The 72,089-nt window shown below is 36.2% G+C and overlaps 5 protein-coding genes and 1 pseudogene across 6 annotated transcripts; 4 read left to right on the top strand and 2 right to left on the bottom strand.

Moving 5' to 3' along the window:
* Positions 1-10,986: 10,986 nt before the first annotated feature.
* Positions 10,987-13,044, top strand: LOC121267805 (annotated as a pseudogene).
* Positions 13,045-19,698: 6,654 nt separating this feature from the next.
* LOC121268179 (probable protein phosphatase 2C 73) lies at positions 19,699-22,146 on the top strand. The gene is given in 6 exon segments (XM_041172316.1): positions 19,699-19,855; positions 19,858-20,033; positions 20,334-20,714; positions 20,985-21,102; positions 21,212-21,435; positions 21,643-22,146. Coding segments are annotated over 6 exon segments (1,146 nt in total). The 5' UTR covers positions 19,699-19,824; the 3' UTR covers positions 21,859-22,146.
* Positions 22,147-23,821: 1,675 nt separating this feature from the next.
* Positions 23,822-26,274, bottom strand: LOC121268178 (patellin-6-like). Its single transcript, XM_041172315.1, has 4 exons — positions 25,244-26,274; positions 25,002-25,126; positions 24,461-24,602; positions 23,822-24,312 (listed from the first exon to the last, which is right to left on the bottom strand). The coding sequence occupies exons 1-4, from the start codon at positions 25,970-25,972 to the stop codon at positions 24,025-24,027; spliced, it is 1,284 nt and encodes a 427-aa protein (XP_041028249.1). The 5' UTR covers positions 25,973-26,274; the 3' UTR covers positions 23,822-24,024.
* A 12,068-nt stretch (positions 26,275-38,342) lies between these two features.
* LOC121268326 (influenza virus NS1A-binding protein) lies at positions 38,343-46,014 on the top strand. 2 transcript variants are annotated; one of them, XM_041172544.1, is made up of 12 exons: positions 38,343-38,544; positions 39,728-39,747; positions 40,802-40,977; positions 41,263-41,444; positions 41,550-42,137; positions 42,245-42,322; positions 43,529-43,928; positions 44,010-44,209; positions 44,399-44,475; positions 44,859-44,960; positions 45,367-45,553; positions 45,654-46,014. In XM_041172544.1, exons 3-12 carry the CDS (start codon positions 40,803-40,805, stop codon positions 45,774-45,776), a joined length of 2,112 nt encoding a protein of 703 aa, XP_041028478.1. In that variant the 5' UTR covers positions 38,343-38,544; positions 39,728-39,747; position 40,802; the 3' UTR covers positions 45,777-46,014. The 2 variants fall into 2 exon arrangements, with proteins under 2 accessions (XP_041028478.1, XP_041028477.1); XM_041172543.1 differs by lacking the exon at positions 39,728-39,747.
* Positions 46,015-47,487: 1,473 nt separating this feature from the next.
* Positions 47,488-48,431, top strand: LOC121268080 (PRA1 family protein B4-like). Its single transcript, XM_041172205.1, has one exon. The coding sequence runs from the start codon at positions 47,556-47,558 to the stop codon at positions 48,216-48,218; it is 663 nt and encodes a 220-aa protein (XP_041028139.1). The 5' UTR covers positions 47,488-47,555; the 3' UTR covers positions 48,219-48,431.
* Positions 48,432-60,773: 12,342 nt separating this feature from the next.
* LOC121266732 (protein trichome birefringence-like 34) lies at positions 60,774-63,008 on the bottom strand. The gene is made up of 5 exons (XM_041170536.1): positions 62,624-63,008; positions 62,284-62,455; positions 61,727-61,923; positions 61,384-61,545; positions 60,774-61,154 (listed from the first exon to the last, which is right to left on the bottom strand). Exons 1-5 carry the CDS (start codon positions 62,971-62,973, stop codon positions 60,812-60,814), a joined length of 1,224 nt encoding a protein of 407 aa, XP_041026470.1. The 5' UTR covers positions 62,974-63,008; the 3' UTR covers positions 60,774-60,811.
* Between the last annotated feature and the right edge of the window lie 9,081 nt (positions 63,009-72,089).

Here is a 72,089-nt window from a genome sequence, read left to right as displayed (position 1 = left end):
TATTTTATTGTTATATTTATTTTATGGTGATCTACTTCATTGGTTTTATGCATTTTGTCGTATGTTATTTTATTTATGAAATTTTATTTTATTTTGTTTTGTTCGAAATTGAAAGGCGGGTTAAGGGTTATGTTATGACAGGAAGATGGTACGACTGAGAAGGCCATTGTTAGGCTTAAACATTGGTATAGTAGGCCTGAACTCTTGGTGATTGGTTGTTTTAATATCAAGGCTCGAACATCAGGGTCTGGGAGAACTCTTTGGATTAGGTACTCAAGTTGCTGCTAAAGAGGGGAATAGTTTTTAATTGCTTAGGATAATTGAGGATTTAGGTTCCGTAGAATTTAGGTAATGAGTCTTTGAGGTAGGGGGTTGTAAGTTCAACGAATGTCAATGTTAGATTTATGAGATGTTCATCTAAGGTTTGTGGCCCCATAGTTTTTTTTTAGAAAATAAGTTAATGGGATTTAAGCTGGTAGGTTCAACAAGCAATTAAGAGATTACTTAGACTAGAAGTTTTTGATCTTGCCGACCTCGATAAGCAATTTGATAACATTTGGGGTTTTAGAATTTACAAGTTTTATAAGGCGAATGTTTTAGATTTGAGTTCATCGATCTTGAGGATTTCAGGAAATGATTTATATCTGGGTTAAGGTTTTAGAATTGCAGAGTTGAATGGCTGAATTAAAATAGGATTGATCTGAGTTGAGTTATTGATATGAGAATTTTTAGGGGAGAATTTCTTTGGAGATGGAAGATATTGATCTAGTTCGGTTAATAATTATTTTTAGCATGAGGTTACAGTGTCAGGTTGAGGATTTAATTTATATCAATTTTAAGGATAATAGATGGTGACGATTTAAGAAATGATTCTTATTGATTTCGAGGATATAGGTTTAGTGATGGAAATGGTAATGATGACCACCTGCACGTTTGGAGGATTATTGGTTTTGGCTAAGGGTGCGTAAGATTGATGTATAGTAGTGGTGAGTGGTTATGGATTTCGGAGAGTATAGGTCCTAGTCTCATTTTGGTTTGAAAGAAGTGGTTTTGGTAGGTGTGGAAGAGGAGTCGACACAATAGTAGTAATTCAAGAGACCTTGGCTTGGAGTTTTTGGTGAATCGATCGAAGTGTGCAATTGAAGTGGGTTACTCAATGAATCATGGTTGGGAATAGTTGTTGTGATTATCTTCAGGAATTAATTGTGACTTGAGGTTACCTAGGAATTTAAATTTTAAGGTTATACTTTCTTTTGGAGTTTGAGCATCTAGTTGGTTGAATGAAGGACATTGTTATTTAACTTGAAGAGAGATTGATAGGATGTCACGTATGGTATATGATAAGATCTTGGAAGTGAAGTTTAGACGTTAGCGATGAATGATATGATCAAGTATGTGGGGGTAATAAAGCATTAGGATCCTTGGGTGCTTTGTAATGGCTTTTGGTAGATTGAAGATTTGATCAGTATGGTTTGCCCTGAGGTTTAATAGTGATGTGCTATTGAAGGAACTAGTTGTGTTAATACTAGCTTATTGGAGTAGAAATAGGTGGGCGAGTTACCAAGGAAGTTTTGTTAATGTTTTGGTGAAGTCAATGGTGGTTTGCTGTGAGTTTAGTCACCGTTAGATTAGATGATGTTTAGAATGTAGATGGTGAGCTTTCGGGTTTAGGTTGTTAGGTAGAAGTCTCTAGGCACTCTTTTTGATTCGCTAGGTTGGAATTGAGTCTTTTAAAGGATGTTTCTTATCTTAGAGGAGATGAGTGTATTTTGGGTTGAGGTTGTTTATTTTCAATTTGGGATGCTGAGGTTGTTTGATATTGGGTTTCTGTCTTTGATCATGGTTGTATTTTATAGAATTTGATTTTGATCAAGGCAGCAGAAGTTAATTGAGGAATTTGAGTTATAACTCGTGGTTTTGGGAGAGAGAGTGTTTTTCTACCAAATTGTGATAAGAGTTTTGGTTAGTAGGAATGGAGCCACCTTGTACTCGATGGTGTTAGTTTCATGAGAACGTAAATGTTTTATGCATGTGGCGAATATCAGAGTGCGCAGCAGAAGCGTGGTATTTTTGTTGTAGTCAAGAGTTCAAATTGTGCTGATTTGAAGAATTAACGGTGACTTGAATTTTGAGAAGATATTTGTAATTGGAGATTAATCATTTGGTTGTGCAATTTGTTATTGATGGTTAACATTGGAAGTGGCTATTAGGTTTCCAATATTAGAATTCAATAAAGGTTTAGAAGTTGGAGCATAGGAGTTGATTGCAGTTGGCACATATTATTGTAAGGGCTTTTGATCATTGGAATTTATTGGATGTTATATTAAGGTTCTCGAGGAAATGAGATTTTTGGATAGCAGTCACTCTAGGAATACTGGTCGTGATGTGTCATTGGGGGACTAAAACGAGTATATTGGATATTGCCATGCTCATTGAGGAATGTGCCACGTGCCGTCTAGTTAAGGTTGAGCATCAAGGTAGACTTCAACCTCTCCCTATTCCAGAGTGGAAGTGGGATGATATTTCTATGGATTTTGTGGTAGGGTTGCCGAGGACTCCTAGTGGGAAGAACTCAATTTGGGCGATTGTTGATGTCCAAGATGTGTTGGCCATTTTCAGATCGTAGAGAAGGTTGCGCTTGTTGCTTATAGAGTGGCCTTGCTGGTCTATTTTGGCGGTATGTGCTCTTAGTTGAATCTTATCCCTGTCTTAGTCTTAATGTTGACCTTGCCAATTTCGAGGACGAAATTTTTTTTAAGGGGGGAGGATGTAACACCCCGTATTTTAGTGTATTTTTACTGAAGGAATTATTTTTATGTAATTAAAATAATTTCTCTTATTTTAAATTGGTTGGATTTTTAGTGAGTTTATTTCTATGATTTTTATTTGGTGAAAATTATTTTTATGTGCTTTCCAAATATTTATTTATTATTATGCATTTAAATTGCTTTTAATATTTAAATTAATTACCGTGGGATTTAATTATTTCAATTTGACTTTATCATTACGTTTAAATTATTTTATTTAACTTGTGGTTTTAAAATCGTTTCCGTTGGATCATTTTTGTGACGCAAGTTATGAGGATTGGACCTCATTTCTTTTCCCTCTATTTTTCTTTTCCTTTTCTTTTCTTTTCTTTCTTCTTTTCTTTTTCTTCTTTTCTTTTTTTTTTTTCTCCTGCTGGCTTCATTCTCCCGCGCGATCTCTCTCTCTCCTCTCCTCTCCTCCGCCCGTTCCATCGTCCACTCCCAGCGCCGCCGTCCGCCGGCAGTGGTCGTCACCGCCCAGCCCATTAGACTCCCCAGCCGCCGGCCGTCCTACCCCACCAATATCACCGCCGTTCGTGCCGCCGTTAGCCTCCACGAAGCCCACGAAACCCACGACGCCGCGGCACATTTTCCTCCATTGCGCCGCCGTCGCGCCACCTCCGGCCACCATCTTCCTACCACTTCATCCCAGGCCTCTTGGCAACCCATTGGACCCAACCCCAGCTCCGATCCGTCACCGGTGAAGCCCCACCAAGTCCATCTCCGATTTGCACTTTTTTGGCCTAAAACCACCCCTTGCGCCGCCACCCACGGCAAACCACCACCACCACTAGCTTCACCGACCTCCCTAGGCCCTACCCTATCAATCTTGGGTCTTCGTTTGTCCTCGTTGAAAAGTGGGTATCTGTGACCCACGGCCACAGTGTATTTTACACTGTGGTGTTGCTCAAACGTCGCCTTTTTCAACTTCGCGATCCTCGGAAAATTATTATATTGCACTGTAAGTATTTCTTCAAAGAATTTTCGTAATTTAAATGTATTTTTGCACTAACCCATTTCACTGTGTTTTTTTGGCATGCCGGACTGAGTCCGAGGAGTTCGGGGGTCGAATGGATTTGTGATTGGAGTTGTTTGGTTGGATTTGATTGGATTGGTATTTGTTGGTTTGATGTTGTGTTGGTACATGTGCATTTCATCATTTCATGCATGATCATGTTTGTAAAAGAAAACTGGGTTTTCGTGTATTGCATTCATGTTCATGTGCTTTGAAAAGCTATGATTTTATGTGTTAATATTTTTGGTGCGTGTGTATCACGACCCCAAGCCGAGATGGGGCATTAACTCGGTGGAGCTCCTCTGGTTACTCGGGAGCGGAATATACTGAGTAACGTCCCCTGGGTTGTCGCCGGGCGACAATGGGATCGGACGAGATGGTCTCGTGCCGACTCCGTGGTCCTTCTGCTGGCGGGGACTAGAGTATGTCTGGCCACGTACGCACTGGGCGCGGAACTGGGCATCGCTCGTTGCGTAGTGTGAGTGCTTGGCCATGTACGCGCTGGGCGCGGAACTGAGCACCGCTGCGAAGCCAGGACGTGCGGATGGTCCATAGGGGAGGCCATGGTGCATATGGAAATAATGCATGGTGCATTTGGGATTAATGCACTATTTTCTGGGAAAATAGTGCGAGTTGATTTTTGGGTAAATCATTTTTTGGGAAAATGATTTACGGATAATTTGGACCAAAATGGGATTTTGGTGTGTGTTGGAAATTTATCATTTTCGGGGAAAATGATGTTTTGTGGAAAAATGCATGTTTTCATGTGCATGCATGTTAGTTGCATTTAATGCATTTTGTATTACGTCGTTGTTTGGGTTATACTTACCTACGAGACCATTTTGTGGTGTCGCAGATTTTGATGCTGATGAGGAGGAGGAGGGCGAGCCTGAGGAGACGGCTCCGCCTGAGGAGTGATCTGGGATCACTCGTTTGTAGCTTTTAAACTATTGTAAATTATTTTATGGATGACTGTATAACTGCTATTTAAATCTTTACTGATGTTTGATTGTAATTAAATTCTGGTACTTAGTTGACTATCCGCTGCGTTATTTTATTTGAACACTGTTGCATTTACACACACTGGCACTTCGTTGGGATGTGTGACCGTGTTGTCACCATCCTGGCGTCTCGATCCCTGTGTATTTTTATAAGGGGGATTGGGGGCGCCACAATTATTTTAAAAAATGAGTACATATAAAATTTATGTAAACCAGGCATGCACTCAAGTTCATGGGAGTTCTCCCTTCCAAGAATTAATAAAAAATAAGCAATAGTCTCGTTCAAATACGAACGACTCTCAGAGTTCTGCTACTTATGTGGTCTTGGACATGTACACCAAGTATGCACCCAAGTTCATGGGAGAAATGCTGACTTCCAGTACGGGCCAAGCCTACGAACGGAAGGAAAAGATCAAAAGAGACAAGTCAAGGCTGAAGAACCAGTGACCGAACCTTCCTCCCTGAAACTACAAGCCCCCATCATACCTCTACCACCATTCAGAATTAAGGAGCCAACGAGTAGTATCAATATTTCGGTGAACAACCAACCGATCATCAAGCAATTTCAAAATTAGTTGGGTTTTAAAGGAAACGGCAAACAAGCTTTGGAAAACAAAGGAGAAGCAGCAAAAAACTCGAAAATCCATCATAGAACAATTTTCAAGGGTAACAGTAGTGCTTTTTCTGAGTTTGACACTGTTCTTCTTCTTCCTCCAAACCAACAACACAATGAACTGGAAAACTCATGCAAAATCTCATCCTCGACACGTGGAGTCATCCCAGATCAGCAAACAAGATTCTCAAAAGGAATAAAGGAAGGTTGCAAAAGTCAGATGCAGACACCCTGAGCTATAGGCCAATCTGTTACTCTATAGTCCGATCATCTCAAGTTACCTTTCCCAGGTGAATTCATAAATTTTGCTAGCCACGTGGCCTCATTTGATTCACAAATAGAACCAACATACACAGTCAACCCGCCGGCAAATTCAAAAAAAACAGCCAAGCCTTTAATCCAACCAATTGACTTTCTGAACCAAGGCCTGCAGACAAATAACCCACCTAACTTAGAACCTTCAGTTTTTCAGCAGGTAATTGCTCAATTTCAAAACACGCAAAGTCTGCATGTAAATCAAGCCCAAAGCCCAAAAGTATCACTACTTCTCAGTCCCTCAAGTCGTGCACGTCTTGCCTTCAACCCATAACAAGCCGACCCAAATTCCTTTACAATCCAGCCCCTCCCACGAAATAATAGCTCCACAACAAACCAACGCTTTACCCCAATGACCCAACACACCTTCAATAGCCCAACAATTTTTCCAACAGATCAGCAATGGTCAAGTGGAAATAGCCTTGATAACAAAACCCAAACAACCCAACGATCATTCACGGAATTCCCATAACTCACAAACGATAAAACCCTAGCCAACCCTCACCTCACCAAGGAAAAAGCTCCAAGAAGAGGAAGGAAACTCCATCGGGTAGCAAAGCATGTTCTCTTCTATCCAAACGAAGTAGCACTCAATTGATCGCTCGAGTGGACACCGTCGGAGAAGAAGAATTCTCAAGTAACAGCCCAACTCTCCAAAGATTTGGAAATCAGCTACTAGATGATGACATTGAAGCCCCCTTGGTTCAGCCAAGCAAGAAGACTGGTGCAAACATGTGGGTATCCCAGAAAGTCCTAAAGAAACACAGATTCTCCCCTTACAAGCTAGAAGATGTGGAATAGCAGGGTAACTCCTTCAACTCTCCAGCCATGAATCTCTTCCTTTTAAATCCAATGACCGAAGAGGCAAGGTCAAAATTGCCCTCAAAACAAGCATGAAGATTCTCACTTGGAATTGCAAGGGTATTGGTCGACCCCGTGCAATTAGAAATCTGAAGGCCAATATCAGGACTCATAATCCTGATGCAATATTTCTATCTGAAACCCTTTTGCATGATGTAAATACTATTTTTGTTGTCAATAGATTAGAATTTTCCCATTTGTTTATAACCCCACCACTGGAAAATGGGGTGGGCTTTTGTTTATATGGCATGATGGTGTAGATGTTGAAACTATTTTCATTTACAGTAATGTAATAGCTTTGTTTGTCTACTCTAACCCTGTTCATACTCCATGGTTACTCACTTTAGTTTATTGTCCAGCTCAGAAAAAGTATAAACCTAACTTCTGGAACATCTTGGATACTCTCTTTGAAAACTATCCTAGACCCTTGCTTTCTATCGATGATTTTAACTCAATCCTCAAACAATTTGAAAAACCTGGAGGAAGGCCTTTTGCAACAACTTCGTCTCTAAATGATTTGGCTTTATATAGGGAGCAGCAAGACATGGTTGACTTAGGTCACATTGGTCCCCTTTACACTTGGACTAATAACAAACATGGCCTTGATAACATTAGAAAAAGACTTGATTATGGTGTTGCTAATATTCATTGGAACAATCTCTTTCCTTATGCAAACATCAAAACCCTTCCTAGACTTACCTCTGATCATTCCCTCATTTTACTGGACACAATCAAATAGCCACAAAGGGAAAAAAATCTTTCAAATTTGAAGAGTTTTGGATTAGTGACAATTCCAGTTTTGAAGTGGTAAAATCATCTTGGTCAACACATGTGACTGGTTCTCCTGCTTTCATTCTTACCAAAAAACTCAAAGCCACGAAACTTGCATTGAAAAATTGGAATATTAATTGTTTTGGTCACATCCAAACTACCATCAAGAGTCTCACCTTAAAACTTAATGACCTTCAAAATGGGCAACCAACTCCTGATAACATCATCATGGAAGAGATCACCAAAGAGAACCTTAATGAGCAACTGAGAAGAGAAGAATCCCTTTGGCGCCAAAAATTGAGAAACACTTGGTTAACAACTTCTGACCTTAACACCAAGTATTTCCATAATTCCACTATCATTTAGCGAAGAAAGAATGACATCAATTTTCTGAAACTAGAAGACAATCATTGGATGTCGGTTCCCTCCATTATTAGGGAAAAATTCTGCAATCATTTTCAACGAATCTACAGCCCCACTAATCCTTATGTTTCGGATGACCTTTAAACTCTCTTTCCTAGTAAAATTTCTGAAACTGAAAACGAATTTCTTTGCAAAATACCAACTGAAGGGTAAATTTTCAACACAATCAAACAAATCCCTTCCACTAAGGCCCCTAGTATCAATGGTTTCACTGGTCTCTTTTATAAGCGCTATTGGACCATTATAAAGGAAGATCTTAATGAAGCCATCAAGAACTTCTTCATTCATGGGAAAATTCTAAAAGAAATGAACCATACAAATATTGCTCTCGTTCCCAAAATTGATAATCCGAATGTGGTTCATCACTTCCGTCCCATCAGTTTTTCTGATGTTAGCTATAAGATCATTGCAAAAATCCTAGCGAATAGGGTAAAGACCATTCTTCCTAGTCACATTTCTCCTTATCAAACGACCTTTTTCCCTAGTAGGCTCATTCAATAAAATACCATTCTAGCTCAAGAGATCTTCCACCATTTAAAACAAAAAGAGGCAAAATGGGTAATATGGCAATAAAGATTGATATGAAAAAAGTTTTTGACTTTATGGAGTGGTCTTTCATACTCTCTATTTTTAAAGCTCTAGGATTTAGTCAAACTTGGATCATGTGGATTAAGGAGTGCATCTCTACAGTTTCTTACTCAATCATCCTCAAAGGTACTCCAACTGTTTAATTCGTCCTAGTAGAGGTATTAGGCAAGGAGATCTCCTATCTCCCTTTCTGTTTATCTTAGGCAGTGAGGTGCTCTCAAGATTATTTCTTAGGGAAGAAAACAGACAAAACTTGAAAGGGATCAGTATTTCAAGTAAAGGTCCCACCCTCTCTCATCTCCTTTTTGCTGATGACCTAATACTTTTTTGTGCTACAATTGTTAATTCTGCTCAAGCATTTGCAAGATGTCTTGAAATCTACTCTTCTTGGCCTGGTCAAAAAATAAATTTTGGAAAATCATCCATTCATTTCAGTAACAACACTCATAATAGAATCAAAGGAGAGATATCCAAGAAAAGATCCAAAATAGGCTGTAAATCCTCTCCACCAAAGTTGAGATACCTTGGTCTTCCCCTTTTCATCCAAGCCTCGAAAAAAGTTTTTTTCAAAGATATCCAAGAAAAGATCCAAAATAGGCTGCAAGATTGGAAAACAAAGATTTTGTCCCAAGCTGGTAGAACAACTCCATTAGGACTATTGCTAGTACTAATTCCTCATATTTCATGTCTACTATATGGGTTCCAAAATCTTCCACAAAAAAAATGGATGCTTCATTCAAAAGATTCTGGTGGGGAACTGAGAATAAAAAAACTTATACTCCTAAATGTTGGAAATCCATTTGTCAACCCAAATCTTTAGGAGGATTAGGCCTTAAAAACATCTCTCTTTTCAATAGAGCCCTGATTTCAAAATTTGCTTGGAACGTTGTAAGCAATTCAAGTGGTCTCTGGAAAACTTTTTTGGTTAACAAATATCTGAGAAATACTATTTTATTTGAAGTGAACTCCAAACCTATTGATTCTTGGTTTTGGAAAGGGCTCTTAAAACAAAGAGACTTCATCAAATCAAGTTGTTGCTTCCAGATTAATAATGACATCACAGCCAGAGCCTTGTCTGACCCGTGGATCCCATCATTGCAAAATTTCTCACCAAGACCAAATCAAAACAATCCTCCAATTGACCCCACTCTTAAAGTCTCGGAATTAATGTTGGAAGAACCAAGGAGATGGAACACTATTCTCCTCCAAGCCCTCTTTACTGCTAACATTACATTGTTAATGAAATTAAAAAAATCCCTCTGTCTCAATACAATTACTTAACTGTGGAGGACAAAATAAAATGGGTTCATCATTCCTTTGGAAACTTCTAGTCAAATCAACCTATGTAGCTCTGATTAATAATTTCCATAATGATCCTACTTCTCAACCTAATGAAATCTGGAAAAAACTTTGGAAGTTAAATATGCAAGATAGGCTAAAACTCTTTCTTTGGAAAAAACTTCATAACATCTTGCCTACTAGATCCCTTCTAAAAAGAATTCTTTCTCTAGAAGATGAGCAAATTATCTGCCCTCTATGCAATGTAGGGGAGGAAAGTCTCACACATCTCTTTCTTAGTTGCCCTTTCTTTAGGAATCTTTAGAGAAATTCAAAATGGTCCATAAACACTGCCCAGATTGCTTCATCTGAAATCTCTTGTAGGGTCAAAATAATTCTCAACCTAGAAATTGAACTAGCCATTCCAAAAAATGAAGTTCAAGAATTTCAACTCTTTGCTACTTTGGCAATGGACATCCTCTGGTTTACTAGGAACTAGGTCATTCATAACTCTTTTTCCCCAACCATTGACCAATATGTCTCAAGAGTTTTCAAATCCTGTAAAGAACACAAGCAAGCATGGATTCTGAAATAGCATGAAGAAGAGACAATCTCTTTACATGAACGGCTTCCAGAAGACTTCTTCTTGCTGTCTTTTGATGTTGCAGTTAGAAGCTATGGTAGTGTTGCAGTAGCAATCTGCCAATCTGAAACAAGAACCCCAATTTTTGTAAACGCAGTTTTTTTGCACAGCACAAATCTAAATGTAGGTGAAGTTGCAGCAGCCCTGTTAGCAATTCAAGAAGCACATGATAGAGACCTAAGGAAAATTTTTATTCAAGGAGACTCAAAGCAGGTTGTTCAAGCCACAAACAATGTAAAGCAACCTACAAATTGGAAAATGCAATCATTTATCAGGGACATCAAGCACCTTTTGAGCAATTTTGAAGATTGAAAAATAGAAAAAATATATCGATCTCAAAATTGATATGCGCATAACATTGCGCAATGGGCTGCTTCCAACCATCTGTATGGAAGCATATCCCTCATTTCTATTCTTCAATGTCTTTTAAGTTTTCCTAGTGGAAAGGACCCTCCTTCCTTATTTGTATAATTTCCTAAGAACTTATTGTATTTCAGTTTATTATATTATTAATGAAGTATCTTGCTTAGAAAAAAAAAGTTACATTAAATTTTTAATAATAATAATATATATGTTTTTTAAAAATGATTACAACTATATATAACATTAAGCGTGGAAACCGGCTATTCCGGTCATCCCTCCCTCCCTCCGCGTCCTTCTTAGTTCAGCTCCTGCTCAACTTTTTCTTTCCTAATTCCTACACTGAACCAAACTCTTCTGGAGTGCGACTGAAAGGAAGCGCCATGGTCGCGGACCTCCTTACTAACCCTTAAGAGAATCCGCTCTCACTGCACAACAAACATGTATTGCTGTTTTGCCCCCTTTTCTCCTCTCCATTGCTCAATCTGTAACCACCTCTCCCACCGAAGATCCTTAATCGGAGCCAACCACACCTCCGCTCGCTTCTGCTCTCGCTAACGTCATCATCTCTATCTCTCTTTCTCTCTAGTGCCTTCGATTTTGCGGGTTTTTTATTTTATTTTTTGAGACAGGGTGCAACATTAGCAGTCATGGAGCCTGCCACAGGCAAGCCCGGCTCCCTGAGGAAAATTCTGGTCCGGTTGCTCTTGTTCGGTGTTCTCATCATTGTCGTTCGATTCGCCTACGTTGTTACGATTACCTTCGAGTCGTGTAAGGTCGTCGACTTTTGCTTCTTCTCCTTGCCGGAGACTTTCAATTTCATTATCTCCGGTGCTGGCCCTGGAGCCTCTGCTATTGCTGCTAACGGCGCCTTACAGACGACCAACGGGTCGGATCTCTACACCAGCAAGGGTTGGATAAAGGCCGTCAATTTCTACTCCTCGGCCTTCCAGGATCTGATATCTGAAGGCTACCTATCGGAGAACTCGAAGTCCTTGTGCGTACAGACCCCTACCGGACAGGACGTCTACGCTCTGAAACAGGTTGGGGTTGAGGACTCGATTGGAATTTTCAAGAAAGCGTCACGGCCTTTGGTAATTAAGGCCCTTCCTAACCGAGTCCCATTCGACGACAATACCTTCGACTTCGTGTTCTCCGGTGGGGGTCGTCTCGACCAGGTGTCTCGGCCGTTGGAGTTGGCGTCGGAGATCGAACGGACGCTGAAACCCGAAGGGTTTGCGGTGGTCCACATTGAAGCCAAAGATTCGTATAGTTTCAATTCTTTCCTTGAGTTATTCAACTCTTGCAAGTTAATCAAATCCCACGATATAGACGGCCTTGATTCTTTGATGCCTTATATACGCGAAATTGTCCTGAAAAAGGAGATTGAAATACTTGGTCTTCGAAGGGATGAGAAACCCAAACCCAATGACGATTCGGAGACTAAGTGCTGGGTTCCGGAGCATAAGCAAGAACTGGTACAGAACGCGGAGCCGTTGATCATGGAAGAGCCGTTGAAGCCGTGGATCACGTTGAAGAGGAACATACGGAATATAAAATATCTAACGTCAATGGCTGATATTAGCTTTAAGAATAGGTATGTGTATGTGGATGTTGGGGCTAGAAGTTATGGGTCTAGCATTGGAAGTTGGTTCAAGAAACAATACCCAAAACAGAATAAGATCTTTGAAGTATATGCCGTCGAAGCTGATAAGGCATTTCACGAAGAATATAGCTTGAAGAAAGCGGTTAGGCTATTGCCTTACGCTGCGTGGGTGAGGAATGAGACATTGTTGTTTGAGATTAATCGAGACCTGGGCAAGAATGGCAATCATAATAGTAGAGGAATGGGAAGGATTCAACCCTCTGGTGGTGGTGGTAATAATGGTGGGGATGTGAATATGATTCAGGGGTTTGATTTCGCGAATTGGTTGAAGAACACGGTGACAGAGAGGGACTTTGTGGTGATGAAGATGGACGTCGAAGGGACCGAATTCGATTTGATTCCGAGGTTGTTTGAGACCGGGCGATCTGCTTGATTGATGAGATATTTCTCGAGTGTCATTACAATAGGTGGCAGAGATGTTGCCCTGGTCAGAGGAGTTCTAAATATGAGAAAACTTATGGCCAGTGCTTGGAGCTGTTTACTTCGCTCAGGCAAAGTGGAGTTCTTGTTCATCAATGGTGGTAGCCGGTAAGAACAATAATCTTCTTGTAACAATTGTTTCTTTATTTAACAGTAATTTTTTAAAAATTTCTTTATTTTATAAATGAAACACTTGTAGTTTTTATATTTAATTGTATCAAGAATTTTACTTTTGATGTAAGAGGGTTGTAGCTGGAAATGAAAATTTCATTTGTTCAATGTTCTTCGTTGCCCTCAATTGTCAGTTTATGTGAACTTGGATTTTAAAGAGTGCCTTTGTCTTAACAAAAAAAAAAAATTACTCTATTAGGCTATTAGCCATTGTACGAGTAGAGCTGAACACAATTTCAAAGTTCTTTTAGCTCTAAGCGCATGTTTGAGATAGCGGTGAGAAAAATAGCTTTTAGCTTATTTGAGATTAAAAATGCTTTGATACGTAACATCCAAACAACTTAATTTTTCTATTAAAAAGCTTTTAAACCTATTTAAACACTTTTTAAGGTTTCTACCACAATCCCAAACAGGTCCTAAATTTCCATATTTGCTTCCTTGGTGAATGCTGATCGTGTTTAATTTTGCTTGAGTAACTCATTCTGTATTACGTTGCTCACCTTAGCTTGTTGGAAGTGAGATATCTGACGACAAATATCCTTTGATAAGACTACTCATTGGTGTGCTTTTTTGCGTTTTGAACCGCTGGAAACCTTTGCGAATCAGTTTAGTTTCATGGTTGTGGCAATCAAAGCCTGAGTTTTGAGAATATTGTGGTTGTTTTTTTTACTGTCACCGAGTATTAATGATCTTAATCCATGGAATGTGTGGGGCTTCTGCAAAGAATTTCCCACAAGTGCATCCCAGGTTCTTGGGTAATTCCAAGCTAAATTTTCCCTGTCAATTGACCCAAAGAGTGTGAATGCTGAATTTCGAATCTAAGACGCCCAGTTTATATGGATGTGTGTGCTTGTTTAACAATTGGGAAATGCCACTCTCAACAGTGACCTTCCTAAATTGATCATATCTTCACTATCTATAGGGGAACTTGGCCATAAGAATGATCCTATACATGGGATTCAAAATTAGATCATGAAGATTGTCTTCCTTTACAAGCATCGGGTGATTGCTTTGCACAAGAGAACTATATAGCAGAGTTTTGAGTTTGATTTACAACCTTATATGTGAACTAGAATATGAATGCTCCTATGGGGTTGCAGCATGCTGCACTTCCGATTCCCGTTGAATGCATTACATTCTTTTAGTGACTATAGTGCAGAGGTGCATATCTGGTTTGATCTTGTTGCAGTCTGCAACCAGTTCCAATATATGGCAGGCAATGCGTGTGATACCGCAGAATCTGGCCGGTGATAGGGAAGCTCAAGAAATGGTGCAACTGAAGTAGTAGCACATATGTGGTATTGAGTTTAAAAACAGATACGTATATGGATGGAGTCACAAGTAACAAGCCACATGTACAATGGCTTCTACTCTGAGTCCAAATCTGGACGTCATATTACTCCTGGAATTTACGATCATGATCAAGTCAAGGTGGGGGACAGATTCTTTGCCCCTGTTGTGAGCAATGAGCTTATACCTCTAGCAAGTAACTACAAGAAGCTACATTTATTTTAGGAAAAAGCTACGGTGCCCCCTGAACCATACCGATGGATTTGCCCCCTGATGTGGCCTTGCCACGTGGAGGCCATGTCAGCAATTATTTACAAAAAAAAAAAAAAATGAGACACAAAGGTAGGTTATGTGATTCCTTCTCCTTCTCCCAGACCCAGAAACCCTAGGTTCTGTGATTCCGTCTAATAACTTATCTCTTATTCGAGATTGCTATGTACTTTCTATTTTTCGATTTGTTTTGACAAGTAGGTCTCGTTTGGATATAGAAACGATTCTATCTCATCTCATCTTATTATTATAATTTTTTAAAATTTTGACACAAAATATAATAAATAATTAAACTTTTTTAAATTTCAAAACAATAATAATATTAAAAAATAACATTTTATTTAACTTTCATATAAAATTATCTTATATCATCTTACTATCTAAATGAGACTAATACTTCTATAGATTTGAAAAATAGAGGCTACATTCCATATCATTATGAAGCCCACAGTTCTGCACATAATCCACTTCCAAGTTACAAATGGTCAGAAAAGTGTAAATAACCGGGTCATCTTCCATTTGATATTCCTCTTGCACCTGGAAGAATCACCCGTTTCTGGCATCCTTTTGTATCGATATTTCATTTATTAGGATAAAAAATGTATTTAAGCCAAGGACGAAATGGATAAACTTAGAAAGCAAGGGCCAAGAACATAACATAAACTTCCACACAAGGTCTTAGTGATCCTCATTTCAGAATAGGTACTAGTTAGGGTTTGTTTGGAAATAAATCTCATCTCAAAGTTTTTATATCATCTCATCTCATTTCCTTCCCAAACATAATTCAAATACTAACATTTTCAAACTAATCATTACAACTTTATCAAAATTCAAACAAAAAATAAAAAATAATTCAATTTTTTTAGATTCCCAAACAAAAATAATATTATAAAATTATATTCTAACAATATTTAAACTTTATAATATTTTTTATTCAATTTTTTCTCTCATTTTTCAAAACTTAAAAAATACTCAACTCAAACTATCTCACTACTATTTACAAATTATTTTATTACTATTTACAAAATTCTCATCTCATCTTACTCCCTAAACGATCCTAGTGGTTCGATGGATGACGCTGGAGCTCTGCAGAAAATGGAACTTTGCCACGCAGATGGAAGGATCGCTAGTGGATGGTGCCTCAAGTCGCTGGTTTTGGGACGTGAGTGATGGAGGGAGGGTGAGGGATGTTGGGGAGTGGTTTTAGGGTTTCGTTCAAATGGGGTATCTATGTTCTTTAGTTTCTTTCTTCTTCTTCTTCTTCTTCTTTTTTTTTTTTTTTTCTTTTTAAATCGCTGATCTGGCCACCACGTGGCAATGGCACGTCAAGGGAGCAAATTCATTGGTATAATTTAGGAGCAAAGTAGCAACACTCTTTATTTTAACCCTTTAAAAAAAATCTCTCTAATCGAGAAAACTGTAGGTTTTCGATTTACGAAATTGGATGAGCTAACTGGGATTCAAAAAAACAAGAGTACGAAGCTCATGCGGCACCACTGCATGTTGTCCAACATTGACACGCATCATTCCATCCACTTTCTCTGATATCAAATATTATGAAATTAGCCTTCGCTACCCTTCTCCAACCACCAGCGCTGCAATCCACACATCTCAAAAAACACCAAACGCCAACCCAAAGAAAGCTTAGATTGAACCATTTTTAATTTTATTTGCTTCCATTTCTCACCTTTTTTTTTTCTTTTTTATATTGGAACACCCCACCCCCTCTTTTGCTATTTTTAGTAGATATTATTTGCTTAGAAAAAAAAAAAAGAAAAAAAAAAGAACTACGAGAAGCTAAAATAAGTGATAAGTGAGCAAAGGGCTTTCACAACAACGTTGTCAATGGGATGGGTCTTGTATATTGGTGGAATGAGATGTAAACAAACAATACGACTAATAAATCTTCAAAATGGACTTGACCAAACTCAAATTTGACTCTATTCGTTTATTAAATGAGTCCTTTATCAATACAATACTAAGGTCGGTTATTAACGATATAATTTTATATTGCTCGGCTTGACTTGTATAATTTAAATAACTTTATCATTTTTATAGCATTTTCTTAACTTTATAGTAAGAGTATATTAAGTATTTAAACAAAAGAGGAAATGATATTCATAATGCTATTAGAGCATTGGCATTGGCTTCATCAAAATTATCTTTAAAATTTGATAAAAAGTACATGATTTCTATAAATCCAAAGCCTCCCTAGCCATAATCCCACATTGAATTAGTCATTGAATTCATCAAAATAATAATATAATATTATTTTTTTAACAAAAATATTTTTATTTTTTTTTCATATTTTACAATTACACTAATCATATGTTAATTAATAATTTAATTTGATTCTTATATTATTATTATAAGACGGTTAGAAATTAAACGTGAATAAAAAAAGACATTTGAAGATTAAAAGTAAATAAAAAATATATTTGATGAGTGAATAGTAGCCCTTCAAATTTGAAGAAACTCATCCATTTACTGTAACTCAAAGTTTCACACTTATCAATTTGGCTAATCCAATACAGCTCTATTTTGGTGAAATTCATCATATTTTGCATTTGGCTAGGCTTTTGATGAAGCCAATGCCAATGCTCTTAGTGTTGTTTGAATTCTTGTGAATATGATCCTTGATATATATATATATATATATATATATATATTTATATATATATAAAATATATATATATATAAATATATATATATATAATAATGCTATTATGCCGCCTAATTTCCCCCACCTCATTTTGACCGCTCATACATTTAATTTTTTTTTCTTTTACTTATTGATTAAGGAAGTGACTATTAGTGTATTAATATATTTTTTCTTATTTTTTTTAAAAATATTTAAATATGTTAAAAAATGTGAAGAAAAAAATAAAAAAATAAAAAGTAAAATTTGTACTAATGGGCACGCTGAGCGGTCAAAGCTGGGTGGCACACTAACACTACCCATATATATATATACTCACAAAAGCGCTTGTGCAAGAGAGGGTGCCTCTTTCAATATAAAGTCACTAGCAGGATCACTACTAGCCGATGTGGGACTTTCCCGTCATGCACACTCGATCCTCCCCTCGGGGGGTCCTAGCAGCGGTCCCACTCGCCTTCCCTCTAGAACCCTTGCCAGGAGCGACCCTGACTACCCCACGGGTATCGATTCTGGCTCTGATACCAATTAATATATATATATATATATATATACACACACACACATATACACACACCCCATACAAACATATTTACCAAAAGCAAAAGTTAGTTGTTAAAAAATTGTAGATAAAGTTTTAAGATGTAATATAAATAATCTATTATATTAAAACTAAGTAGTTTATGATAAAGTTTAAACTCGTTTTGAAATAAATGAATTGTTTTTAATATATAATATTGAAACTCAATAATAAACTCGAGTTTGATTAGTGCTTAAATAAATATTAAATGAATAAAACTTGACCACCCAATACTCGTCATTGACATCCCTAACTAGAAATGGTACTGGATGGTTGAAATATGAGTGTATGAGGCTAATCAATTACGTGGCCTGGACAAAATTGGTCTTTCATATCTGGGCATCTTGTAAGTTGTTTCGGAAATGTTTCTGACTTTCTCCGGTTATTTTTTTATAATTTTACTTGCATTGGGTTTTGGTTCTCTTTTTCTTACAGGTTCCTGTTCTTGAGTTTTTTTGGTTTTGTTTTGTGTCGTGAACATTAGGAAAATATTGTATGGTTGGAGTTGTTAAGATTTTTTGATATCTGGGTTTGTGTCTTTTTTCTTATATGTATCATCTAGGTATCTCGTTGTAATCACAATTTAATTTCCTCTATTATAAGTGAGAGTTATTAATAAAATTAAAGTACCGTCTTTTTTTAAAAAATAAAAAAAAAAAGAAAAAAAGGCTATTTGAGCTGATCCTCACTATTGAATTCGACTTGGGGTGGTGTGGTTATGGACACCAGTCGATTAAGAGAAGCTAGCATTGATGGGAGTTGGTTTTATTATTGCTTGTTTCCTGCTATAGACAAAAATGCCAGTGAAATATGAAGGGCATGCAGGCTCATGGGACAAATCTATATATATATATATATATATATATATAGGGGTTGTTTTCACAGGAAAGGTCGAAAAAGAGTGGGTTTTGTGTGATCCACAGAAAACAAACAAGAACAAAAATGGCTCATTTCTCTTCAACTTAATCATGTGCGACAATATATATTAACGTTTCATCAATTTTGTTGTTTTTGTTGGAAAGGTTCCCTTCCACTTCTTCATGTAGCTAACTGATCTTTTATTAGCATTTTTAATATTTTTTTAAAGTAGCTTGCTTAGAAAAAGAAAATTATTAAAAAAATGCAATTAAATTAATGAGATTTATGCAATAAGTAATACTATGCATCAGTCACTATTCACTCTCACACTCCACATCTATAGCTTTTTTATAGGGTGTGTGAGTATTTTTCATAAGGTGTGGAGGTGTTTTTTATAGGGTGTGAGATGTGAAATGGTAAATAGTGGCTGATATGAAAAATTTTTCTTATGCAATTAAGGCTCATTTCTGGCCAGACACTATTGCCTTCCCTAGAAATTATTCTACTTTCATCTCTCTCATTTTTTTTTTTAGCTATTAATTTATTTTCAATTACTATAATGAATTTTTGGTAATGCCTGAAAATGACAATGGATTAATTTTAAGAAGATTGTTTTTATGAAAGTATAGTATATACCCAGGATAATTTATTAAGAAATAGTGGTGTATATATATATATATATATATATATATATATGTAATGCCACATTGTTTGAGATGAAATATTTTTTCTTAATTTTAATGAATTTTAATAATAATATTAATGAACCCTTTTAGTGTATAAATTTAGATATAGCTAGAAATTCCCAAATGTATATAACTTTTTGTCAGCAAAAGGAGCTGTTCTTGAACTTTCCATGGGTTTGGAGGACCATGCATGCACGTCGAGATCAATTGTGTGTTAATTTCATATAACGAGGAGCAGGCCGCTTTTCACTCTTAAAATCCACTTGTTTGTTAAATTCTACGTGTTTTTTTTTTACATTTAAATCATGATTGGCTCTTTTGTCAACCATTCTTGTACGTCCCTCTATATAAAAACTGGTTTTCTTGGCTCTAATGATCTATATATAACTATGAAACTCTTCACCACAGAATTCTCTCCTCCTTTACTCTTCATCATCCATTCAAAAGTTCCTTGAGAGATTTCCTCCTCCATTGTTCTGCTTGTTCTTTCCGAGAGTTTATGCATTATCGGTTGGATTTTGGTGGGTGCTTTTGTATCGTGGGGTTCCATTCATGGGCGCCTGTTGTACTAAGGATGGCAGGTGTAGAGGGTCCATGGGGATCTTGTGGAAGGGAAAGAAGACGAGGGGGGTGAAGAGATTGACATTCGACGTGGAGATGCTGGAGACCTTATAAGGTTGAAAGGACCTTCTAGCTTTACATCAATGTACACCCAGCAAGGAAGAAAAGGGATCAACCAAGACGCCATGACAGTTTGGGAGGTAACATTAAATTCTTTCTTTCTGATGATCTATACTATAAAGTAGTTTTGTTTGTAGCCTTTTTGGGTCGTCTAAGTTTGTGGTGATTGATGAATTTTCTAGGTTTGATTCAGACTTTCTTTGCGTTTATTATATAAATATATGTATATATCCAAATGTTGATGAAACAATGATCATTAAGCTGTGTATTCAAGCATCTTTTCTGGAAAACTAAATATGTTCTAGCACTTTTCCAAAATATATATATATATATATATATATATATATATGTTGTTTTGTTAAACAAGATATATATTTCAGGATTTGTCTGGCGAGAAAGAAATGTTCTTCTGTGGTGTTTTCGATGGTCATGGTCCCCAGGGTCACAGAGTTGCACACCATGTACGTGACAATCTACCCTCAAAGCTCTCTGCAGCACTTAAAATCTCACAACGTCATCAAAGAAAATATAGTAAGGTTGATGTTGATGTTACCGATACCGACGATGATTCTAGTGGTAATTGCAACAGTCGCGTCGACATCAACGATCGTCCTAGGAACCCGTATAGTCAGAATATATCTCTTGCTTCATGGGAGGGCAGCTTTGTTAAATCTTTCAAAGAAACGGACGAAGAACTTTGTCTAAATTCCTCCATTGATAGCTTTTGCAGTGGTACCACAGCCGTGACTATAGTTAAACAGGTAATTTAGATACAAAGTTAGAAAGAGAATCCGAGACTACCTTTACTTTTCAAAAGAGGGCGATATTCTAATTTTATTAGAAAAATTTTACTCATCATTTCCACACCACACCACACACCACACATAATTATTTATTTTTTTATTTTTTTTTCCTTATCAAATGTGTGGTGTATGAATTATGAGTAGAATAACAAAGCTCAGTCATACCTAGCTAGTCCGAGATATATTCTAGTCTAGTGTTCTTTATATAATTAATTTTCCTATTTTTAGGGTCGCCACTTGATCATTGCCAACTTGGGAGATTCTCGAGCAGTTCTTTGTACAAGAGGAGACAATAATCAACTTCTACCCATTCAACTCACAGTTGACTTGAAACCAGATGTTCCAAGTGGGTCTTTTATTACCTAGCATCTTTATCTTCCTCTCCTCAAAGCATGAGCAAACTATATAAATTCAGTCTAATTAAATCACTGTTTTTAATTCTGATGTTGGCTCAGGTGAAGCTGAAAGAATAATGAATTGTCGAGGCAGAGTTTTTGCAGTGGAAGGACAGCCTGATGTTTATAGAATATGGATGCCTGATGAAGATTGCCCTGGTCTTGCTATGTCAAGGGCTTTTGGAGATTTCTGCCTCAAGGACTGTGGTCTGATATCAGTTCCTGAAGTTTCTTATAGGAACCTCACTATCAATGATGAGTTTGTGGTTCTAGCAACCGATGGGGTAAGAGTTTAAAAAGCACAATTCAAAAAGTCACCCAACTGTCAAAGAAAAATTAAGCTTGGTTTAGTGTGCGTTAGTGAAAGACAAATTAAAAGGTTTAAATCTGTTGTTCTCACCCAAACAATGTTAAATTCAGGGACTATCACACTTGCAAAACTTCAGACTTTCAAGGACTAAAGCCATTGGATGGACTGCCTTTTTTTGCAGGTATGGGATGTGTTAACAAACAATGAAGTTATAAAAATAGTTTCTTCTGCAAAGAAACCATCAATGGCAGCCAAATTGTTGGTAAATCATGCTGTTACAACCTGGAGATGTAAATATCCGAGTTCCAAGGTTGATGACTGTACAGTCATATGCTTGTTCCTCAAAACCAAGCCCATCTCTGAAGTGACTCCAGGAAGTGTGAACTGCTCCTTATAACTTGATACTTCTAGCCTCTAGGCTCTAGGTTCACTAGATTTGAGGTAGACCCTGAATCTGTGAATAGCAAGGTTAGTGTAATTAACCCGACCAAAAAGTGTAATGCTCTTGTAGGAGTGAGTAGAACATGCTCAAATGATTAGATTTGTAGCGTTTACAGCTTTATGAGTTGGTTGGGAACAAACAGAGCGTTTGAAGAGGCTGAAAGCTCGCTTGCACAGTGGTTTTCATGTCAAATTGTATCTTGCAGTTGAACCCCATTAAATGATTTTGTAAATTATCCCTTTCATTATAAAACAATATTCATTTGTTTCTTCAATCTCCTACTCGTTAAGTTAGCATAATAGTTTACAATTTTTATGAGATTTTCTATTTTTTTTTTCTTCATAAATTCCAGAAGACACAGAGAAAACCCCACCCTTCCATCGGTGAAGGATGAAGTTAAGTTATTTCACTAAAACCTGAACATAATTAAAACCAAATGTAAACCAGCAACGTGCTGTAATTATAGAAATCAGACAAAGACTGCCATTGTGCCACCCTGATCTCCAACACCACGGGCTATAATTATAGAGCTTGGGACAGTACTTTCCACCAATTTTTCTTTGTTGCAGAAGAAAACCAGAGAAGGGCCCCTTGGAAGGTACACGATACATAAAAGCAATCAGCATGCACCTTCTTTATCATTTGACGTTTGAGTCTGGCTTTAGAGGTCTTCAACAACATACAAGAATAAGAAAAAAGGAGCTTGTTTTTTAGCACCATGATGAATATTCCACCATGGCATAATTCTAGTACCATTAAAGCCCACATGAAGAAGACTTTGGATCACTTTTGTACTCCGATGGTTTTTTTTTTTTTTTTTTTTAAGCAAGTAAGCATATTATAGATGAACTAAAAGATAACAACAAGATTCAATGGGGTGAGAGTCCCTTATAATCTTTCCAAAACCAACAGATACAACACGAGAAATAAGAAAAGAGAGATCTGGAGCCAAAAATTTGGCTCCCACCCATTTCTTGCAAGGGGAAGCTTGAAGCGATTTTTATATAGTCTGATGAATAGACTATAATACTATAGCTAAAAGCCACAATGAAGAGTTGTGTGCTGCATTTTGTTAATTTGAATTGGTTGAAAAATATTTTCACGACTACTTCAACTTGATCCTTGGTTGGGGAAAACGGGAACATAGGATAATAGCAATCGAAAACTATTTCGAATCATCGACGAAAGACCGCCATTGGTTGTCACAGCGCGTGCAGCTCACGCCACTCTAGGAGTGAAAGTAGTTCAGACCTAGAAGATCCAATGTCGCTAGTCACAAGGGTGCCACGCTTGGTGGCATCAGGCTCTCCAAGGCGTGTGAGACGTACACGTCGCATTTTTTAGCTGTTTTCCTTTACCTTCTAGTAGATAGGAAGAGTCTGATGGTGGAGCGCATGTCTATCTAAGGATGCCGGAAGACAATAGACCGGCATATTTCGATGCTATGGACAAAAAATTAAAGGGAGAAAAAATAAAAAGGCAACCTGAAATAGAAAACAGGTCCAGCGAAGGGGGAGGTGGGTGGAGCAAAACCCCCTCCGGCCAGTGAATGGAGAGGAATCCCAAAGTGGTGGAGAGAAGTTTTTTATCGCTGGAGAGAGAGAGGAATCCACGATGTTTAATGATGTAAAAAGTTAAAAAAACAAATTTATTGGAAAAATACAATTATCTACTAGTCAGAAAGAAAACATAACCATGCAATGACACCCTGAGAGTCCTACTTTTGCTAACCCACCAAACACCCTGAATAAAAGATACAATAGTGATTTATCACACAAAAGATTGCAACCCATTACGCAATCCCTTTCAAGACCAGCCACCTTGCAAATTTCCTTCGTGCTTTGTGCAAGCAACTAATCTCTTCTATCAAAACCCTAATTGGACCAGAAAGGAATCTCTCTAGTGGAACAGCCACGGATACGGACAAACAGTTTTGGGCACTGATATAACCAAAGTTTATCTGCTTTTCTTCTACACAAGGCAATATAATAACACCATTTCTTTATACATAACACTAGTACTATCAAGTAGAGTTTCTTTTAAGTTCGTTCACAACACTGACACCATTAACTAAACCCCCTCAAAAAGGAACTAAACAAAAATCCAAAGCACCCTTTAATACTAATTAGCATAGTCGAAGGTAGATGGTACTATGGCAGTGGATTTGCGCACGATGTAACGATAAGCAGCAACTTTTTTCTTCCTGGAAGCAGTGTTGTCTACTGATAGCACCATTTTACCTGCCTCACGTGCAGTGAACGAGTTGTAAACTGCTTCTTCTGATGCTGCCATCTTCCTAGGCTTCTCCACAGCAATGGTGTAGCTTCCTTCTACACAGGGCACGAACTCTGCACTGTATTCCAACTCCCAGCCCCCCACCACTATGTCCCATGTTATCGTTGCACCAGCCTAATTACCCAAAAACAGTACGATCAAACCAAGTTTGAAATTCGAACCATGTGGTCAGAAATTAACACAACTTTAATGTCTGAAATGTTTGTACCAATAGATGCAAATTAGTACCGAAACAAATGAATAGAGCTTATAGTAAATGAACCTCAATTCCCTCGATCTGAATATTAACTTTCTCTCCGCCTTTGACGGTGAACTCGGAGGCTGGTTTTGGGGGACCTTTCTGTAAATCACTGGGTCGGCTTAGTCCACCGTACTGAACAGGAACATCCTCAGGCCTAATGAACCTGTCCCCAAAAGCAAAACCCACCTCAAAAACATAACTCCAAGCAGCACAAAAGATGAAGGTGAAATTGAAATTACTACCTATAGATGGAAAAAAAAGGGATAAGGAACAGAGTTGTCCAGAAACAGAGAGAAAGAACCAAGTTTTCATTAACAAGGGAACCCAAAATGGGTAATGTGTAAGTAGGCAAGGAAAAAAAAAACCGTCTCCAAATCTTTAAACTCTTGGCTCTTGCAGAAGATGCTGAAACGATGAAGAACCAAACGATCCAGGAAAGACTTTCAATGAGCAAAGAAGAGCAGAGAATAGACAAAGAACGTGGCATAGGCAGTATTGAATAAATTACCGGTAGTCAACGAAATAAAACACACACACAAAGATAGGGAGTAAGAGACTTTACTTGTAAAGTGTCTCGGCCACATTCCCTTCCTTACAGATCACGAACTTACTCTTAGTTCGCTGAGTTAGAAATCGGCTGAACATGGAATATAATAAGCTGAAGTACCATGGAACATTGATAAAAATCTGAGCCCAGAAAAGTAGCGGCCAAAAACAAACAGAGATCAGTCCCCAGAACAACCACACAGGACCAAAACCCTCCACCAAATTCTTCAAATTCATGAAATAAAACAGGAATATTACCTTGCGAGCGACCATTTCAGGATAGTTATCTTGAAACAAGGAGAGGATGTGATTAGAAGCGACCCTTAGCTCTCTCTTGGGCATGTCCTTGAGATCAGTGACCTGGATGATAGAGTTAACCCCACCGGGCTTAAAATGTAGAAGGTTAATCCCTCTCTCAAGCACCTGAACCCTCCATCTCAAGAACTTCTGGAGCTTCTCTTCGTCACCAAAGATCCTCTCGTACATATCTCTGTCTCTGAAAATCCCGTAAGCGTTGTAACAAACAGGGTGCCCCTCTGTGTCATAACCATGCATATAGGCCACAACACCCTCAAGCTCCTTGAACCCCAGATCCTCCTCAATAACACTATCCGCTCCGAATTCTCTCCTCCATCCCAAGCACTTCAGCAACATGTTGAGGGAGTCAGAGACCCTGAAGTCTCTGGCTCGCAGGAACTTCAAGAGAATCACATCGGCCTTCTCGTCACCTCCTAAGAGAGGGATGCCCCACATTGAAGCATCAGAGGCATCAGATGCCAAGAGCTTGTCCTTAAGCTCTTGGAGAGCTTTCTTTTCCGAGGACCTGAGATGGGAGACGAAGTAGGTGTCCTCTCTGAATGAAGGAGAGCGAAGCGTGGCGGCCGCCATGAGTGTGGTGACGAAGCTTTTCTTATAGGGTCTTGGGGACGCCTCTGGGAGGTCTTGTAGTGGGGTGTTTTGGATGGAGATGGGTGATGAGGCTTCCATTAATGGAGTTAATTTTGGGCGAGACCCGAATGACTTCTGTTTGTGAAAATGCAGAGTCAGAGAAAAGGAAACCAGCGAACTACGTTGATACTAGACTGTAACGGAGGTTTTTTCAGGGCTCGGAGGCAGCACTGCTTTCGATTCCCTGCGAAAGCACAGTGTTTTCTCTATACTGAGAAAGAGAAAAAGACAGGCACCAGAGGAAACAAATAAACAAAGGGAGACGAGAGTGAGAGATTTGAGTAGCGATTCTAGTTTGAAGTTTGAATATTCAAAAGCGGCTCAGAAAATCGAACAGACAGAAAAGAAAAGGAAAAGAGGAGACTCCTGAGCATTTGAACGCACGCGCTACCGTAAAAACACTGTTGATATAAGTTATTATTATTATTATTTTTTTGTTTGTTGAGTTTTGGTAATTAAAGTTTTTATGTATTTTTTGTGCAGCCTATTGATATAATCGATTAAAACATTTATTTTATATTAAAAAAGAATTACAAAGTTAATCACGTATATAAAAAATATATAAAAATAATTACAGATAAAGTTTTGATTTTTTTTATTGGTTTAGAATTTTAAAATTAATAATAATTTGATTTTATATTAAAAAAATTTCTAAGTCAATAATACTAAATTTTTATAGAATAAATAATTATCTAGATAATGGCATTGATGTGCCTAAGATTCGAATATGGGCATGGTCGTCGAAATACATTACACAAATAAATAGTAAGCTAAGACAGAATTATTACTTGTGGCGTGATTCGTGTAAAATTAATTGTTTTTGGTGAAAAGTGATAGAATTACTACTCAATAATAACTTGTTTACAATTATCTAATAAAATAATATTATTTTAAATTTTATTTTCACCGAAAAATTTTCTTTGTCAAGATATTAGTAGTCTAGGGCCCGCTTGAATATTAGGGCATAAGACAAAATATAAAATTTTCATCTCATATTATATCATCTCATTATTATATATTTTTCAAATTTTTATTTAAAATATAATAAATAATTTTACTTTTTCAAATTCTAATACACATTTTTTAAATTTCAAAACAATAATAATATTAAAATATAATATTTTAAACTTAAAAAAAAAATATAAAATTCTCATTTCACCCCCAAACCTGCTCAATTAATATATCTATAAATAATGGTAAAATAGTTTGAATTAAGATATTTTATTAAATTTTGAGAAATAAGTGAGAATAAATTGAATAAAAATATTATAAATTTTTTAAATATTAGTTTTGTTTTAAATTTTGAAAACGTAGTTTTTTTTTTTTATGAGTTTGGAAAAGTTATAATAATTTGATAATGATTATATAAAAAAGTTAAAAATTTAAAATCAAAAAGTGTTTTGTATTTTAAACGATGCTCGGGAAGGAAATATCTTAAAATATTTGAAGACAATTATATTGCCAAACCGACCCTATTTCATCATGGAAAATAATTTAGTCACAAATAGATTATACAAAAATAAACTCACAAATTGATATGGCTTGATATGGTATGTCAGATCGTAAAGTTATTTTTATCGTAAAGTAGATTTAACAAATTATATAAAACTACGTCAGTTTATAGATTTATTTTATATAATCTCTTTATATCTGTATTAATTATCTTTCATCGTATATTTGGGAAGATGCTAAAAACAACCATATCAAAATTTAAAGTTAGTAGTCAATGTGATGAAACACGGCAAGAGATAAAATATAATTGGTGGAGAATATTATAATTAAAAATGAAAACAGTTAGAAAAAGAGAAAACAACGATAATAATAATGATCTATACTAATAATTATAATGCCTAAGTGATATAGAAAACAAAACTGAGAATATTAAATGAATGAAAAGTGAGTCGTAAAATTAAAAGAAAAATAGTTAGTGGTTTGGATTCAGAGATGAGTTGAGATAATTTGTAAATAGTAGAATAAAAATTGAATTATTTATTATATTTTGTGTGAAATTTTGAAAAAATTGTTTTGAGATTTGAAAAAGTTGAATTGTTTATTATATTTTGTATAAAAATTTAAAAAAGTTGTAATGATGAGATGAAATAAATTGAGATGAATTGAGATAAATTTTGAATGCAAACGAGTTAAAGTTGAAATTTCGGGATAGAATAGAAGATTGTGATAAAATCTTAATTTCATAGATCTATTTTGTGGTAGCAACTTAAAAATAAAATAAATAAATAAATAAATTGAGACAGCCTAACCAAATAGGGGTGAGTAGAGGCTTTTTTCCTGTCACAGTATCGGAAAAATAGTCTGCGATTATATTAGAAAATTGTTTTATATTCCTACGATTCCATTATAATGCAAGGAATTTTGGAAGAATTGTGTGAGAGGTTGTCTCTCAAACAAGAACAAGAGGAAATTCTTGGGGACACAAAGAGGCTTGAAGATGTAGTGCTTCAAAGAGGCAGATGCTTCTTTATCAAATTGTTAAGAAATAGGCACTACAATAAGGAAGCATTCAAACAAACAATGAAGAAGATTTGGAGATCAATAAAACCTATCAAATTCAGAGATCTGAGATTTATTCTAATACTGATCGAGTTTGATGATATTAGAGATAAAGATTGAGTTATAAGAGAGAGTCCATAGTCATTTGACAAAAATCTGGTAATGATAAAAGAGATTGACGGGATCCAACAAGTGCATCAAATATAACTTACAGAAGCCATGATCAGGATAAAAATTTATAATCTGCCATTGATTGCTAGGAAAAAATATATTGGTAATCTGATAGGCAATAAAATTGACAAAGTGGAAGAAGTAAATATTGAAAAGGGAGAAATGGCTTTGGGAGAATTCATGCGAGTTAGAATTGTTTTAGATGTCTCCAAACCTCTTCTTAGAGGTAAGAATATTAACATTGGCTCTAATAAGCTTTGTTGGATTCGTTTCTCCTATGAACGCCTACCAAATTTTTGTTACTATTGTGAAAGATTGGGCATGGTGATTAAGAGTGTGAACAGTGGGAGGCTTTGTGGAAAACATATGAGAAAGATGGGGTAACTTAAACTATTATTAAAATATTCTTAATATCTAAACGATCTTTAAATAAAATTATTTAAGAGCTTATTTAGATATAAGTATTGTTAGGGTGCCGTCCAATAGTGACGGTTGGGTGTGTTTTTAGGTAAGATTTTTTTTTTTAATCTTGTAATTTATATTTTTTTTATATTTTTAAATATTAATAATTACTTCCTTAATCAGTAAGTAAAAAAAAAATATTAAATGCATGAGAGGAAAAATTGAACGGTATAGTAACAGTATTTTTTAGATATTTAGAATATCTCACAATTCTGTAAATAATAATAAAAATAATTTGAATTGTTTTAATAAGTTTTAAAAATAATAAGAGAAAAAATAAAATAAAAAATTTTAAAAAATAAAATAATATTTGGAAGAGAGCCGAAATTGATTGATCGCGGGAAACGTTTTCGGGACCCAGGTCATTCCCAAGTTCCTAGACGCCTAGACCTAACTGCTCCTTACCAAACACAACATGGTTTAGTTGACCATACGTATAATGCATGTTGCCACGTTGCGTTCCCCTCTACATCAAACATTGGATTTCTTCAACTCTGGTCCTGATAAGATATTGACATTTTTATTTTGGAAATTGATATTTCGTAATCGAATGTATAAAATATTTTAATGTAAATATGAGATTTATATAAAAAAATAATAAATTTTTAATAATAAATTTAATTATTTTTTAAAATAAATGCGCCACATTTATACAATATATCTCCATATACAATGCTTTTTTTATTTTATAAGATTGTGTTTGGATGTTGAACTGAGTTGAGTTAAGATGATAAAATATTATTAGAATATTATTTTTTTAATATTATTATTATTTTAGAATTTAAAAAAATTAAATTATTTATTATATTTTATATTGAGATTTAAAAAAATTATAATGATGAGTTGAGATGAATTGAAATGATTTTAGATAGTGGTTGCATTTACGAGGTACCAGCTTTGAACTATACCCAACTTTCTTCTACCATATTATAGCAATAAAAAGGGACATATTTGATGCATTGTTCAGCAGTAGTTTATGATGTTCTTATTTTCTACTTCTCTATAGTTCGCAATCACTAAGCACTTACAAATAATATCAACAAAATAATAAACAAAAACATTATTCTATTTCACAATCAACCATAAGGGCTTGTTGGATATTTAGAATATTTTAGAATATCTGTCAGTAATATTAGAATAGTTTGAATTAAAATGTTTTATTTGTTGTTGAGAAATGAGAGTGAAAAAGTTGAATAAAAAATACTCTTAAGTTAAAAAATTGTTTGATTATTATTTTTGTTTCAAGATTCGAAAAAGTCTTATTGATTTTTGTATTTTGTTTGAGAGTTTGAAAAAATTATAATGATTATTAAGTAATGATTAGATAAAAAAAATTGACAATTTAAAATTGAAAATATTTTATATTTGAATGATATTTAAAAAATAAATATTTACGAATATCTAAAAATACTTGAGAATATTTGTGTTCCTGAACACACTGAGTGGTGCTCATAGTTAATGAACAAGTGTACCCTCTGCAAGAAACTGTTAATTGTGAATGAACAAGTACGAGACCTTGTTTTCCTATACATTTTTTTGACAATGCGTAAATTTAAAAATATATTACAAGATTAGAATGAATCTCATTTCATTAGAGTCGTAACATTGCTTGTAGGCATGGTCATGACAGGGGTGGTGCATGGTTCCTTGCCCGCGTAAGGCAGAAAGCAACCTTACATGTATGATGTACCTCATGTGCTCGAAGAGGTGGCCGCAAAAGTCAAGGAGATGTAGTGGGGCATGAGGAGGTTGTTTGGTCGTAACTGAATTGGAGTTTATATACAATATATTAAATGAAATTAATTCGAATTATCGCAGAATTTTCATAAGTCTGGATCTTTAATCGTCTTATAGCACACATAATTTTATTGTGATTGCATCTCTACATCGCTTAGGAGGTTATGAAAGTCTCTTAAAATAATTCCACACAACATAATGACAAAATGGAGTCAAAAGGGACCATGCATGAAGACAGCTGATGGGGAGAGGATTTAACCTCCAGGGTTTGGCTTAAGTGGTAAAGTCTTTGGTCTTATTAGTATGCTCTGTCCAAATTTAAGGTTCGAACATTCTTGAATGTAAATATTTTTAACGGCTATCGGGCTGTCGTAATTTATCCTTTAATTATCTGATGTACACTTGCAAGATGCTTATCTCCGTCACCTTGAAGCCACCACCCAAGAACTGGTGGCAACGGTGAACTACTCTAGTTGCTCTGATAGTAATCGCTTTGGTGCGACTCCTTCAAATGGCAATACTGGCTCTCAGGGCTTCAATTAGCATCACGGAAATAAAAATCCAAATGGGCTGAGAGACAATAGGAAGCAGTCCAGTAATGGAGGGAAGCCCACATGCCAACGCCGTTATCAACCCAAGTGTCAATTGTGTGATCAACTGGGTCATGTTGCCAAACAGTGCCCGAGAGTGAATTTTTCGGAGCCCACTGTCAATTGTGTCTCAACCTCTCATCACAAGGATACTAAATGGTTAATTGATTCCGCTACATCTCATAACATTACAGGTGATTTGGCAAATCTATCAGTCCACTCGGAATATGATGGCACTGATGAAGTTGTAATCGGTGATGGTTAAGGTTTGCGTGTCTCGCACACTGGTTATTTGGTATTTCATTCCCCAACACATACCTTTCAATTAAATGATACTCTTTGTTTCCCAAGTATTCGCAAAAATTTAATTTATGTCCATCACTTTATTGCCCAAAATCGCGTTTTTATTGAATTTTACCCCTCTTACTTTCTTGTCAAGGATTAGATCACGAGGGCGATATTTCTCAAAAGCGCATGTGAACATGGTGTGTACACGCTTTCGGACTCATTGGTGGGCTCATCTCCAAAAATGGTTGCAAATGTGCATGAGAGGACGTCGATTGATGGGTGGCACAAGCAGCTTGGATATCCGTCTCAAAAAATTAAACTTATCTTGTTAATGCTTTTTCCCTTCCAATAAAAAAGGAATATCAAGTGTCAATTCTTTGTACTTCTTGTTCTATTAATAAAGCTCATCAATAACATTTTCATTCAACTAGCTTTCAAAGTCATGCATCTCTTGATTTTATTTACACCGATGTTTGGGGTCCTTCACATATTGTTGGTCTTGATGAGTCAAGCTACTACTTAATTTTGGTTGGTCATTTTACTAAATACATGTGGTTTTACCCTATGGCAATCAAGTCAAGCGTAAGTAGCATCTTTCCTCAATTTAAACATCTTGTTGAAACAATGTTTCAAGCCAAAATAGAAAGTGTTTACTCTAACAACAGTGGTGCGTTTGTGGCTCTTAAAAATTATTTTTCAATACATAGAATTAGCCACTACACCACCTCCCCTCACATTCCCCAACAAAATGGTGTTGCCGAACGCTGTCGTCGTCATCTTGTAGAAACGGGCCTCACTTTTTTAAATGAGCTAAACTACCATTCTCATATTGGCCTCACGCTTTTCAAACGGCCATTTACCTCATAAATTGTCGACCAACCCCTCTTTTACAAAACAAATCTCCCTTTGAAAGTTTGTTTAATCAACCACCAAATTATCTAAAATTAAGAATTTGGTTGTTTGTGTTTTCCTCTAACCCGACCTTACAACACTCATAAATTTAAGCCCAAAGCAAGCCCATGTGTATTTTTGGGCTACTCTCAAACCTAGAGTGCATAGCGGTGCATGTACTTACAAACCAAGAGAACTTATCTCTCACTATATGTTCTTTTCCACGAGTCACAGACGCCCTTCTCTTCTTCCTCTGCAGCTCCACTCGGCAATCCTTTTGCCATGTCGTCGTTGCCCATCGCACCTCTTCAAATGCCGTAACCACCACCAGTGCGAATGGACGGTGCACCTGCTTTACCTAATTTTCACAATTTCACACCTCGCACAAGCTCACTCACACTGACCTCCCACTCTGTGCAAGAATCGCCTAATTTCCAACCTCAGATGCCACTCATCCAACCAGAATCTCAACCTTAGTTCCAATCTGAATCTCAACCTAAGCCCCAACCCGAATCTCAACCTCAGCCTGTAGGAAATCAATCTACCAATGCTCTATCTCACACCCACTCCATGACCACATGCTCGATGAACAACATCTACCAGCCAAAGCAATTCCATTCAGTCTCAAAACACCCCATCCCACCCTCCATTGAACCAAGTTGTGCGAGTCAAGCAATTTGTGACCCGAAATGGAAGAGTGTCATATCTGATGAGTTAATAGCTCTAATGAGACATAACACTTGGGAATTGGTTTCCCCACCCCCCCTCTCATTGTAAACCAGTGGGTTACAACTGGGTGTTTAGGGTCAAAAGAAAATCAGATGGGTCTGTTGATAGGTTCAAAGCAAGACTTTTTGCCAAAGGTTTTAATCAAATACCTGGGTTGGATTATAAGGAAACCTTTAGTCCGGTTGTAAAACTAGCAACTATAAGAACTGTTCTGACAATATTTGTGATGCAAGGGTGATCATTGTATCAACTGGACGTTAACAATGCGTTTTTGCATGAAAATTGCATGAAACTGTGTATATGATTCAACCTTCGGCTTCAAAGATTTGTTGAAACCTAATCATGTTTGTAGGTTACAAAAGACCATTTGTGGTCTTAAACAAGCTCTAAGGGAATGATACTCCACTTTGAGAAAAAAAATTTTGGAGCTTGGGTTTGACAATTCCAAAGCAGACAGCTCCTTGTTTATCTATAAATCTGACTCTGTTTTATACTTTTTGCTGGTTTATGTAGACGATTTGATCATAACTGGCAGTGACAATAAATTTGTGTGTTCAATCATTGCCAAACTTAGATCCTTTTTCTCCCTCAAGGACATGGGGCAACTTCATTTTTTCCTTGGCATGGAAGTTATTCCCACAACAACTGGCTTTTTTTTGTCTCTGCACAAATACATACATGACATTCTCTAAAAAACAAACATGTTTGGTGTAAAAGAGGTGTCCACTCCATTGTCCACCACAACGACCCTCACACTTATTGATGGCACTTCATCTGTGGACAGCACATAATTTAGGCGTGTCATAGGTGGAGTTCAGTACCTCTCTCTTACACGCTCGGACATATCATTTGCTGTCAACAAACTCTTACAATTCATGCATAAATCCACTACTATGCACTGGACAGCGGCAAAGAGACTCCTACGATATTTAAAGCAGACCATTTATCATGGTATTCACATCCGTAAAAGCTCAAGCTCAACAATAACAACCTACACTGATGCTGATTGGGCCGGCAACTATGATGACAGTAGCTCCACATCTGCCTACATTTGCTTCCTCGGTTCAAATCCGATCTCTTGGTGTTTGAAAAAACAAAAGTCTATTGCCAGATCATCCACCAAAGTGGAGTATAAAGCCCTTGCAAATGCCGCATCTGAAACCATCTGGTTACTGTCTTTGTTTCAGGAACTTGGCTTCACTATCTCTTCCCCACCAATATTGCTTTGTGACAACTTGGGTGCTACCCAACTCAGCTTTAATTCCGTTCAACACTTTCGGATGAAACACATTTAAATAGACTTGCACTTTGTTTGTGATATGGTTCATAAAGGAATGCTGAAAGTTCATCATGTAAACACACAAGACCAGCTTGCTGATCTCCTCACAATGCCTTTGCTCAAGCTATGCACAGAACAACTTAGAACCAAGATTGGACTTGCCAACGGCAGCCCTATCTTGTGGGGGCGTATCAGAGATAATTCCACAAATCATGCAACAAATCAAATCACATAAGTATAGTCGAGAATCAAGGGTGCAAACTGCCGGACTAATCACAAGAATCACATCTCACAACTGTTACAATCTTCACAATCACAATTCTAACTAGCTTTCCTAGAATAGATTTTGTATTCATTGTATATATATATATATAGCACTCTATTCATCTGTACTGCGTGTGCAATATATTGTAATCAAGTTTATCAATATACAATATATACTCAAACTTCATCACAGAGTAGGGCTGCTCTAAATCCAGATTTGCTGTGAAGTTTCCAAGTTTGGCTTGGTTTGTTATGCGAAGAAATACATGAGCTTTGTCACAAGGAATATTATTGGACTACGGGCTGTTCAAGTGTCACACAAGAATATGATCTTTTCAATCCTAGAAATACAAGAGCAGAGACCAAGATATACAAGGGATACAGTGATACAGATCATAGCTTTGGATCGTAAATGTCATTCTTTAAATGAACGGATGATGCAACGCTACAGTCACAAAAGCCATGTCTTGAGCTTCAAATCTTTAATCTAGATTTTCCAATGAGATTCCAGCTTTTTTTTTTTTTAATAATTTTTTGGTCCTAATATTTTTTTTTTACTCGGAAACATACATACGTACGTACACATATACATATATATATATATGTATACATGTGTATATAGTGAGAGATATTTTTCTCACAAATGAATTACATAAAAATAAACTTACAAAGTGATGTAGCTTATGGTAGTACCTTAAATTGTAAAATTACTTTTATTATAAAATATATCTAACAAATTATATAAAATCACGTTACTTTGTGAGTTTGTTTTTATATAATTTTTTTGTGTCTATATTACTTCTCTTTTTTAAATTTGGGCTTGGTCTTGAATATGTATTTTTCATCGCAGATCAGACTGAAGGGAGTCGAGACCATGCACAATTGGTTAGCTTTTAATATAAGAAATTCTATACGGAAGTTTTACACCACATATCTTCATCTAATTAATATGTAATTTATCATTTTTGTCATTTTTTTTAATGCTTAAATATGTGTATTTAAATGAAGAAAAATTCTACTTATCATCTATACATCATACACCTATTTTTATTTTTTACCTTAACAGATATGTAGTGTAAGGATGATGAGTAGAAGAACTCTTAAATAAAATAGAAAAAATGACAAATCATATATTAATTAGGTAGAAGTTTATGGTGTAAGACTTCTTCGTAACATTTTATTTATTTTTTTATATATACAATATATATTATACAATTGATATTGGGCTATAAATAATATTTCAGCTAAAATATTATACATTTGGACAAGTTTCCAACCAGCCCAAGTATATAAGTCCGAACCCAAAATCGAATTGAACCAATTTCGATTGGTTTTAGGTCCATAAGTATAGAACGGATCAATTCAATTCAATCCAAAAAATTGCTAAACAACTGATCGGATTGAATATATTTAATCCTTACATGTAGATTTTATTGTATTTAATGTTGGGTTCAAACTATCTACAAACAAAAATTCAGGCTGTACAAATAAGCCGTTTACCCGGACCGGCCAATTTTTCCGGCCCGACGTGTGATTGAATAAACATTAGTACCTTGGACCTATGTTGTCTTTTGAATCGGTGTGCAAAGACTATGTATGGCATTTGAAGTATCACAAGGAGTTTCAGAGCTTGGAGGAAGTGGAGAAGAGATACAAGTAACAGCAGCTTTCTGTTCTTATCCATATCTTTCTATTCAATTAGTGGGAAACGACAGAGTTTATTTTATTAAAGACAGTCAAATATTAGATGAAAATAGGCATAAGGAAGCGTCAGAAAATCTTGACACAAGTATTGGGGTGTTAAGAATGCAAGCACTAAGATGCTAACCTCCAGGGTCATAGAGACTGGAAATAAAAATCTTCAGAAATTAATACATAAGTAATAAGATGGAAGCCATGTAGAGTTATACGTCATTGATTATATATTTAAGAAAAGAAAGAATTTTCTTTCTTTTTTTTTTCTTTAAAAAAATGCGCAAGGCGGTTAATCGGTTCGGATCGGGTTGGAAATGGACCTTTCAAATTGAGGTCCGTCGAATAAATAGTCTTAAAATAAAATTTAGGACTCGTTTGGATATAGAAACCATCTCAACTCATCTCATCTAATTATGACAATTTTCTTAAATTTTCACACAAAATATAATAAACAATTTAATTTTTTCAAATATCAAAACAATAATAATATTAAAAAATAATATTTTAACAATCTTTTATTCAACTCATTTAAAACCATCTCATTTCACTATAGGGGTGGGCAGCAGGTGCCTGCCTCCGCATGGGTGGGCACTTGGCATGCTACCCTGCACCGCCCATGCGGGGTGGGGGCCGGGTTGACCCTAGCAGGGCCCCACCCCTACACCCCTTCCTTTTTTAATATAAAAAATTATAATTTTTAATATTTATATAAATAATTTATATAAATATATTGTATATAAATATATATAATTTGTTAAAAACTTGAAGTTGAATTCAAGTTAATAGTAAGTTTCATATTGTTTAAGTATGACTATTGTATTGTCTTGTCCTCTTATATAATGGTTGGCTTAGAAGGCCAATGCAATTTAAAATATAACTGTAATAAGTTTATATTTTTTTTTAATGTATAAATTTTAATTTATAATTTTAATTATATTATAATTTGAGTTTAAAAAAAATTTTAGACCCAAATTTTTTTTTAGATTTGATGTGTCATTAAGGGTGTGTGTGGATGTTGAAATGAGTTGAGTTAAGTTGAGTTGTGATGATAAAATATTGTTAGAATATTATTTTTTAATATTATTATTATTTTGAAATTTGAAAACATTAAATTGTTTATTATATTTTGTATTGGAATTTGAAAAAGTTGTAATGATGAATTAAGATGAATTGAGGTGAAATTGATAACCAAACACACCCTTAGAGAGAGGCGGAGCGAGTAGCATGGAGAGGTTTAGATAATGCTTTTGAAAACTTATGCTTTCAAGTTTAACCCTCTTGTCAATGTCCGGAAAGAAAAATAATGCTTTTCAAAGAACCTTGTCAAGGAAGTATTTAAATAAGAAAAAAGTATGGAGAGGTTTAAACCATTGTCAATGACCACAAGAGAGATAAGTATGATATTCCCTTGTCGAACAAGCTTATAGATGAAAAATAATTGTAAAGAATCTTTAACCCTTGTCAATGACAACGAGACTTGTGCTTTTCCCTCGTTTCTATAGGCTCAGTCCCCCTCTTCGTAGACCTTAAATGGGCCACGACCATTTGTCGTTAATTCAGAGCCGAATTGCTTCGGTACCTAAGTTTGCAGATTAATTTTATATATAATTGTGAACTTAATTATTTTAAAAAAGAATAGAGTTTATTATTAAAAAATTAATTTTTTTATATGATTCTTATATTTTATTTATTATTTTAAAATAATTACTGGATAATTATATAATTTACGATTACAAATATTTTTAAGTGAGAATTCATCCGTACAATCATTCTTTCACAGGCAGGCATACATACATACCGACCGTGTGACATTCTGTGTGATGCCCCCAAAACACAATCAATTTACCTCCTGTGCAAGGAAACATTCTCTATAAACCCAATAGAAAAGGCACTCCACACTTCGTTTACTCTGGAAACACCTGTACTTCTTATGTTACTTTTGCACTTGTTCTCCTCCCATTTCGCGCTTCGCGTGTTTTCTCCGTAGTCTCAGAGTACGTCTCGCTCTCATTTTCTCTCTCAAATTTTGTTTGGTTTGTAAGAAAAACAATGCAATGAGTTTCCTGAATGTATTGGTTTGATTACGAGGATTAACTTGTTTTGGTTTCTTTTCGTTGGATTGTTGGTTTATTTGTTTTTTCTAAGTGTCAAAGTTTGTGGGTTTCTAGAGTCACGTCACTGGGTTTATGAGATTCTTGTTTACTCTCCTTTCCTTCGTTTTATTATTATTTTTATTTTTTAATATGTCAGTTCCTGATTCTAATGAGTTATAATTTCTTATCCATTTGGTACTTTTGGATACTGAATGCTATATTCCTATTCTGCATTTCATATATACTGGTTAATTATGTGGCTACTTACCAATGTGATGGGCCTGGGGGTGTGCATTCTATGCCATATATTAATGATTTTCATGCTTTCTAATTTCTCATGCTTTGAGCTTTCCGGTGGCTGATATTCTACAGCAACAAAAGGCATCATAGTATTTTTTTTTTTTTTTTTTTTTTTTTGTGAATGGTATATGAAATGATGCTCCTTCTTGTATTGCATGAGAAATGCTGAAGCTTGAGGATCATAATACATGCTATGTTCCCAAGCATTTCTGAATTAATATTCACGAGCTATATTAGCTGCATGCTATGTGTCTCAGGATGTGCTTCATACACTCAAACTAAGCTCAAACCCTTAAAAGTCATAATTAATTGGGAACATGGAAAACATATTTAAATTTGTCATGCTATTGTTCAAAATCTCATTATGGTTGCCCATTAATGTGGTTTAGTGACTTGTCATATAAGAAAATCTTGGATTAAATTACAACTTTTGTGCCTTCTAACCTTTTGATCAGTAATCTCATTATCATAAGTTAAATAGGCTCAATCTTGGATTAAATTACAACTTTTTCTTTCATAATTGTTTAATTTCGAATCCCATTAATGTGGTTTAGTTACTAGTCATAGAAGGGAAGCCTATAATTTTGATATAACTTTTGTACACTATGGTCTTTTGGTTAGTAATCCTTTAATCTCATTACTGTCTATTAAATACCTTAAAAATGCATCAACCTCGGCTATTCCGCCCCCACTTTTGCCTTGTTTGTCATATAACATCTGCTCTCGTTTTTTCCCATTTCGTGCTTTGTGTGTCTTCCTGTCGAATCTCATGGTTCCCAAAAAGGCAAAATCCACCCGCTCAGAGTATGCTTCTCTCTCTCTCTCTTTCTCTGTCATTAGGTTCGCTTCATGTTTTTGCACAAGTAAAACAGGGCAAGGAATTCTTTAAATGGATTAGTTTGATTAAGAAGATGAACTAGATTTCCTTTACATTTTTTTTCAAGTAGCAGAGTTATGGGTTTTAGTGTCTTGATCCACTGGGTTTCGTTGATTGTCTTGGTCACCTTCTTTTCTTTTATCATATTCTTGCATTTTCCTTGTTTCTGATGCATCCATTCTATGATATTAATGAGTAATATTATTTTAGCCATTTGGTACTTCTGGTGTTGATCCACTGTGTACTAAATGCTATTTTGCCTATTTTGAGTTATTATGAGTTATTCTATTTTCAAGTCGCTGTGTATATCACACAATCCACATCACTTATATGGTAAGATTTTATTTGTAATATTCAAATTTTAAAATTTCTTTTCCAAATCAAATTATGCCATGAAAGTACTTTACTAAGTGTGTAATCCACACCGGCTTATAAATAGAATATTTCTTATCTATTGGTTATTTATTTGCTTTCTTATGAATGTGATGTTTGTGTCTTATATCTAATATGTTAGAAATTTTTTTACATGATGAGTTTTGGTTGTTTATTTTCATGAGTTGTGCTTTTGTATATTCCAGTGGCTAATATCTAAGCAATGATGCAATTCATTGTATTTGAGTTTTCTTTCAATGCTTGTTGTGGCCTTGTCCGAGAAATGATGAACCTTCAAGCTCATATTATGTGTCATGTTCTGAACCATCTCCGATTGATTATTTATAAGCTACATTCGATGCATGCGATATGTTTCTGGGTTGTTCTTCATGAACTCAATTAAACTAAGCTCGTTCCCTTCAAAGTGATAATTAATTTGGATAAGTTGACACGAAAATCTATTCATTGGTGGTAGCTTAATTCCCTCATACCCTTTTCTATTCATTGGTGGTAGCTTTGTAGTGTGTCACAAATATGGATCTTATGGCAGCATTAATCTTCATTTATGATCTGTTTATTTATTTATTTTGTTGCCTCTTTGGATTACAGAATGGCTGCAGGGAGGAAAACACAGACATTTTTTGCTAGCAAAAGTATACCTTCATCTCCAGATCTGGTGAGCAGCTCTTCATCTGTAAGAAATTTGGGAAAGAATCACCTGGGTGGGGTCATATTTGGTTGCAACAACAATACCATTACGGAATGTCTCTCTAAACAACTCTTTGGTCAGTCATCTGCCTTTGTTTCTTATCTAGCAACTTCAATTTGCATTTGCCTTTCTTCTTTCTATGTTCATTTATTAATTGTGCTACAATGGCAACTGCTATCTCCATTGCTTCTCTAAGCACCAAAGCATTGTGATCAGAAGAACAAGTGAAGCGCATATTTTCTGTAAACTACAAACTATTACTCGTAATAATTTTTCAGCAGTGTGCTTTAATGCTGCTTTGTCAATTCATTCATAATTCTGGCTCCAAGAACTCAGGAAATATGTTCTTCAATTTTGACAGGCCTACCAGCTCAGCACTTTTCATATGTGAAGAATATTGATCCTGGCTTACCACTCTTCCTATTCAACTACAGTAACAGAAAACTTAGTGGAATCTTTGAGGCTGCCAGCCCTGGCCAAATGAATATTAACCCTTACGGCTGGACCACTGATGGTTCAGAGAGAACATTATATCCTGCACAGGTATCATATGAAAGTTTCTTGTATGTAATATAATTGTTTTGAGTTACGTGCTGGGTTTTATTAACAATCAGGGTCTGGTTCTGATATTTTTCTTCATTCTACTAGGTTCAGATCCTTGTCCGCAAGCATTGCCAGCCACTGCCTGAAAATCAGTTTAAACCAATAATTTCTGACAACTACTATACTGAGACCCATTTCTGGTTTGAGCTAGACCACGCTCAAGCAACTAGACTCATTTCCTTATTTGCACCTTTAGCGGTTGCTCCAAGTACTTCTGTACCACGGAATACTGCAAAGTGGAGAGCTATTTTTCAGGCTTTTACCCTGAATGACGTAGTAGAGAAAGGTGAAGGGTTTAAGCCACTTACTTTGGAAATCAAGGATTCTAATCACTCAAGTCAGAAATCGGATGTTGCTTCTTCATTTGATGGATACAACCAGATATCGGAAGCTCACTCCGATGTAAAGTTAGTTGAACAAGATGAGAAAGAAGTAATTGTTATGAAACTGAAAGAATTGGCTCGTTGCCGTGAGCATCAAGACTTGCCTACATTGTGTAATGTAGAAGACACTGCTGTTATGAATGGTATTCAATTGGAACACAAATATTTTCAAAGGGAGCGAACAGGTGCAGAGGACAAGAATGAAGATAATCCTCAGTCATCATCTGAGTGTCAGTCCATCATAACTCAGGTACTTGAGGAAGCCAGTTGTCCGCATTCTATAAATTCTAATCATGGAAACTCTGTTTGGTCTGGTTTTGTACAAAATTTCTCATATTTTCTTATGCATATATGTAGTTGATTCAAGAGGTGCAAGAGCTAAAGGCTTTTAACACAGAACAAACTCAGAAGATTGGCATTTTGGAGCAGAAGCTGGTACTCCTTGCTATGCTTTTAATGTGAAAGTTTCCCATTCTCTATAACTGTTTCTAGACCCTTATATCTTGGGTAGTTAAATAAGCAAAATAGAAAGTACTTGTAAAAAAAAAGTATAAAGTAATTTCGATTGACACTGAGGGTTTGTTTGATCAGCCCATGGGAATTTAGCAGCTCGATCCAATTCTGATTGACACTTAAAAGAAGTATATATGTAGCCTTTTGAAAACTGCAGTTATTAGTCAGATTGATAGCAGAAGTGCAGTGTTAACTTTTCACATAATGTTGCCATTTCAGATTTGGAATATTTGTGATTTTGATGATTGCTTCTTCAGAATAGCCCCGTTTAGAAGGATGAATTTCTTCATGAAGTTGTGTATATACTAATACTAGAGTTGACTTTCCATGGGATTTTTAAATTCATTTGAAGCTTTTGTTGATATTTCTCTGTAAAAATTTGTTGATGTTGCCCTGCACATGCACCTTAAAAGGGATTGAGTTTAATTTTTTCCTGGTTTTCAGTTTGATCTATTTTTTTCATTTGTTGAGTAGTTTTTCCTGTTATGGTGAGCCTGATTTTTCTTCTTGTATCTGGCTTTTGTTGTACTTACTAATTTTGACTCAAAAAAATGAAAAGATCAAAGAAAGGAACAAAATTTGTTAGACAAAGGGAAATGACAATTATGCATATGTTCTGTCGAAATTTATGATATTGAATTTAAAGTTGGTTTTGTATGGCTTTTTAAATTAATATATATATATATATATATATATATATATGATTTCCAATGGAAGAAATTTGCAGTGATTGCTTGATTAGGCAATTAAATGAAATTTCCAGGCCCATGAACATTGAAGAAGCTTTGTGGCGAAATTAGAAAAAGAAAATTTATGTTCATCTTGAGAGCTTTAATTTAGCAGTTGATGTGTACATTTTGCCCTATTAACATACAGGTCTACCAAGTTTCATATGTCAGGATCTAGGTACTAAATAAATGAGAAATGCTGGTTACTTACAGATCATATGCCTGCACTATTTCATTTCAAAGTAGAATTACAATCCATATGCCAGCAGCTTCAAGCTTATGCTATGGCTCTTTGTTCTTGCAACTTCCAATGCACCTATGAATTGTTTATAGGGTGTACACTTCTTTTTCTGTTTTGCTTGTTTTCATGGAATGAAAATCATTTACCCTGGTTGTTCAGATGGAGGCAGAAATGGAAATTCTGCTTTTGAAAGATCATCGTGTGATGTTGGAAGCTGTGTCCAATCCTTCTGACGCACTTGGTAATGATACAGTCATTGAGGCTATTGATGAGCTCCATATGGATCAATCTGTGTCAAATCCTTCTGAGGAACTTGCTAATGAGACAGTTATTGACTCATTTGATGAGCTCCATTTGGATCCTAATGAGTCAATATATCTGATAGGAGGATATGATGGTGAATCATGGTTGTCATCATTGAATTCATATCATCCTTCTCAGGACATGATAAAATCTCTGAGGCCTATGAGCTCTGTCAGATCATACTCTTCAGCTGCGCAGTTGAATGGTGAACTTTATGTATTTGGTGGGGGAAACGGATATGTATGGTATGACACAGGTATGCGCTGCTACTGACTTTATAAAAATGTTTTCTACTAATATTCAAGTTTTTTTAACATTTCTATCACCTCCTGTGAAGTTGAGTCGTACAACCCAGCTAATGATGAGTGGACTTTGCAACCTCCACTAAATCAGGAAAAGGGTAGTCTAGCTGGTGCTACTATAGATAATAAAATATTTGCCATTGGTGGGGGGAATGGTATGAAAAGCTTTTCAGAAGTTGAAATGCTTGATTTAGATGTTGGAAGATGGATATCGACACGGTCAATGCTAGAAAAGGTAATATTTCTTGCTTAGCTTGCTTGTTTTCAAGTCAAGTTACTTGTGTTGCTGAAGTTGAGCCTCATTCATAATTTTGTGTTTCTTGTCCTTGAGTTGCATCTCTGGTTTTTATTTTATTTTTTTATTTCATGTTTATATAAATTCATCAGAACTTAGTCCTTGGTTGTGTTTCTTTTATTTTTCCAGCGGTTTGCTCTTGCTGCAGCGGAACTGAATGGTGTGCTTTATGCTACGGGCGGATATGATGGGAATGATTACTTGAAGTAAGATAACGCTTTTTTACTTTCATTTCTTTCTGCACCTATGTAGATGTAACCAGATCTTCATCTAAGTGTACAATCTTAGATGCATTCATAAGAGCATTTCTACATGTTTTCAGGCCAGCAAAATACTTGCTGACATGAACCATGGAAGCAAGCAGTTTAAACCCGAAAAAAGGGTGGATTTTTTATTTTTTATTTTTAATTTTAATTTTTTTTTTGTGGGGGGGGGGGGGGGGGGTTTATTTACACAACTGAATATGCCCCATGATGGTTTAATGAAGAATCTAATCCTTTTAAAAAAGAATAAATGCATCTAGAAGCTTTCCCTTCTATATTGTTACATGATCGTTACATGGAATTTCTGAAACCTTTTTTGGCTTCAGTTCTGCTGAGAGATTTGACCCTAGAGAACATTCTTGGACAAAAATTGCAAGTATGAATACAAAGAGGGGCTCCCATTCCCTGGTTGTTTTCAATGAGAAATTGTAAGTTCTTCTCTTGTTATTTAATTATTTTTACTCTATCAATGACCTTGTACATGGATTATCTTGGGAAATGCAGATGATGCACTAGATTTTCTTCGAGTCTTGGGCATATTGATACATATCATTGTATCAAACTTGAGTTGTCTGTAATGCTACACAGACAAATACAAAGAAATTTAAATGTCAATTCGATCAGAGGGAGGGGAAGTAAAGTATCCACCCCCTCCCTTTTGACAATAAATAAATAAAGGATAATTCGTAATATGAGTTCCTCAAAAAAATAAAGGATGATCCAAGGGTAATAAAAGTGCTACATTTTACATAATGAGATGAAAGTAGGATGGGACTGTGGCATGCAGCATTACTTAATTTCTTTGCATACGTGTTTTTATTATGAATTTTACAGATATGCTCTGGGTGGATATGATGGAAATACGATGGTTCCAAGTGTTGAAATATTTGATCCACGTCAGGGATCATGGATTTGTGGTGAACCAATGGTAAACCCTAGGGGATATTCTGCTGCTGGTGTTATCAAGGATTCTATCTATGTAATTGGAGGAATTAAAATGTGCGGTACTGTTATTGACACGGTGAGATAGTTACCTTTTGCTATGATTTCTCTCATGAACACTTTTTACTTTTTTTAATCCGATTTTTAACAGCCAATTTTCATTTGCAATATAAGCACAGGTTGAAACTTACAAGGATGGTCAGGGTTGGAAAGAAACCCGCACAAAGGCCCATGGGAAAAGGTGCTTCACTTCAGCCATTGTTTTCAGTCATGATTTGGAAGGTCAAGGAGGCTTCACATAATTGCTCTTGTTCAAATATAGAAGAAGAAGATTTTGTCTCAACCAATTTAGCTTGCTAAGAAAGACTATAATTTTTGTTCTCCGAGTATCATCATGCTTGATGGAGCTCGAAGGATATTTTTGTTTTTTGGTTTTGCTTTTCTCTTCGTTTTAGTTTTTTTTTGTTATTTGTGGTACTTTTGAGCATTTGGTACCTGTTAATATGCAGTATCTGATACTGTGCAGCCAAGCAGCTTATGGAGAGTTGGTGTCCATTATTATTGGTGGCCTTGACCCTGATGATGCAAACAAAATTCAGAAGCTAAGTGCTGTAATTGCCACATTTCTTGAGAGCAAGTTGAATGTCCCCAAGTCTTGATAATTCCTCAATTTCAATCAATTACACCAAGCCAAGCTGTCTCCAACTTCCCTCTTTGTCATGCAGAAGAAGGGTCATTTGCTGTCCACTTCTTTCTTTCTTTCTATTTAGGCAAGTCAAACTCAAGATAATGCTCAGTTTCTGCAATGCTTTACACCATACCTCCTGCAAAACTCATACTAAATTTCCCCAAAGAATCCATCCATACTGAATCCCATTTCCCCAATTATGTCCACAATAGCAGTCTAGTTTATGCTAATATGCTGCCCCTTCTAGCAGTGCTGTTTTTCCTTTCAGGGTGGAAGGGGTCGACCATCTAAAGAAGACAACCTTTGTGTGCATCTTCTTGGCTTGTTTCTTACGCGTTTCTTTTTTGTTTCTTCGCAGACAAGTCAGTACGGGATTCTAGACTCCCTTCCCTGTTCTAATATCTACCAAAGGAAATGATTCATTTTCAAATTGCCTATTTCTTCAGTCTTCATGTTCATTGTGGTTGTTTGGGCTTCATTATCACGTTTGACGCAGTCAAACGCGTGATGTGATGACCCTACTTACTTTCTAATTACGCTGTCCTCCTCATTGGATTTGCCCTTCTTCTTCCTTGTAGTAATATTATACATCCTTCCTGTTTTTTTTTTTGGATACTTTCTAAGCAATAAACTTCTTAAGATTTTATAGATATTATTTTTAATAATTTAAAAAAGAGATATGTAAAACTTGTAGATCTCATAGCTTTAATTCAATTTTGTAAGCCCTCTTTTTAAAATAACAAAGATGGGAGGGAGTATATGGTGAGTTCTATCCCACCAAGAAGTCTTTTATTCTCGTAGATTTAATAAATAATAAAAAAAATAAAAACGAAAATATGTAAGTATATATAATCCTTACATGTAGTTGTTGTATAAGGATACAATCTGAATCTGTCAATCTTTTTGAATTATCGAAAAGAAATATTATTTCTTATTTAAGATTTTATTATTTTTAATGAAATTAGATGATGTGTTATATTTTTAAATATTTTATAAATAATTCTTTTATTTTTTATAATTTTTTTAATAGGATATCATTTGAGATAGTAAAATCTATTATGAAAATTAACTAATATTACTCTTTAAAAAATAATTCGGTAAGATATTTTATGAAAGAAGATTGTTACAGTAAATTACACAAAAATAATTTTATAAATTGAAGTGATTTTATTTGATTTTTTAATTTATTTTATAATAAAAATAATTTTATAATAAGATGAATCATATAAAAATATCTAAATTTATAAAATTTATTTATGACTTCTCAAAGGATAGTAATAGGATACTGTAAAAGAAGCCTTTAATAGCCAAACACCTCCCTTCTATAAACATAACATAAAACGTTCAATTTCTTTTCGATACCAAAATTTCCGGATCTTCATTCCCTGCGCCCATGTCGTCCACTACATCTCCTCCCGTGCTCCCCATCTCCGTCCCCGAATCTCAATCCCAATCCCAGTCCCAACCCCCAATCGCCACCCCTGCCTTCCGTTCCTTCATCACCCACATCTCCGACTCCGTCCGCCACGGGATCTCCCAGCGCCGGCCCTGGTCCGAACTCGCCGACCGTTCCGCCTTCTCCAAGCCCGAGTCTTTCTCCGATGCCGCCCTTCGCGTCCGCAAGAACTACTCCTACTTTCGCGTCAACTACCTCTCCGTCATTGCCATCATCCTCGCCTTCTCGCTCGTCTCCCACCCCTTCTCTCTCCTCGTCCTCCTCGGCCTCCTCTCTGCCTGGCTGTTCCTCTACCTCTTCCGCCCCTCCGATCAGCCACTCGTTCTCTTCGGCCGCGCGTTCTCCGACAAGGAAACCCTCGGTATCTTGACCGTGTCTAGCCTCTTCGTCGTCTTCCTCACTACCGTCGGATCGCTACTTATTTCCGCACTCCTCGTTGGCGTTGCCGTTGTCTGCGCCCACGGCGCTTTTAGGGTTCCCGAGGACCTCTTCCTTGACGAGCAGGAGAATCCCGCAACCGGATTCCTCTCCTTCCTTGGTGGTGCCGCCTCCAACGCCGCCGTCGCCGCTGCACCCGTCGTTGCCGCTGCACGCGTCTGATTCGATGGATCCGGATCAATTAAAAGTTTCACTTTGGTAAACAAATAAATATGTTTCAATTTTTTTTAATTTTCATTAATTTCCAATATACTCTGTATCTGTATCTGTATCTGTGAACTTTTGTTCGATTTTAGATAGCATGTGACACTTTTGGGGGCGGATCTATGTTCTATATATTTCTTTAATTGATATAATGTGATACCAATTTATTCATTCAGTTCTCTGGGTGTACCTTTTTTTACGGCCCAGATCTTTGGGTATGCATTTCTAAATTGGAATCTATGGAAGTTTGTTCGTGGATGGTTCTTTTTTCCTATATTACAAGTCTGAAATTGTATGCTGGCATTTTCAGGTGTTCGTTAAGTATAAAAGTTTTAGATCTGTGAAGAATTTGGGGCTGTGCTTGGGCTAGACTTCCATTTACGTGTTGCTTAATGCTGCATGAATGCAGATTTCTGGCCAAATATTGTGTTAATTTTGGTTTTCAAAATTATGTGTTAATAAACTGAATCATAATGGGTTTGTCTAGAAATTGACGTTCAGTGATGGCCTAGATTGATTGATTGTTGCACCTACTTTAACCTTCTATGACGGTTTCTTCTACCCCCATGTACTCTTGTCAAAATTTGCTAGTGATATGAAAATTTTCTATTATTGATATTTCATCACTGATCGCATACTGCTGATTCATGTGCATTGGACCAAATCCGCAAAAAAATTTAACTCTGATTTCTGCCCCGACGATGCTATAGTTGGAGTCAAAATTTTTTGGAGTTCGGATTTAGAGTTGGAGATAGACTTGAAAAGAAGTGGAGTACTTTGAGTTTCTTCTAACTTGACTCGTTTGGTTACACAAATGAGATGGGATGAAAGTTGAAAGTTGAATTGTTTATTATATTTTGTGTGAGAGTTTGAAAAAGTTGTAATGATTAAATGAAATGAAATAAGATAGTTTGTGTTGTGTAACCAAACGAGGCTCTCACATTCCAAGTTTGAGTCTCTTCATAACCAAAATTTTTAGGCTTTTTGTCTACCATCTAATTTCTAAATTAACTTTTCTAATGAGCTAAATATCACCTCTCTTGATATCTAACCTAATATCATTGTCCTCAATACAATTCAAGTGCGTTGGTGCTGCATGCGTGGTTTGCTTTGGGTGTTCTTTCACGCGGCTTTATCTAGTTGAAGTTTTTGTTTCCTATTTGAGTTCAATGTCGGTTGCATGTGGTACTCTGAGTTTGAGCTTGTTTAAAGTTGAGTTTGTTGGTGTCTAGATTGTTAATTTTCAGTTTCCGTTTTGGTCGCTTGTTTGAGTCAGTTTTGGAGTGTCCATCGGTCTGGGTCTGTAAACCTATGCAAGGCAAATTTATCTTGGAAGCTGTTTTGGTAAAATTTGCCTGGGAGAAGCTTAAACTTTTTTTACCTAGTTTTTCCTCTGTTCCAAGATTGGGAATGGGGGAACAGGGGAGAGACTCATCCATTAATCGAACTCACAGACCTGTGACAAGGTCCATATCTCGGGCATTTAACAGGTCTCTACTGCCAAATTGAACAGTTCTAGACCGGATGTTGTTGTTGTCACGTTGATTGTGGCAGCTAATATTCTTTTAGTTGGGAAATATGTTATTTAGAGTGGTTCTGGTTCTCTTTTAGATATTAACAACTTGAGATCTTTTGGTTATACAATATAAACTATTTCATCTCATTTCATCTAATCATTACATCTTTTTCAAATTTGCACACAAAATATAATAAGCAATTCAATTTTTTCAAATTTTAAAATAAAAATAATATTATAAAATAATATTATATTTAACTTTTAACTTTTATTTCATCTGTGTTTCTGTAACATGCATTGTGGATTTTTGGCTGTTTTTTATCACATGGCGTCCAAGAGCATAAGCATTGGAATAAGCAAAGACAGCTAAAATTTGATTAAAATCACATGTTTTGCCTTTTGCCTATTATATTCAAGTGGTATTCTAACATTGGATTATCTATCTATTAATTAAAATAATAATAAACTATTATTACTTTAAATTTTTTATGTAATTTATTTTTCTCATATTTTGCAATTCAAATCCCTTAGTAAATTGTATGAAACCAAGCACCTATATATATATATATATATAATAATAATTAGTGGTGCAACGGTTATTGAGCAATATGAAACTAAAATGAAACAACTTAAACAAAACCAGAAACTTAATATATAACACTATGCACATGGTCATCAGAGAAAATAACATATTCTCAAATCATTTGCTTTAGAAACAAAGACAGGAAAAATAACACTACGCAGTAGAGACCATAAGTTTGTTTCTTCCACTTCTCCCACAGTTTCATTTAAAAAGCATTATATAAAAAAAAAAAATTCTACTCATTATCATTTTTCTCATCATCCTCTCATCATTTTATGATATGGCATTAAATGATAGGTTCACAAGTAAAATATAATAAATAGTTTCGAATCATTTAATGCCACATTATGAGATGATGAAAAAATAGATGATGGATAGCATTAAAAACATTTCTGAAATCTTGGGACTAAAGTTCTAACAAGAATCAATGACAAACTAGGCATAATTCTTCTCTAGTGGCAATATATGAAGGGTAGGCATAATTCTTTTCACAACCCTTAATAGTAGATGAGGGCTAAAAGAATGGTTGAATTCAGTAAAATCCTTTTTGCTGCAGAATAGTAGATATCACAAAAGTGGCAAACCATGTGACTGCGTAGAATGGAAACAAATTGCATTTATCTGGTCTCTTACACACACGACAATGCAGGGTGAGAATATAATTGTGCAGACGTTAAAATATACACAGGAATAAAAAACTGGTACATGGTTTGCACCAACAAACCATATTGGCTAGGTTTGGGAGAATGAGAATGCAGGTCATTTTTTGCATGCTGCTTGCTGCGAGAATGAGAATGCTGGCCAGTTAAGAACCGAGATGAAACAAATTACAAAGTAAACAAACCCACAAGCAAAATTGCAAGAAATGGGGGCTGGGCTACCCTTGATCACTATATGATTTGATTTTCTTGCACTGGGCATGGTGAAAGTGTAAGGTCAAAGGTCGTGAATTCTTAAAAAAGACAAGTTGTTATAAGTTACTGTTTTATTCCTCTACCAATGCCCTTTTTTCTCCTCTCGTACAGTTTCTTTACATATATTCACACATATTTACACACATGTAACGGAGAGACCATGTCGAGGGAAGAGAGAAAATGGAGAGGTGGAGAGAGAGGGAGAAAATTGCTCTAGGAAACGGAAGAAAAAACTTTTTTTCTCTGAAACAGAGTGATAATGGTGATTCGGGGGAGAAAGGGAGAGAAAGTGAGAATATAAAAAAAAGCTTGCTCCAATAAATGAAATTCTTGAAATCTTTCTTATCCTCAACAGAGCGATGCGATTTGGGAAGAGAGAAAGAGAAACTTTTAATGTGAAACGAGACATATTTTGTAATTCACTACCATTTGGCAATGCTCTAAGAGCAGAAAAGCCATTAATGCAATTTAGGTACATCAACGTTGTAAAATGAAGCATGCCAATGTTCAGCATATCAACCTCTCTCACTCGAGGCTTTCTCAGAATCAAATCAGAAGAGTCCAGGCTCACTCTGGGCTTTTATGTTCATTAGGTTGTAAAAGAGTCGTAAAGTAGGTAAACGTTATGCAATAATTTTAAAAAAAGTTGAATATGTTATTAAAAAGTTAATTTTTTTTATATAGATCTCATATTTATTTATTTTAAAAAAAAAACTTATATAACACTTGTATACTCTACAATTATAAATATAATTTTTCGTTGCTAAATAACACGACTACTAGGCGACCTTTCTTTCTTTTTGTTTTTTTCTTTTTCCTTTCCGGTCATTTTAGGCTTATCAAAATATCCAGAACTTGGACCTGGTCAATTTCAACCCAAATCATTGCAGAAAAACGTACTAAACGAGAAGTAGCCGTTGGGGATGAACTAAGAAGACGATCCTGACCTCAAACCTCATCTCTCTCCCAAACAATTATATTCCTTCTCTTCTCTTCTCTCAGTTCTCACAACATCCTTTATCGGAGCCACCTCTCTCTTCAATTTCTCTCAGTTATTTCTTCTTACTAGCTTGTTAGCTTTCTCCTCAATATACTTTCTTCACTGGACTTGCTTCAAGTCATGGAGACTAGATATATAAACTTTAATTCATTTCTTCCTTGGTTTTTTTTTTTTTTTTTTTCTTCATATACTACTTTTGAGCCCTCCCTTGTTCATGGAATACAACAAGTGTCAGTTTGTGTGTCCGATTGATCCATTAGAGTTTGTGCAGTTTACATGATCAAAAGAAACCCCTGATTCAGATTGGTCCAGGCCATTTTTCACATGAAATATTGAAACAGTCGCACAGCATTTGGATAGTCTACCATTTTTTTAAAAAAATAAAAATTACACCTTTTTGTTTTTTCAACTTCTTGATTTTACCACTCAACTTGTTTCAGGACCCCAATGGGATGGTGTAATTGTCACCCAAGCAGACAATATATCAAGTTCTCCGGGCCTTCAAGCATGAGCTAACGCACAGCTGGTTGTTGCCTGCTGCATCCAGCTTCCTTGGAAATGATTGCGTATCTATGAGATGATTGGGCAGCTTCATCTTCTAGCAATTCGAAAGATCAGCCTCCACGATGACTTGGGAGAGGTTTGGATTTTGAGTTGAGTTGAGATGATCAGATGAGATGAAATTTAAATAAAATATTATTAGAATATAATTTTTTAATGTATTTCATGTATATTCATAAGAATCGTGAGTCACCAACGACGGCTGTGCATCGGGACCAATTTCACTTGGCCAAAAAATACAATGCTAATATATAGAAGACAACAAGAAGCTAGCAAAGAATCACAGGAAAGAGATCATGTCATGCACGTCTTCCAATACCAATATCCCAAAAAAATCAGACCTCCCATGCATGCATGCTAATTGTGACAAGTCAATTGTTCCGAAGGTTGCAATGTCATGACCATGGGCAAGCTGGATGATGATCATTGAGTTTGTTGGGAACTGTCATACCGTTGATTATCTGTTGGTCCCAGCAGCTGTAATGTATATGTAATATGTCGGTACATAAAGTTTGTTTAAGGGTCGAGTCGGTCGGTCCCTCTAAAGGAACCGTTTTGATTTATGTTTGATATTGCGTAATTACTTTAGTTAGGGTATATATGTTTGAGATAAGGTTGGTGGCTATACAGGATGAACACACCACATTGCATGCAGTCTTCATCGGAATATTGTCTTAATTCTGTCAATTAAGCATATCTTTTATATATAAAAATGTAAGAAAAAGGCGATCAAAATCGAAAGACTCTAATTTATGGTCTAGATATAATTTGGAAACATGCAACTCCAATCATGCATGGCCTACGTACGTACTCAAGAATATTTTATTTGAAAGGACCGTATATACATACATATATATATATGATATATAGTTGTGTGATCACAATATATATAATAGGAATGTGGGGATCGGGTTTGGTTTCAGATCTTTATTTATCTTACATGATGATGATGCTGATCTAGATCATGATCACTAAGTCCATTATATTATAAGTTGGCATGCACGCGGGTTGAATTTTGGCTTAGTCTTGATCATGATCATCACGAGATAATCTTAAAATTTTTAGCTATAAACGTCATCCCACGCAGTGCAAACTCAAATAAAAGTACTAAAACTTACAAAAGGTACAACTGGTCCCCTAGTTTGTTGCTTTAACCCTTTGAAATTAAGTTTATCCCATGAATCAAGAGTAATGCTAGTTATAGTCGTAGAGTGTGAGTATAAGTCTCGATCGCACACTCCCTTTAAAAAAAAGTACTGTCTACTAATAAAAAAAATATTTTTTTTCATGTGGATTTCAGATATTTTTCTTTTTAAAAGGAGTGCGCACTTCTCAAACAAATTAAAGGGAGTGCACATCCTAAGACTGAAAATATTATTTTTCTAATTCAAAGATAAAATAATGTTAACCTATTTATGGACCATGATCAACTCCTCCTAATTAAAGTTCTCATCTAACTTCAATGACAAAATTTATGCTTGACAGTCGATAACAGTACTCATGTCCCATTGATCTTTTTAATTGGGGAGAGATCAAGATCTCCATCCACCCTATTATATTGATCAACGGATAGACCGTAAGGAGGGACCTCCATCACCATCCCCACCCCAATTAGGCAAACCAAATTATTCTATAAATTAGCAACTTGATCAATACCACCTTCATGAATTTTCATTATATAAGGTATAAATTAAATGTTAATCGTGAGGTTTATTTTGTGTGATGAGGAAATAAGTTAACCAAATAACTATGTTTATTGCGGGTCCTCTCCTTCTGAAGGGTGGGGTGCTTATGCTTCGTTTTTGACAAAGCTGGTTGTCTCTTAGACCTTGACTCTGAAGAGGTTTGGTGAAATGACGGAAGACATTACTCGATGTTGGAAATCTTTGTACTTGACGGATGAAGAGCAAGAGAAGATTGCACTTTCGGAGGATGCAGTGTTGTCCACAAATATCAGAGGCAAACATTGCCTTCTTGTTATGATTTTTAATGATAGAGAAGCAAATACATAAGCCTTTAAATTGACTATGGCCAAAGTTTGGAACACTAAGGGTTGGAGAATTTGGTCTGAACAAATTTCTTTTGGAGTTCCAACTATACTCAGACAAGAAAAAGGTTGTGCAGGGGAGGCCATGGTCTTTTGATCGTTACCTGATTTGCATGAACAAGTTTGAAGGAGTTTTATCTCCTACTAAGGTGCAGTTCAAGGTAGAGTCATTCTGGATTCAAATTTACAATCTCCCTTTTGCAAATATGAATAAGGAGATGGGTGTCAAAATTGGTTCTGCACTGGGAAAGGTTCTTGATATGGAGGTTGACAATGAAGGGTATCGCTGGGGAAGCTTTTTAAGAACAAGAGTAAAATTTAGAGTCGATGGAATTCCAAGGAGGAGGGTGGCAGCAGTCACAATTTTGGAAAGTCTTCATCACTAGTGGAAAAAAAGACACCTATTATGGGGCAAACAGCAAGTATCAAGGGTGATGACACTAATCAACCTCATCATAAAGGAAAGACTAATAAGGAAAGGGAGGAGGACTCAGTTGACTGCAATCTTACCATTAATGAGGACCCCGAGAGGTATTTTCACTATCAATACTTCTCAAAATCAGGGAAGACTTGCTATGGAAACTGACCTACTGATTCTGCTCCTGATACCAACTTGGTAAGTCCTCAATCCTCTGGTATTTCCTTTAATGTGGATGATAATTTTGTGGAAACTGATAATATCCCAATAAATGAGCTCCTAAATTCAAAGAAGACTGCATCTGTTCACACTTATGTCATGCATAATGAATTGCCTAATTCTACTCCTATTAAGAATTTGAATAGTAATACGTGGAAGAGGAGAGCAAGAGGGCAGTCTACTACCCTTACAGAAGTGACAGTAGATTTAGAGACCCTCATATAGTGATACACATTAAAAGACCTCTTAATGATGTGGAGAATCCGAGTACCAATAATGCCACTAAGAAATTAAAGAACAAGTTTAAACCTAGAAGGAGCCAAACTCAGGCCATATTGGTGGAGGTTGCTGAGCAACCCCACCGACAGTTATGAATTGCTTGAGTTGGAATTGCTGAGGGCTTGGAAACCCTCGGACAGTTCAAGAGCTTCATCTTTTGGTGAAAACAAAGTCTCCTAACTTGATTTTTCTTGTAGTGACCAAGTGTGGTCGTGATAGAATGGAGAAGATAAGAGTAAAATTGGGTTTTGATTTCTCTTTTAGTGGGGACAGTAGAGGAAGAAGTGGGGGGGGGGGGGGGGGGCGGCTTTAATGTGAAGATCTGCTATCAATGTTGAAGTGGTGACATACACAAATTGACATGTTTCTGCCATGCTTAAGCTTTCATCAGATGGGCCCCAATGGTAGATTACTGGTTTTTATGGCCATCCAATGACAGCTAAGAGATCTGAGAGCTGGAACTTGCTTAAAGCCCTCAAGCCTATTGTGAATATCCCTTGGCTTTGTTTTGGTGATTTCAATGAAATTACTCACCAAAGGGAGAAGTTTGGGACTTCCAGTAGGCCTTACAGGCAGATGGAACTTTTCAGAGATACACTAGCTCATTGTGACCTTAATGACCTTGGATACAATGGAGATAAATTTACATGGGCCAACAACAATGAGGGGAGACATTTCACAAAGGAAAGACTCGACAGGGCTTTTGGAAATATGGCATGGCTTAATATGTTTGAAGATCATTCAGTGTTGCATTTATTTGCCAATCAATCAGACCATAGGCCTATTTCCATTCAGATAAAGGACTAGGTACCAATATAGAAGAAAGATAGGGTCTTTAGGTATGAATCAAACTGGAGTAAGCAGGAGGGGTGTGGGGGCTTAATTAAAAATGAATGGAAAAACACAAAAGGTAAGCCAAATTCCTTACAGATGACTTTACAAGGCTTACACAATTGCCAAGAGGATCTGAAGCTTTGGAGCAGAAACAGGCATAAGAATCAAGGGAAGCTTCTAAAATCCAGACTTAAGTTACTGAACTTTTTGCTAGAGACAAATGAGGGCAATATGAATGATGGCATTAAGTCTTTACAAAAAGAGATAGACTCTATCCTTGATGCAGAAGACTCTAAGTGGTAGCAAGGGGCTAAATAGACATGGTTGAAAATTGAGGACAAAAATACCAAATATTTTCACAAGTGTGCTAGCCAAAGGAGGAAGACCAACACAATTAGCAGGATCAAAACCGACTCAGGGCAGGAAATCAAAGATCCACAAGAAATCAACCATGTGTTTCAAAATTTTTTTTAAGAGTTGTTTTCTACCTCCAATCTAGTTGACATTGAAGAATGCCTTGCTTCCATGACTCAGGTTGTCAATGAGGATATGAATTACATCCTTACCAAGCCTTTTACAGCTGCAGAAGTGAAGGAGGCCATATTTAGGTTGCGTTTGGATGTTGAGTTGAGTTGAGCTTTCTATGAATAGTAGTGAGTTGAGATGATGAAGTGAGTTCTGTGAGACCCACATAAGATGAGTTTATATGTGTTTGGATGTTAAGATGAGTATAGATGTATTTATGAGAAGTTGAAAAAGGTTGTGGGTCCCACGTGTAAATAGGTGTTGAGTTGAAAAAGATTGTGGGTTCCATGTGTAAAAAGGTTTTGAGTTGAGATGAGTTTAGTGATTTGAGAGTTGAGTGTTTGGATATTAGAAGAGGTCTAAATCTGAACCAAACTTAGCTGAGTTCGGTCAAGGAACCAAACGCGGCCTTAGTATGAATACTTTAGGTTCTCTTGGGCTTGATGGATTCCCAGCAGTGTTCTTCCAAGAGCATTGGGAAACAGTGGGAACAAGAGCGTGTGAGGTAGCACTTGAGGTGCTCAATGGAGGAAATTGGTTTGGGAAACTGAATGAGACTTTCATAACCCTTATTCCCAAGAAGTCATCACCCTCTCAGGTCATTGATTTCAGGTCAATCAGTTTATGCAATGTTTTTTATAAAACCATTGCTAAAACTATGGATAATAGGTTGAAGCTCATACTATCTACCATTATTTCTTTAACTCAGACTGCTTTTGTACCAGAAAGGCTCATCATAGACAACATAATTGTGGCTTTTGAATATTTGCACTCCATGAAAGCCAGATTAAAAGGAAGGGAGGGGTTTATGGTTCTTAAACTTGACATGAGTAAGGCTTATGACAGAATTGAGTGGGGGGTTTTTTAGATTAGCCATGCAGAAATTAGGATTTGCATCAGCTTGGATTGAACTCATTATGCAATATGTTACCTCATATCCTACTCTCTTATTATCAATGGGGTGCCTCAAGAATTTTTCTGTCCAACTCGAGGCATTAGGCAAAAGGATCCCCTCTCCCCATATCTTTTTATTTTGTGCACAGAGGCTCTCAGTTGCCTTATCTACAAAGCTGAGCAAACTGGTATTATCACAGGCTTGCCAATTAGAAGGAATCATTTGCACATTAACCATTTATTTTTTTTTTTTGCAGATGACTCACTTCTATTTTGCAAGGCAAATTCAATTGAGTGGAGTGATCAGCTTTTCACTCTTCTGGATTCTTATGAAAGAGCTTCAGGTCAAAGATTGAATAAAGAGAAGACCTCCATATAATTCAGCAGGAATACCAAGGAAGATACAAGAGAAATAATCACAAGCATAATTGGAATAAGAGGCACTAGCTCCTATGAAAAATACCTGGGCTTCCCAACACTTATTACAGATGGAAGGCACATTCTTTCAAATGAATCCTAGACAAGGTGCAAACAAGACTAAACAATTGGAAGACTAATTTGCTTTCTCAAGCAGGAAAATAAATCTTACTTAAAGCTGTAATCCAGTCCATTCCCACGTATAGCATGAGGATTTTCAAGATGCCAAAGCAATTGGTCCATGATCTCAATAAGCTAGTGAAGAACTATTGGTGGGGTTAGCAGGCTCAAGAACAAAATCTTCACTGGGTTCCCTAGCATCAGATTAGTAAATCTAAAAAGAGTGGTGGCTTGGGTCTAAGAGACTTTGAGAATTTTAACACTGCTTTACTGGCCAAGTAGTGCTGGAAAATCATTTCATCTCAAGAATTACTTGCTGCCAAGGTGCTTAAAGAGAAGTATTTCAAAAGAAGCTCTTTTCTAGATGCAAAGGTTGGTCACAACTCCTCTTTCCTATGGCAGAGTTTCATGTCAGATAAGCCATTGCTAAAGGAGGGATTGGTTTGGAGAATTGGTGATGGAGAATCAATTGAGATCTGGAATGACAAGTGGATTCCTCAGCAGTCCACTTTCAAGCCTCAAAGTACAATTAGATTCCTTCAAACAGATACAAAGGTTGTTGCTCATTGATAAGACCTTACATCAATGAAATCAGTCATTGATTGAAGCAATTTTCACGAGGGAAGAAGCAACTCTTATCAAGAAAATCCCTCTTAGCCCTTATCCTAAACCTAATAGACTGATTTGGAGATGCACAACTTGAGGAGCATTCAGTGTTAAGAGTGCATACCACCAAAAATCAGAACTGGATGGCTTAAGGCTGGGCCAATCTTATGAACAATCAAGAATAAAGGACTCTTGGACCAAGGTATGGCATTTGGGCATACAAAATGCTGCTAAAACTTTCCTGTGGAGGGCTTGCCTCAATGTCCTTCCAACTAGAGCTACCTTGCAAAAGAGAAGGGTTCTTGAAGATGGCACTTGCCCGATCTGCAAGCGGTATCTAGAAACAGTTGAACATGCACTATGGGATTGCACATCGGCTCGAGATGTTTGGGGACAGAGTGTGAGGAAGATCCAAAAGACTCATTTTCAGTTTCAGAACTTTAGAGACCTAGTGGAGGGCCTGTTTGAGATTTTTGAGGATGAGGAGATGATGGAATTTGCCATAACCTCATGGAAGATTTGGAAGAGAATGCTTTTCTTTGTCCAAATGCTCTTATCCTACAAGCTAAGCAGCTGCTTGAGGAACAGTTTCAGCATCAAGCAAAGAAAACCTCCCCTAGCCTGAATGCACATAACTCTTGGGAAGCCCCTCCTCAAGGTAGATTGAAACTGAGTTGGGATGCAGCTCTTGACAAAATTAATTGTAAGGTTGGAGTGGGTGCTGTAATTCGAGATTGGGAAGGGAAGGTGAAGGCTACTATGAGAATGAAGCATGATTTATTTCCTGATCCTTTGTTAGCCGAAGCTTTTGCAGCTCTACAAGCTTCTATCTTCTGCAAGTCACTAGAATGAGAGGATGTTATATTGGAAGGAGACTCACTGCAAGTTGTTAACTGTCTTCAATCAAGTTTAGAGACATACTCCTATGATGGAACACTGATCAATGACACGAGGACTACTTTAGATTGCTTCACTTCATGGTATGTTAGGCATACTGTGAGAGCTAATAATTCTGAAGCTCATGCCTTAAGCAGAAATGCACTTAGCATTAGTGACTCTATCATTTCTTTGGATGTTATTCCTCAATGTATCCAAGCTTTAGTTTAAGCTTTTTTCAATAAAGGATACTCTTTTCATAAAAATAAAAAATAAAAAATAAAAAATAAAAAAAATAAAAAACCTATGTTTACCAAACAACAGCTTGTAAATGAGTTCGGGTTAACTTGTTTGAGAGATAAATAAATTAAATTTAATTATATATTCCATGACAAATTTGAACTCGACGGCTCGTCTTTGGAATATTAATATCCCTTCAGTTTTACTCGAATACAGTCTTCATATATATATATATATATATATATGCAGGTCATGATTGGTGAGTATCACCGGATACATTCTCTCCATTTCTAAGTTTGATAATGAAAATCGAATGCCAAAATGGATTTATTAATATTTGACTAAAGTTGAATTAGTTTCCACGCATAAAGCTTAATTAATTAATTAATTGGATTCATTGAAATTAACCTTAATGTGCATATATAATCTTATTAATATTAATACTGATGCAGGAAAAAAGTTTGAAATTTCTGTAGAAGTACTTTATTCCAAATCGAATTTGTCATTGATGAACAATATAAGCATACAGGAGCTCGTTCCAGACATCGGGCAATCCAGGGAGACACCAATGTATACAGTCTGCATAACTGCTTGGGTTTTCTATTTGCTCTTTCGTTAGGGGTTCCCACTGCTTCCTATAGATAGATGGATGGCCATCTTTTCGATATTCTGAGAGCTGTGTAATGTTGAGCATTTGTACATTCAGACCTCTTGTTTTCAAATCCTCCAGCACCATTTCAACCACACGCATCATCTTTGGATCCGAGTCACTTCCCCAATATCCCTCTTCTGAAATCTTCCCCGTTTCTTTGTAGCAGTTTTCATCACCACCCCAATCTTTAGCCCTGCAATATGTACGTACATATATACAGTACTCCATATTACTAGATCATCATTTTATTTCCATTAAACCTGCATCATGCATTCTTTTAGCCACCCACGATCCTTCATGTTTTAATTTGTTGGTTGTACGACGTCGTACTTGTCTATATATTAACCATATGCATTAATGTCATCATGTATTTTAGCATTCACGTATCTTGAGATCAGCAAATGGATTATTAATCAGTATACCTTTCATGAGTTGGTGACATGCTAACAAAAAACAATTGGGTCTTGGTTTTATCAACGTGGACTTCCACCCAATCAGACCACGTTCTTAGAGCCATCTCATAGACGCGCAGCATCTCTACTTCTTTATAGATAGCATCATCAGGGCTTTCAAATGATCCCCACCTAATCGGTTCATTTCCGATATTATAAAAGTAAGATTGGATTAAGAGAATTAGTCAATGGTGGTTAAGTCCAACAAATAAATTACTGATGAGAATTACTACAAATGATCATGGATCATCACTAAGACTGGATCAGTTGCTAATTAAGTAGGGTTTATGATGATGATGAAGCTGGTACTTACAGAACTTTCATTCTGGGCCTTCTCCACCATAAGTAGGAGTCAAACACCAGTATATCTCCGCCGGTCCAATGCCTGGCATGCTTCTCAATTGCTTTGATTCTAACTGTCCGATCTGGTATCCGGTGGTTCACCGGATCATCGGAGTTTGATTCCACTAGCAATGGGGCCCAGTAGAACTCAATCGTCGCATTGTATTCCTAAATTAATCGGGTTAGATACGTACGTACTAACCATTATATATAAGCTTATCGAGTACTTTTTTTTAACATGCATGCAACAAAGTTTAAGCGCGCATGCATGCAACTACTCGGAAAAAAAAAAAAAAAAAAAAAAGAGTTTAAGCAACTCGTTGTTTCTTAAGATGAACACTGCATTAATTTAAGTATTTCTTTGGACGGATTCTAATCTAGAAATATCAATGGTTAATCATATATATGTGGTGGTCCAATGACTGTTAGTAACTAGATAGCTAGGTGTATACACCTATATAGGTCTTCGATCTAGGATTGAGACGGCAAGAACATGCATGAATGTTACCCAAATTATATATTACTCACAATGGCCTTAAAGATGTTCAAAGAGTCATTGTTGTGCATGGATCTAAGCTTTGGAGGGATCCATGAATCGACTAGGCAGACCATCGAAACCCACTGATTCCTGTTCAGGGAATCTCCAACAAACACAAGCCTCTTGTTCCTTAGCGTCTCCAGCAACGCTGTTGCATTGAACCTTATTAACATAGAAAACAAGTTTCACAAAGCTCAAAAAAAGGTACAAAGACCAACTTTAATACCACCATCACTTACATGCATGAAGTGATTTATATCGTAAGTTTGTGTGCGAGCGTGTGTATATATAGACACCCATGATGATGAGAGAGCTAGACATGAGAGATACCAAGGAAGGTTACATTGATGAGGTTGCCACCTCCAGTTCTGATAGCTCAGGTCCTTTCTCCCAAACTTCTCGCAAGCCAATTGATCAGACATGAACGTGCACTGCTGCTCTTTGTATAGAGGGTAACTTTGGTTATCGAATACCCACTTCCCAGAAAACAAATTGCATTCTGAAAGCTCATGTAAACCGTCGGTTCTATCTAATTCCAAGACTCTTCCAATGCTGTCTTGGGTAAGATAAACGGCGGTGATGATTAGGGCGGTGATCAGGAATGCAATAAGGGAGCGGAAGCTGCTTCTGATTCTCCATGACGTACCAAGAACTACAGCTTGGTGTTTCTTTGCCGCCATTCAATATCCAATTCTCCTAATTGGCTATGTGTGCGAGACCATGTTTCCTCCTTTTTGAAGTTTCTAACAGTTGGCGAGCAATCACTTTCCATGATTTCTCTTTCTGGAAGTAGGAGTAGTGGGGATGCCTTAATGTTTGGGCGGTTTGCTGAAAGCAACAGGTAGTTTAATTTGCAATTGAGCACTACTAATTTCACCAAAATAACACTAATAATAGCTGACAGATCAAGTCGGCCCTCCATCTATATATATGTATGTGTACATATATATATGCACACATATATTATAAAGCAGACTGCACATATATGTTTGAGATCTTAATTAGATATATATTTTAATAAATAATGGAAAGGGATATAATGTTGCGGTAACTTAGCCGATAGCCAAAGACATAAGGTACCTTTTCGTTTTATCTTTTATATTGTTTTCCAGATGACAGTTTAGATCAGCTGAGCTGTTATATACATGAGTGCCCCCAAGATCATGTGGATTAAGTTAGCTAGGTTTGTTGTCATCTCCACATCCAAGATCGTTTGGAGTAAAGGAACCTCAAAATTTTCAACCCCGGACGACGGCTCTCATGGGTTTGTAGTTTGTACCCAAAACCCGTAGAATGCACGACATATATATATATATATATATATATATATATATATAGCATTAATAAATTGTTACTTTCATCATCGTATGCATATGCAGGCTGCTGCTTCCTGCTGCTTGAATTTCATTTCATTTATCCATTTCCGACAACCTCAAAAGTCACGCTCCGCGCGCCCAATGTCACCCCCCTCAAGCCAATCTTCAATACTTCCTCCAATGGTCCCTGCTCTCTACATAATTAAGATTGTCTACCTCCTATACGTACAGTACTGATCCATTGTCAGTCATGCGAGAGCAATTTTTTTGGACGAGTAATGGTCCATGCAGTTAGAAAATCTTTTGATGGCCAATTTAGACAATTTTTCATGTATTTTGGTTGTTCATTATTTCTAGAATCGGATCTCCTCCTCACCTCTTGTAAGTAATCTTCTTTCTAATTTACTGTCATGCATTAATCTAAGTTATTTAACTTAGTTAGAGAAGTAATCCAAGTTCGATTAATCTTGATTCCGCTCTATATCCCAAATTCAATTAAAAATTTCACATATTGAGCACATTTAAGGAATTTTGACACACATATATGTGAGAGGAAGAGTAATTATTAAATTTTCCTCTTATATCACTTTATAAAGATCTTGACTCTTGAGACAATTGCCTCTTATATCACTTTATAAAGATCAAATATATCATTATTAGATGCAAACTATTGACTTAATTGTTAAGTAAAGATACTATCTCTCTCTCTCTCTCTCTCTCCATCCCTCTCTCCATTGTTATGTATAAATATTTACATCTTATAATTTTATTTTAATTAATTTTCTTCAAAATAATTAGTAGCTTATGGGGAATTATCTTCTTCAACTTGAGAGGTTTGTAATCGTGTTATATATTAAGTTAAGAACTTGATGTAACACCCGAGTCCAATCTTGACCCAGTCACATAGAGAAGCTCAATAGTTAAAAAAAAAATGACATCATTCATTTTATAAGCGGGTTTTCTTTTTATTTTTATTTTTCCTCCTCTCTTCTCCTCCCACCCCAAACAATTTCTCTCCCTCTCATTTTCATCAACAATTTTTCGTTCTGTTACCTACGTCCTTATTTCTCTCAACAACTGCTCTCCCTCATCCTTTTATCTCTATCCCTGATATCAAAATTAGTCTTGTTTCCCCTCAAGTTACCATAGCCAACCACCACCCACGAAGGTAGCAAGCACCATGCAACAACCATGCCCCCTCTTAATATTTATGTATGTACACGTGTACAATCTGTAGCCAAGTATATAAGTTAGATTTTTTATGAAGTAAACAACTTTTTTACTTTACTTGTAACTCGAGAACTTCAATATACAGAGCATTTTCTCTCTGCTTTCTTTCTCTTTCGTAAATCTAGAATTCCAAATTCAACATTATGTTATGGTATCAGGAGAGAATTCTGGATCTTCTGCTCCTCTTCCTCCAGATCAAGATGCCTCCAGTTCATACTTTTTACACCATGGTGATACTCCAGGTGCTCAACTCGTCTCTCAACCCCTTTTCTGATGAAAATTATCATACATAGAATAGATAGATGACTATGGCTTTAATTGCTAAAAATAAATTTGGTTTTGTCAATGGTACTTTGTTGAAACCTTCTGAGGATAATCCTTTCTTCAATTCTTGGATTCATTGTAATACAATGGTCCTTTCATGGATCTTGAATTCTCTGAGCAAAGATATTGCTGCAAGTGTTATTTTCATTGAATCTGCTGCTGATGTATGGAAAGACCTTCAAGAACGTTTTTCTCATAGCAATGGCCCTCGTATTTTTCAACTCTGAAAGGCTATTTCTAGTCTGAGTCAAGAACAGTTGTCCGTTAGTGCGTATTTCACTCATTTGAAGGCATTATGGGATGAAATGCAGAATTATCGTCCACAACTGACTTGTTCATGTGGTGCCATGAAAACTGTAGTGGAGTTTCATCATCAAGAATATGTTTTACAATTTCTAATGGGTCTTAATGAGTCTTTTGCTCATATTCAAGGTCAGATCTTGTTACCTGATCCTCTCCTCCCTATCAACAAAGTTTTCTCACTTGTCCTTCAAGAAGAAAGACAATGTCAAGTCAACCAATCCATTCCTAGCAATTTTACTTCTGAACCTGTTGCTATGCTTACTCAGTCTCAGCCAATTAAATTTTAGCACAAGTTCACTGAAAAACAGAACAATTCACGTAAGGACAAGCCTTATTGCAGTCACTGTGGGATTCAAGGTCACACAGTTGAGAAATGTTATCGGATTCATGGTTTTCCACCTGGATTCAAATTCACCAAGAACAAACAAGCATCTGGATCTCCTTCTGCCAATCAAGTTTGTACTGATGATCTTACACCTAGTTTTGGTCTAGTCATACCTTTTTCTTAGGAGCAGTGTTAACAGCTTATCTCCATGCTTCAATCTCAATCTCTTTCTCAGAATTCATCCTTTAATCCACAAAATCAACCATCTGCTAATCATGTAGGTATTGTTTCATCATCTGACAATACTTTAAGTTCCAATGTTCCATCATTTTCTAGTAAAAATTCCTCTCTTCATATTCATCTATCTATTCTGTAAATAAAAATATTTCTAAGGAATCTTTTATTCATTCATGGATTTTTTACACGGGTGCAACTGATCATATGATTAGCTCCCTTCATTTGTTTACTTCTGTTCCTTCTTCCATTAATATTTCAGGTCATTTGCCAAATGGTAAGTTTGTTCCAATCACTCATATTGGCAATGTTCAACTCTCTACATCTTTATTACTTAAAGATGTTCTCTATGTTTCTTCCTTTCATTGTAATCTCATTTCAGTAAGCAAATTAGTTTCTCAAATCCCTTGTTGTCTCATATTTCTTCATCATTTCTGTTTTCTATAGGACCTCTCCAGCTGGAAGACGATTGGAGTGGGTAAAGAAACTCGAGGCCTTTATCATTTACTGCAAGGTTCACAAAAGACTTTTGATGATTCTTCAATTTGTTTTTCTTCTTGTAATTTCAGTTCTACTGTTAATAATAATGACTTTGAAATATGGCATTGTAGATTAGGACATGTATCTCATTCTTAAATGAAATTTTTACTTCATGAGTTTCGTAAGGAATTTTCTAAGGAATCTTTCATTTCAACTTCAAGTCACTCTTCTTGTCAAATAAATCCTCTTGCAAAACAGAAAAGATTACATTTTCCTGTTAATACTTCAACATCTTCCTCTGTATTTGATTTGGTGCATTGTGCTATTTGGGGACCTTATTCAATAACTTCATATAATGGTTTCAGTTATTTCCTCACTCTAGTGGATGATTTTAGTCGATATATATGGGTTTATCTCGTTAAGTCTAAGTTAGAAGCTAGAAATTACATTCAATCCTTCTTCCAATTTGTTCAAACTCAATATCAATGTACCATCAAGGTCCTTAGATCTGACAATGGACCTGAGTTTGACATGAAACAATTCTTTAGTACTCATGGTGTTTTGAACAAAATGCATTTGTAGAGAGAAAACATCAACATATTCTTAATATTGCTCGAGCTATCATTTTTCAATCTTCTTTACCATTAAAATTCTGGAGTGACAGTATACTAACTGCAGTCCATCTTATTAATATCCTCCTTAAACCTTTGTTACCAAATCACAAATCTCCTTATGAAATTTTATTCTCTATTAAACTAAGTTATCAGTACTTGAAAACATTTGGTTGTCTTTGCTATGCTTCAGTTCTTACTCATAAAACCAAGTTTGATGCTAGAGCTAAGTCTTGCATTTTTCTTGGTTATCCCATTGGTGTAAAAGGTTATAAAGTTTATAGCCTTCTTCACCATACTGTCCATATTTTCAGAGATTGATTTTTCATGAAACCACATTTCCTTTTAAATTCACTACTTCAGATTTCTCATTTATTTTTGTTCCTTCCAAACCTTCCATACCTAATCTTGTTCTTCCAATTCCTTTTTCCATTCCTCTATCTGTTTCTACAGATTTTACTTCATCTATAGATTTTAATTTCCCATCAAAATAATTCCTCAGGTCCTCAAATTCCTGCCTCATCCAATACTCTTCGAAGGTCATCAAGGTCTCATAAGCAACCACAATACTTGCAAAATTATCATTGTAACTTGGCTTCATTTCATCATCCACTTCATCAATCTTCCTTGGATGATGGTACTATTTCTGCACAAAAAGGTATTAAATATCTTCTTTCTTCTTGTATCTCTTATTCTAAACTTTCTCCATCTCACTTAGCTTTTACTTTAGCTACTTTATCTCATTCTGAGCCTAAATCATTTTCTCAAGCCATTAAAATTCCTCATTGGAAAGAAGATATGCAAGCTGAAATTTCTGCTCTTGAAGCAAATAACACTTGGACCTTAACTACACTTCCTCCCGGAAAACATCCTATCAGTTGTAAGTGGGTCTATAAGTGCAAACTTAGGTTAGATGGTACTTTGGAGATATACAAGGCTCGAGTAGTAGCCAAGGGTTACACTCAACAAGAGGGGGTTGATTATTTTGATACTTTTTCCCCTGTGGCTAAACTCACTACTGTTAGATGTTTAATTGCTCTTGCTGCCTCTCAAAATTGGTATTTGCACTAACTTGATGTTAATAATGCATTTCTTCATAGAGAATTACATGAAGAAGTATATATGGTGATGCCTTCTGGTTTTGCCAAACCCAATGATACACGGGTTTGCAAGCTTAATAAGTCCCTATATGGGTTAAAACAAGCTTCTAGACAGTAGTTTTTCAAATTTTTCACTACCTTAATTGCTTATGGATTTGTTCAATTAAAGTCAGACTATTCTCTCACTATGATCTCGGGTTCTTCCTTTATGGCTCTCTTGGTCTATGTGGATGATATTGTTATTGCTAGCAATGACTCCTCTTCAGTTTCTGCCCTCAGGTCTTTCCTTGATTCTAAGTTCAAGCTTAAGAATTTAGGGAATCTTAAATATTTTTTAGGACCTGAAGTTGCTAGAAGTTCAACTGGTATATTTGTTTGTCAGTGTAAATATGCTTTGGAACTTCTCTCAGATTCAGGTTTATTGGCTGTTAAACCTGCTTAGTCTCCTATGGATTAGACTTGCAAGCTGTCCAAGGAAGATAATAATATGTTGGCTGATCCTAATTCTTATAGAAGGCTTATTGGTCGTCTTATTTACTTGACAATAACTCGGCTAGATCTGTCCTATGCTGTAAATACATTAAGTCAGTTTTTAGACAAGCCATGTCAATCTCATCTTGATGCAGTAACTCGGGTACTGAGATATGTGAAGCTGAACCCTGGACAAGGTCTTTTCTTTTCTAACTCATATTCTCTTCAGTTAAAAGCCTTTTGTGATTCAGATTGGGCTAGTTGCCTTGATGCTAGAAGATCAGTTACTGGGTTTTGTATTTTCATTGGTGATTCCCTTATTGATTAGAAATCAAAGAAGCAAGTGACAGTGTCTCATTCCTCTGTTGAAGTCGAGTATCGTTCAATGACTGCTACTTGTTGTGAACTCAAATGGCTTACAACTTTACTTCAAGCCTTTCCAATCTCAGTAAAGTCTCCTGCTGTGTTGTATTGTGATAATAAGGCTGCTTTGTACATTGCGGAAAATTCTATTTTTCATGAGCAAACAAAGCATATTGAGATAGATTGCCACCTAGTTCGAGACATGCTTCAAGCTGGTTTTATCAAAACTTTGCATGTATCTACACAGTTTCAGTTAGTTGACATTTTTACTAAATCTCTCACTCATGATAGATTTAATTTTCTTGTTAGCAAGCTGGGACTCCTAAGTTTGTATAGTCCAGCTTGAGGGAGAGTCTTATATAATGTACACGTGTACAGTCTCTAGCCAAGTATATAAGTTAAGATTTTTTTATGTACAGTAAACAACTTTTTTACTTTACTTGTAACTCGAGAACTTCAATATACAGAGCATTTTCTCTCTGCTTTCTTTCTCTTTTGTAAACCTAGAATTCCAAATTCAACATTCTGTTACCCCCTCCACACCGTGAGCTCCTCCCTTCACCACAAACGAGCTCCCTGCCCAAACATCTATGTGAACCCTCTATCTGTTTGCCATACAACGTCGATCACCACCACCCCTTGTTCTGCATGAAATTTTTCCACTGTAATTGCACCGCACAAGCGCATGTCAGGAAAAGCCCTTGGAAACCTCCTCCACGTTCAGAGCATCAAAACACAACCCACGTTCAAGCTCCAACCACCTTGAAACATGGCACTCTCTCCTCCACATCAACCCCAAAACTGCAAGCCTGCTCTCTCTCTCTCTCTCACACACACACACACACGCACACACACACATATAGATTGTCCATTGCACGTTTATCCCTCCGTTGCACATTTGCCGACTCCCATCCTCCCTGTCTAGCAACCGCAACCTTGCATGCTCCTCCACTTTCAGTAGCCCCAAGTAGCACACAAACCACCATAGTCGCGCTCTAGATCCCATCGTCCAAAGAAATACAAAAACCCACTGCGGAAAAGCCCTTACGTGCATCACTACCTCTGCACCACCAGCCTACGCTGTGACACCGTGAACCAATAAAAGCAAGCCTCTATTTTGTACTCCCAAAAAATAAAGCAACCACTGCACCATTAAACCACTTTGCAAGGCACTATCCCACGCCGAAACCCCCACCGTAAGCCTTCTCTCTCTCTCTCTCTCTCTCTCTCTCTCTCTCTCTCTACCTATCTACCTCTCGATTGCAACTCATCATCTCTTCCATGCCATAGCACTCATGGATAACCACCTGCGATCATGCCACTGCACCATGCGCGAACCAGTGGAAACGACAACACAACGTGCCCACTATTGCCATGAACCAAACAACCTCCACAGAAACTGCTAACTAGAACTTCCCATCACCCCAGATCTGTCACGTGTCCTCTCGCTATGCCATCATGCAGAGAAATTCCTCCGTCGTCGATTTCACTCATGCCATAACTTTGGTGTCTCGGTCTCTTGGTGAGCTCTCTCCCTTCCTTATACCGTACTCTCTATCTCTCTCTCTCTCTCTCTCTCTCTCTCTCTCTCTCTCTCTCATTTCACGTTCTCCTTCCTTGGAAAACAGCCGACACTTCTCGCCGAAAACTGCAACGACAAACCACATCGCATAACTACTAATCTGCCATAAGCCTCTTACTTCGCTCGTTAAAAAAATGAATAGATAAGCCCCTTAGTAAGTAAATTACATGTATGCCACTACACAGTAAATTGCCATAGCATTTGATAGCATGTTCTCGTGATTAAACTAAGAAAAATTAGATGTTTGGAATTTGAGGATATTTTAGATTTTAATCACATGATCATTTGAAGAAATTATGGGAAATCAAAGTATTTTATGGAGTGAAGATATTTTAGAGTTTTGAGGATTTTAGACATTAGAGAAATATAGATTTTTTTAATATATATATCTTGGTTGTTAATTACGAAGTATGTGTTCAATTGAAAAATTTACGGAAGTTACGCGTGACTATTTTATAGGTGATGATCAATTTTTCCTTGACTCTGTTATGAGAAAATTCAGAGAAGTTAAAAGTCCAAGTAAGCGGGATTCCTATGTTAAACTTTGCATAAAAGGAAAATAAATTGAGGTTGAATTTATGAAAAATGTGCATGATATGTTTTGAAAAGAAATGTGAAAACAACTTCAGTTATGTGTTTTGCATTATTCATGAAATCTTTATAAAAGAGAAAACGTCTTCTAGCATGACTGGTGTAAACATGAGTAATATTTTGATATGCTGTTTTTGAAATGTGCAAAAGAATGAATATGGAATTTGGAAATTTTGTACATGTCATATGAAGATGTTTAGAATTTGTTTTTTATTATGTGAAAATGATATGAATATGTTCAACACATTGTTTGATATGATATGCATCTGAAAAACTTTTGGCATGACTTTTTTATTCTATATTTGATATTGTTTCTGGTTCTGATACGATGGCTCTAATTCTTTTATATGGTTGGTATCAACTTCTCTGTCTTTGAGTGCACCCATTTGAAAATAAAGTGATTTTGCATGGTCTTTTCTATATGCACACTTGGGGCTCCGAAAATAATAAGGGGACGATTCACTTCTATTTCTGCCCAATTTGGCCACCGGAGATAGCATAACCCTACCACATGGGTTAAATATGGTCATTGTTCTGATATGATGGTGATGATACTCAGTTATGCTATGCCAAAGGACTTTGGAATATAAATATTTTGAACCATCGCTTTGATAATTTTGATAACATGTTTTGCTCTGCACATTGAAACTGAAAATATTTTGTTCTGCATTTTGTACTTTGTAAATGCTCATGTTTGCATACTAATATATATTTTCTGCTTACTGAGTTGTTGATAACTCACCCTTTTATCTCCACAATATTTTTAAATGTTTTGGATGTTTCAATTGAAAGTCGAGAATAGGAAGCATGGGTAAGGCTATGTGAGCATAGTATATTAAGTACAAAGAGGGTACTTGGGTTATTGG

Source organism: Juglans microcarpa x Juglans regia, chromosome 5S (genome assembly GCF_004785595.1).
Source record: "Juglans microcarpa x Juglans regia isolate MS1-56 chromosome 5S, Jm3101_v1.0, whole genome shotgun sequence".
Taxonomy (NCBI): Eukaryota; Viridiplantae; Streptophyta; class Magnoliopsida; order Fagales; family Juglandaceae; genus Juglans; species Juglans microcarpa x Juglans regia.
This window is presented reverse-complemented; position numbering and strand designations above follow the sequence as displayed.

Excerpts from the sequence above, each read along its gene's own strand:
- LOC121268080 (XM_041172205.1), top strand. The coding sequence starts at position 47,556 with ATGTCGTCCACTACATCTCCTCCCGTGCTCCCCATCTCCGTCCCCGAA.
- LOC121268326 (XM_041172543.1), top strand. The coding sequence starts at position 40,803 with ATGGCTGCAGGGAGGAAAACACAGACATTTTTTGCTAGCAAAAGTATA. Across the intron at positions 40,978-41,262 it reads TCTCTCTAAACAACTCTTTG|GCCTACCAGCTCAGCACTTT; the intron begins GTCAGTCATCTG and ends CAATTTTGACAG. Across the intron at positions 42,138-42,244 it reads GTCAGTCCATCATAACTCAG|TTGATTCAAGAGGTGCAAGA; the intron begins GTACTTGAGGAA and ends GCATATATGTAG.
- LOC121268178 (XM_041172315.1), bottom strand. The coding sequence starts at position 25,972 with ATGGAAGCCTCATCACCCATCTCCATCCAAAACACCCCACTACAAGAC. Across the intron at positions 24,603-25,001 it reads GTGGCCGAGACACTTTACAA|GTTCATTAGGCCTGAGGATG; the intron begins GTAAAGTCTCTT and ends TTTTGGGGACAG. Across the intron at positions 24,313-24,460 it reads TTCAGATCGAGGGAATTGAG|GCTGGTGCAACGATAACATG; the intron begins GTTCATTTACTA and ends TTGGGTAATTAG.
- LOC121266732 (XM_041170536.1), bottom strand. The coding sequence starts at position 62,973 with ATGGCGGCAAAGAAACACCAAGCTGTAGTTCTTGGTACGTCATGGAGA. Across the intron at positions 61,924-62,283 it reads TGAACATCTTTAAGGCCATT|GAATACAATGCGACGATTGA; the intron begins GTGAGTAATATA and ends CGATTAATTTAG. Across the intron at positions 61,546-61,726 it reads AGGCCCAGAATGAAAGTTCT|GTGGGGATCATTTGAAAGCC; the intron begins GTAAGTACCAGC and ends TGAACCGATTAG.